This window comes from Acipenser ruthenus, chromosome 3, assembly GCF_902713425.1.
Source record: "Acipenser ruthenus chromosome 3, fAciRut3.2 maternal haplotype, whole genome shotgun sequence".
NCBI lineage: Eukaryota > Metazoa > Chordata > Actinopteri > Acipenseriformes > Acipenseridae > Acipenser > Acipenser ruthenus.
Genome location: NC_081191.1, coordinates 26,255,954 through 26,312,228, shown reverse-complemented (window position 1 = coordinate 26,312,228; position 56,275 = coordinate 26,255,954). Strand labels below are relative to the sequence as shown.

The window sequence follows — 56,275 nt, the reverse complement described above, 5'->3', positions numbered from 1 at the left end:
CTTTTCTGTCTGACCACACAGGTCTTTTCATGTGCTGCACACTCCCCTTACACAACAGCTCTCCTACACGCTCTTGTAAGGTTTGATTTCTTCTTAAAAATAACATGCCAGTCTTTTTCAGGTAGTTTCAATCAAAAGAGTTTACTCAGGAACAAAGCAAATCAAAGGTAATACAACAGTGACCACAGGTCTCAGCTGATGGTATGTCTGAGCTGGCGTCAGTTTAATGTTTCTCTTCTGAGCAAAGAAATGACTTTGTACAGTACAGATATACAGCTAGTTTACGTAATTTCCTTTACCAAATGTGGTCTTATTTCCCTAGCGTGATACATGGTGTGAGACAGCACATTAACAGTTAACATCTGCGTTTCTTCTTTACTTCACCAAGGTCAGCAGAAACCCAGATAACAAGAAGTTAAAACAACTGGATGTGATGAGTTTTGCTAAATTTTCACAGCTGGCAAAGCGCTATACATGTGGCTGTGTAAAAGCGGCCATCTTGATCCCTGGCTGTTCCTGTACACCTGAGCCCAAGATGACTGCCAGCAACAAAACACACATTTTACTTATGCAGGGCCTCTTCCCTGTGACAAGAAGCATAAAGTGAATGATATCATAAAGAGTTTGAACCCTACAAAATAGACAGCAGTCAAGCCATCTTGTTATGTGTTATACAGGACTCCCCGTTTTCTGGTTACGCTCCACCATTCACTCGAGCAGAGGTGAATGGATTGTCAGGAAATAAAAGGCAGTAGACATATATCACTGTCTAGCTCAGAGCATCTCACTTCTGGTGTCTGGAGTGAAAGGCATAGTTCCCTATGCAGTTGTCCAGCAAATTTTCACTTGGAAGGAGCTTGTGTAAGCAAATGAGCACAAGATTACAACATATACTGTAAGCACAACAATACAGGTGCAAATACCATGCCACAGACAACAAGTTCCACAGGCGGTGACTATTCACACAGCCTTATTGTTCAACTATCAGTAGAAGTTTCCAAAACAATGGGTCCCATTAGCAAGCATACAGACTAATATTTTGGGACATTCAGGGATTAAAATGCTGTTCTGGAAATTGTCTAATAGCGAGTCTAAAGAAAGTTTGGACCCGTTTAAGAACAGTTAAACAAAGATGCTTAAATGTGGCCACCAGGGTTATTTTGGGCAATCAAAACTGACCTGTAATTTACCAATATGTCCAGTTTTACCCCAGCAACCTCCTGATCAGTCATTCAAAGGACTTGGCAACAGTAACTTGGTTTGCATTCTCCTGCTGCTTCCCTTTAAGTTAAATTTGAATTATGTAAGTAATACAAATCGAAGAAGAGGACTTTACTGTCTGGGCTCGGGCATTTAAAATAACAAAAAGACAGTAAGCCCTCTTATAAGAGTTCTATTTCTATTCGAAAATAGCTACGTTAAAGAAAAAACGCAGCCATTCTGTTTGTTTTGTTTGTGATTTTATGCAGCACTATTTTTTTTATTGCTAATAACTACACCCTTTTTCCTCAATATTCCATGAGTAATGCAGTTTGTGCATAATTCCATATGTGGTCTGAGAGCCGTCAGGTTTCAGTATCCCAGCAGTGGACTATGTCGAGTTGTGAGTATTTCCAATAATTTAAATAACAACTCAATACAAAAAAAAAAAAAAAAAAAATCTTATGCTTACATGGAGGTACTATTCAGTTTAGGTAGCAGACATGGTTTGTGAATTGTTACCGTTAGGTCTTAAAATATATTGGCGAAAGTAAAAAAAAAATAAAAGTGTTCATAAAGTTTATTCAAAGCCTCATGGCTTTGTTAGAGAAGACAGAACCGTGCTTGTGTTGTTGTTATGCATGCTGAAATACAATTGCTAGAAGTAATTAGTCTGTGTCCATTGTCATTTAAACCAGACACTAGTTGCTATTGCTGTTATGGCCACTGACAGAAACCACTATTCTCGTTTTTTTTAATATATATACGTGAATATATATATATTACTTTATTTGCTATACTAAATTTAAATAGATAGATTGAACATACAGGACAGCGAGGAAGCACACTTGGTCTACATTGACAGAAAACATTCAGAGAGCATGTACTACAACAGAGATTTTCTTTCATCAAGCAGAAAAACGGTCAAATACATAGATGAATACTGTATTTACTTATCTTCTGGCTGATTGATCCAAAACAGATATTAAACATAGTTTAAACGATAACATTCAAGGTCCTTTGTCATAGATTAAAGACTTCATATTGAACAATCAGGTTAACGGACATCTCCAATCCGTTTTCTAATAGTTATTACACTTCCCTCAATGCATGTAACAGGGCAGATTATTATTATTATTATTATTATTATTATTATTATTATTATTATTATTATTATTATTATTATTATTATTATTATTTTAAAAGTTAAAAAATGTATGTTATTGTAGCAGGGCGATTGCCCTGCATGTGTGTATTTAGTGTGGATATAATTTGTATGTGGAAATGGGTTGATTGTGTGTTGTTTTGGAGTTGATTTGTTTAATGAATTATTGTTTTACAGACGGGCGCTCGATTGAGACTTGCTGCCTGCTAGGCTTGGTTGAGGGGAAGGGCAGCAGGTGATTGGTCTGTGCTGGACCTCAACCAGTAGGTGGGCGGGTCTTGACCGAGTGTCCGTCAGTTCAAAAGCATCCGCGGGAGATGGTTCGAGGCGACTGTAACGCCATGCCAGAGGGGAACGGCGTATACTCGGGAGGAGAGGGTCCGCGCTGCAGGAACGACAGCTACGCAACCCTGAGACTGCAAGCGGTGCTTGTGAAGGCAATGCCCAGCCAAGGCCGTATGAAGCAGCAGGAGTCGTTGTATGAATACCGGTTCATGAGTAGGTCAGTTAGTGGATTGTGATCCCATGTGATGTATAGCGAGGGTTACGTAGTGTAGCCGGTTCCTGGAGCGGGACGCCTCGTTTTAAGGCTAGCGCTCGCCCTCTGGGGCACCTTTTATTTGTAGTTTTTGTACTGTGTTTTATTTTGCCTTTTGTACAGCTTTCTGTATGTGTCGTCTGTGCGTTACCATCGCTGGTAACGTCACATGACCACTTTACTTTCATTTCTGTTTGTGTTAATAAATCCTGCGCGCCTGTGCCGGCGTTTCAAATCCACCTCCCAGTTGTCTCTCTGTGTTGTAAACAGCGGCTATCCACGCAAGTGACGTAAGACGCGGTCACAGTTATACAGAATAATCAAGTTGTCATATTGCTATATTTACACTGTTAAAATAATATTATGAGCTATTCATACATTTCACCAGTGCTAGATTACTCTGTAAATTTGATATGCCATTGATCGTGATGAATTTGGGTCACACAGTACCTAAAGCATACTTTTGCCATTTCCACAGTTGACAAGGACTACATTAAGTGATCATTCAGTTTCATACAGTCAAGGTTTCTTTACAGGTATGAGATAACCCTGTTGATATATAAGATTGTCAGCAATCCACCACTAAGGTGCATTTATATGTTGTTCTTGACATGAACTGTATATGCAAACAGCAGGCTTCCTATATCTAAATAAATGTACATGTATAGAACATTACTGCATCTTAATATTATATTCCCAGTGTTTCCATACTGGTGTAAGAAATCTAAGCACAAGCAAATCCCCACTACAAAAAAATGACAGACTGTACTTGCAGTGCATATAAATTGAATTGTTTGATATGCTATTGTGTGCCTTGATACATCTCACTATAACATGCTGTAGAAAGGAATCAATAGTTCCTCAAAAGGTCAGTGGTTCACAAACTAAAAAACCCTGAACACTGGTGCCCTGGCTTGTGCAGTTTTACAAGTGTGTTTGACTAGACATTTTACAGAGCTGTTCAGTCGTGCCTCTAGAGCCAAGTTACATGTGGTGCATTTAATTGTACATGAGATAACAGTCTTCCAAGTGCATAACATCCATAGTCATGGATATTATACCATTAAAAGAAGATCTCATAATCTTCACAAGACATTTTAATTTAATTTTGTAATTTTGTTATTTGTCTGTTGTCAGCTTGGTGACATGTGTTTAACCAAACTGTACCGTGTTGTTTTATCACAAGTTATAAAATTGCTTGTACATTTTTCTGCAATTTGATTGGCTGCTGAAATTCAAAAGCCATATGGTTAAAACAGTACAACCAATGATGGTTCAGATCTCATTTCATTCCATGCATTAAGATCAAAGCGCATCTGGGTGAAATTTGCTACCATTACAGCTGGTGGTTAAGAGCTACAGGCCACATAGATATTCATTTTTTTCATAATTATTTATTATCGTAACACATAAGAAATTAAGCAGAATCGTACAAATTTAAAATGTCTTTTCTTTAAAATCATGACATTTTGATCTAGTCAGCCACAAGAAGAATGCCTTTAAAGCCTCTGCTTTAATATCAAATGCAGCCAATCAACAGTTTCTAAGGACCTGTCCACACTATGTCTTTAAACCGTATTAGTTGCCTTTAAACTGGCTTAAAAGTGCTAAATACGGTTAGTGTCCACACTACGCATGGATGTCAGGACTGTCCCTGACCACCTTCTGGCGCCTCCTCAAGACACACCTCTTCAGACAACACCTGTAAAACTCAACTCTTCCATTCTGGACAATATAGCACTGCCTTTAATGCACTTTAATTTGCACTCATCTGCTCCCTATTTTACTGTATTTAATCCTGCACTTAACCCAATCTGTAGTACTTTGTATTTCACTTGCACTCGTATTAACCCCTGATGTATCTATCAACACTTATCTGCTCTCAAACTGCCTGATATCAAATTGTACTGTGTTTTGTATTTGCTCTTATTATTACTGTAATTCTAGATATGTACTTTTTATACAACTGTAAGTCGCCCTGGGTAAGGGCGTCTGCTAAGAAATTAATAATAATAATAATAATAATAATAATAATAATAATAATAATAATAATAATAATAATGTTCTGAGTACGGTTCTCGAGATCGGTTATGTAGTGTGGACAGGGCCTAAAACAGGAGTTGAACGTATTTGCCTTGAACCTTAACTACTGCAGGTTCAGATTTAAAAGTGGTCCGTTCAAGAAGTATTCAGGTAAACAACAGTACAGTAATTGTAGACATTAGTGTGTATTAAAATGCAGTAAGCAGTCTGTGTGTGGTATGAGAGGCTCCCAGCAAGCAAGCAAGCACTGAGCCTGGAAATCTGGAGCACTGTTCTTAAGAATTAACGAAGATTTTGCGTTTACATTTTAAAGGTGCAGAGCGCAATTATTGTAGGGGAACCGTCATTTTAAATTTACAGTATAAAGCTGCAATATATACTTAAATAAATAAGTTAACACATTTGCATATCTACAAAGTAAATGAACAATTAATTCAGCAGTAATATATTCTTCTACCCATTTAGTAGCCCTCTACAGCCAAAGTATAGGGGCTATTTTGCATTGGCTGAAGGATATATTTAAGATTTTATTTTTATTTTTGTAAAATTTTTATTTATTTATTTATTTAGCAGACGCCTTTATCCAAGGCGACTTACATAGACGAGGGTGTGTGAACTATACATCAGATGCAGAGTCACTTACAATTACGTGTCACCCGAAAGACGGAGCACAAGGAGGTTAAGTGACTTGCTCAGGGTCACACAATGAGTCTGTGGCTGAGGTGGGATTTGAACCAGGGACCTCCTTGTTACAAGCCCTTTTCTTTAACCACTGGACCACACAGCCTCCCAAAAATAATAATTGTAAGCCATTTTATAAGTGCAATAACACACCCGAAGGTGTGGGTTGTATCAGTACAAGCCATGTCTTCTTGTGTATTATTACTTACATAACAGGACTTGGAATCTCAATGAAAGTTAATGGCAAAGAGATTTCACATGTTCATATAATGCCTAAAACGCATACACCTGCTGTGACTATGAATGCAGGATCAAACTTTATAGGAAATGACAAGTCCAAAAAGGGTCTTATTGCACCTTCATCTTTTTTGTATATACTATATTGCTTCTTTTCACTAACTGTTGTTGTAAAGTGACATTTTTTCAGTTATGTTTAAAAATAACATGGTAGATGGATAGACAAAAAGAAAATACTGAACAACTAAAATGCTGTTTATGTCTTTAACAAGAAAAAACAAATCAAGAAACCCAGTCTATAGTTACTGGTAATCTAATTGGCTGCTAAGTGTAAGCCAAAGGAGACTTGGTGTTATCCAATTCTCAATATACTACAGGACTGAGGTGGTGTACAAATCGTCTTGTGGGATCCAATAATTTAGTTTCAATTGATCACTTTGTAAGACGGTACCCTTTTCTTTTGGCTTTTCAAAGTAAATTAGGCCCAAAAGAAAATGCTGTTCCATAAAACTGGACTTTATAATGGGGTTTATGCCCATCATTGGTTCTGTAACCTTTTTCTATATGCTGGAGGCACCCTTGCTGTGCTTACTGTACTCTATCAAAGCCCACTTCTTTGCAGCTCAGTGAATAAAATACTGCAGTTTCTCCTGTTAACTGAATGAAATAAAATAATCTATGATGCATGAACAAGTCTAAATGAAATAATAATATCCTTAGCGGTGAAAAACGGATTGGTAATACAGTAATTGCGCAGATTTATTGCCATCTCCTTGAGCTACCCTGCTGAAACAGCCTGCTATTTTATTTAATCTCATATCAGAGGAATTATTGGCTGGTAATACATTGTTAAACAACATTTAGAATGATGGATGAAAATGTCAACTTTCCCCGCGTAATCAATTCATATCTCATTAGCACATATTATTTATGATTCTCATAATGGACCCTTGCAGGGGTCTCCAGGGGAAGATGGAGACCTCAGCTGTTGCTGAAATGAGATGAGAAATACTGTAGCTTATGAGTTAATAACTGCATATATAAAAATACGTTTCCACAGTATTGATTGCCCCCGCCATTTTACAAATGAATTGAGTGCCCTGGCCCAGGCTATAATTGAACAGGCAGCTCTGCCCTCCTACACAAGAGGATAATAGCGCGGTGTTAAAAAATAATAACAATAACATACAGACCACTTACAATCAATTTGCAATTATTACCTCAAAAAAAGGACCTGAAAACTATTGGATCGGTTTCATATTATGAAATAAAAAATAATAACAATTGTATGCTCTATTTTTGTTTTCTATTTTCTTTTTTGTTTTTCAATAAGAAAACAAACCCTGCTGACAGTTATGGCTAATGCACATGATAAGCCTAATATTTCACAAAATAAGCCTAATATTTCAGCTACGCAGTGATTAAAGTTTAAGGATATTTTTCTGCAAAGCACACTACCTTGAAACCTGTTGGAAAGCCAACTATGATTCATGGGACAAACCAAGCAGTAATCAGGCTCATGGTGTCAGCTGTTGCCTCAATTAAACTGCATTTGTGAATCATTCTATACTCTAGCTCATAAACATCGATAAAAGAAAATAAGTAATAAATGAACAAAGGATCAGCTTCATATTTCAGATAGAAATGAAGACAAAATATAGCTTTTATTTGCCTGTGGAATTCCCATTAACTGCATCACTGACAGGAGAAAACTGGATCAATAACTGGTTGGCCACAGAAAACAGTTTCTGGCTGTTCAGCAGCCAATGCAAATGGAAAACTGTCATATTGTGATCTTTATCAGGTAATTTTCATTACATCAGGCCAATGATATATGTAGGTACTGGTCAGCCAGGGGCACTTTTCATTGCTACTTGCATATTGGATCCACTTGCCTGTGATACAATATACTCCATATAAAACCTCTGCAATGTGGTACTCACTTTTTTTGTAGCTGGTCAGAAAATTAATCCCAGAGCTGCATCTCCCTGTCACCATCTTCAGTCACCATGTGCAAGAAAGCATATGTGACTGACATGAATACTTGGCACTTGTTTGGTTGGCAGATGCTCCATATTCAAGACTGTCCAAAGAACAAGAGGAAGATGCAGGCAAGACAAGTACCACTTTGAAAGCTGCACCAGCCTAGGCAGTCACTACCACAGGAAACCAGTCTGGGGTTTGAAATGAAGAACAAATATAGAAACCAGTCATTCTGCTTTGGTATTAAATTCATAATATTTAGGCTACAGGCACCACTACAATTGAGATAACTTGCTCATTTTAATATTTGGGATATATACTAAATATTGAGGGATATTGAAAACTACAAATGTTCTCAGGACTATAGGTTTTCATAAACAATAAATAATGGTTTAGGTAAAATAAACCTTTATACAAAGAGGTTGTACAAATATACAGTACAATAGAATCCTCATCACTGGTTTTCGTTTTATGGCTAAATTAAAATAGTTTGCAAGAATAATCTCTATACAACAATACAAAATTCCTCACAATAACAGAATCAGAGTTGTGTTCAGATGAATAATCTTCAGAGGAAAATACAAGCTGACATTATGCAGACCAAATACACTGAACTAATACAGTATCTACTGTTTAATGTTGAAGAACGATATTGTATTTAGTGCTTCATACTATATACAGTATGATATTTTAATTATTTAACTATAACCTAGATGTAATAGAACTGTACTGTATATAAAAATATGTGCCCATTAATATAAAAATAATCCAATTGCTGTAATGTACAATGATCACGTTGTAAGGAATCATTGTACACATACTGTATACAAAGATGCACTATTATCGATTGTACAGATGAGCCAAATGCATTCTTTATTTTGGGTGATGCAAGCCTGCCACCTAATGGTGTCAGCAAAAATGTTACTCAAGTCAAGCCTGAAAACAGAGAGGAAAATCTGCCTTCATCAGTTTTTTTTGTTTGTTTGTTTTTACCCACCTCTCAAGTTCCTATCGTTTGATTCTATTGGTATATTTACATTGTGGTAATTCTTTAAAAGACTGAAACTCATGTATCCCTTTTCTATTAATCACCTCACATTATACCAGTTAAGAATAAAGTCTGGTTAAGATTCACACCATAAGAACAGATATCGCCTCTGTAATTAATTAAGTGATCAGTCTACCAGTGTCTTAGTTGGGCATTTTATATTTATCTTCCTTTATATTTCAAATCCATTCTGTGCTTTTGTTAGTTTGTGATATATGTACATGTTCTTAAAAACATCCATTCAATCTTAAAACATAAACTATGTTTATTGCTAAAAAAAAAAAAAAAGGCATAAAGCTGAAACATTTGTCCATTGGACATTAGTTTTACTCAAGTATTGAACACTCAAATACATGAATAAAACACCAATGCAACATGAAGTGATAACCAATGTTTTTAAATCAATTTCCTTACCTCTTATTAGTAGTAACCATACTGTATCACTGCCCCAATCCCCTGTTTCTTGTGCTAAAGACATTTAGTTTCTTTCCTTGTACTTTAAACCTAAATGCAGACTATACCGATTTGTTCAAATAGAATAAAAAAATAATAAAACATGTTCTTCCTGGTGTATAATCATGTCTTGTGCAGTACATCACATGGCCTGATTGGAGTGAAACCGTGCACAGGAAGTGATTATATTCCAGGAAACAGCAGTATCTTTTACTAATATACTGTACCTAAAATGGTATGGCAATATTCTCCAGTAGTGCTAAAAATATACCCATATCTTGTATGAGGAAAATTAAAAAGAGAAATCATGAACACAGAGGAATGGCTCATCCTACAAAAGCCCAGCTACTAAGTTATTAATAAAGAACCATTACTCCTTATAAATGTTGAATTAGACAAGCATAGCCCTTTTGTCAAGATATGGTGATTTATAATATATTTGTGCTACAGATTATTAATGACCTCAACTATTAATAAACTCTGAGAATGACCTTTCTACCAATTCAATTTCATTCACAACGCTAATTTTCAAAGTAATTTTTTTGTATAACAGATGAACATTTAAAAAGCAGAACATCTAATGCTATAATAATATTAAATAAGCTAATTTCTAACTAACTAAGTGCCTTCTGAATGTTATGTCACCATGTATAGTTGAATAATGATAATAGCTGATTGGAAAAAAATAACATGACACAGTAGAAGAAATAATAATAATAATAATAATAATAATAATAATAATAATAATAATAATAATAATAATAAAGTAGTACTGAGTTGTTGTTTTTTTTGTTACTTTTCTGTTTAGTGTCATATACATATATATGTCCATTACATGTGCACATTTCATTTGATTGTCATAAAACGTACAATATAATGTGATTTTTGTGTATACAACTAATAAAGTGTGCAAAATCTGTTTCCTGTCTGACCGTCAACCTCAAATACACTCCATTTAATTTTCTTTTCAACTTTTACACTTTAATGCAACAATAAATACAGTAATTACCAGTAGAATCAGCTGAAAGAACATTGTCACCATTTTCTTAATACAGACTATGATCAAGCTAAATGTTTGAAATGATACAAATTAGTGGCATTACTCATTACGCTATCTGGAACATTAAGATATAATATAGTCACATATAAAAACAAACTGTATTGTTTATCTAATTATCTAAAAGGTTTTAAATCCCCCCAAAGTAACTGCATGAGACTAGTGTTCTGACAAAAGGAACTACTTTTTTTAACAGTGACTTAAAAATAGAAAGTTAAAATTACAAAATCTAGCTTTCAGCGTCTATTGTAATTAAAGATAGTGTCCTCCTGGAATCTGCACACTATTTCCATGTTATTTATTTAGTGTGGGAGGGACCTATTTACAAATCTCTACACCAGTTAGTAAGTTACTGACAGGGGATTCCTGCAAAAAAAAAAACTTGAGTGCATACAGTATTATCCCTTAGAATAAAACTGCTCAGTTATTTGTTTTACTAGGTTTGATAACATTAACAGCTATTTCTCGTCAGTACTGGCATATAATTATTGGAGAATAGGACCATATGACACTATCTTTAGATGTCTACTTAAGATGAATATTCTTAATATTTTGCTTTATGTTTATAGTGACGCAATGTTTTTACATGTTGTTTAGAATGTTCCTGTTTCTTTATTAGCCCAAGTTTTGTTTTGTTTTTTTTAATAACTATAGCTGTCAATACAACAAAACACCAGTTGGTAAATTAGAAGATACTTTTTTTGTTTGTTTACTTTGCTACAACAAACTGATAACATGCATAATCTTCTGCTGGTGTTGAAAGAGTGACAAGGCTTCAAGAAGGAGATGGAGTTGTAACATATGTCTGCAGCCAAAACTACTTTTTAATTAATAATTCAGGTGAAGTTACACTTCATAAACAACTGTCATTAAACAAAAAAGTGTTTATAATAAAAGACATGCAGTAATTTTACACTTTATTGGTGCTACAATTGGTTAAATCGGATAGATCATATGTATTAGTAAGGCACCTGTCCATCACCTCTAATTTGTGTTTATCTCCATGACATAAACGTCATCCTTTCTTCTGCTCAGCACAGTAATGTTATACACTGAAACCAGCAGGAAAAAAATAAAGCCACAGACCTTCAATTGCTTTCTTCCAGTAGAGCGGACATAAATAAGGATGACTGCTCCAAATTCTGTTGTCTTCCAGAACCATGTGATGCATTCAGAGAATTAAAATTTCAACAAGTCATTTACTGATAGCTGCTCTGTAAGTGCTATCATACCTGGCTTAGGTTTCATGTGGTTCTACAGACACTTCTAGGCCAGTGCTGTGTTTTGGCACAGTGCCTGTCTGAGACATTTTGTTTGTCTGTCTAAGTTCTTGTCTGCATTGGGTGTGCAAGGTCAAGGCACAGAATTAGATGGCAATACAACAAAGTATAAGAAATAATAATAATAATAATAATAATAATAATAATAATAATAATAATAATAATAATAATAATAATAATAAAAACTCATTAAAAAAAAAACACATAATTGAATCAATAATATAATGCAATGTGGTTCTCTTTATTCACAATGGCGGCGTTTACATGCACAAGTCATGACATTTTTCCTCACAAACTGTTTGCCGTACTTTTCAGGAAATTTCAGTTGCTATGCAGTTCTGATTTCAGGAAAAAAATCATCCATACCAATGCAGATTACTCAATTCATAGTCATTTAGGGGAGGGGATATTTAAATGTCGGTGTCTGCTTACTAAGTAGGAAAGGAACGACTCTGAATATCACGAGGAGAGCTTCATGCGTTGCCATGAAGATAAAAACATTTAATAAGAGAAATGAATTCACATTCTGAATTACGCCACGCATTAGCTACTTGTTTGTCTGGTTACCTTTGTAACACACACACACACATACACGCACACACACACACACACACACACACACACACAAAATTATATAAAATATAATTTCTACAAGTTTTACTACTTAGAATTTATTTTTGTGTGTGTGTGTGTCTGTGTTTGTTGAACATCTAAAAGTTACATTTCATTAACACTAGAACTCCTTTGTTTTGTACAAGGTAGGAGAGATTTCTTGAAGCTAGCCACAGCAGAAACATTTCAATCAGAAAGGTGCAGGCTGCAGCAGCTCTACCTGGATTCTGAGCTACGAGTGACACACACGCAAGATAAATCATATGCTACTTTCTTTTTAGATTAAAAACTACTTTTGTCTTTACAGTTTTGTATGTGCATATATCTGTTTACACACTAGTTTCTTTTGAAATCTTGATTTTATTACAGTTTTTCATTTTTTGAGTGCTTTATATGTGGTAAGTTAGAAAATAACCACTTTTCTGTTTAATTGTCCATTTAAATAAGGTGTTTCGGCTGTGCAGATGTTTGATATGATGTGCTTGAATAAAACTTTTGAGTTGTATCCATTTTGTACGGCCTTTCTGCTGGAGATTACGTGATATTGACTGCTCAAACCTCGTGAGCCACAAGCACGATTCCTGCTCCGGGTTACATGGGTTTTGACAGCTATTTTTATTGTGAGAAAGCAATTGACCCTGCCCTTAAAGTCACGCTGACTAAAGGACATTATTTTGCTATTTCACAATGTATTCATGTGACAACGTCACACAGTCAAGACTGTAGAGTCGATTTTCACGTGCATGTAAACCAAGCCAATGATTATTGCATAAGTGTACAATAACTTGTTCAAGACCTATTGTGATTCTGTAAAGTGTGCTGAAGATTTCGATTTGAGGCTTTACACATTTAAGATGTTTTCTACCAACTCAAATTATTTTACAAAAACAAAAAATGTAATCATTGTAAAACAAGGTAAATTACAGTCATTTATACCCTATTCACATTACCAAAAAATGTGCGCTCAACAAGCATTTAAGCCATGTGACTCCCGTTCACTTCATTCACAATCACATTTCAGCATCTGATGATTGTACATTATTTAGCTAGTGTGGTATTAGACTGCACTTAACAGTAGCGTTATCTTAGTGATTGTGGCTTGCTGAAACAACCCTGTATTTGCATTAAAATACAATAAACAATAAATACATTTATGGTATTGTGTATAATTTATGATGTTAAGAAACTATAGATCTGTGTAGTAAAGCTGTCCCCACATAGAGTACAAAGGCTCTTTCTGTTACATGCTGCTTACTCTGCAGACACTTATAATTTAGATCTGCTGAAGGAGGATACAGCGACTGCAAACTGGCAATTTATTCATGGTGAGACCTTCAAGTATTTCAGATTTGATGTCATTGTTTTTTACTGTGCTCAATGATTTTTGACTTCCCCATCCTCTTATTTTGAAACTGGATGGATCACTGACTGTAGAAACCCAGGTGGTAATGATGTACTGTATAAACCAGCAGAGAGGGGTTTGTCACATGACCAAATTGTATCTTGGTTGAAAACAAGGTGATATATTGTACTTTAGTTTTTAAGATTACCATCTTCTTTACTACTGTAAATCTGCACATGCACCTTATGGAGCTATTCAGTCAATAACTGTATATAACTATATATATCTACATATATATATCTATATATATATATATATCTACAACTTGAACTAAATGTGCTGTGATTTTTTTCTCTCTAACTTTGTCTCCCTGTCCTGACCTTAACCTACGGATAGACCCTGGCATTCAGGGACACGGTGGTTTGTGGCAGCCTTAACCGCAGAACTGGATCTTTCCCTGTGGCTTAAAGCCAGCGATTCACTCACTTGCTAATGGTGGAATTGAGAGGTACAGATATGAGACAAATATAGCAGACTGTGTTTGTGTTAATGTTGAGCTTAGTGGCAGCTTAAAGAACATAGCTGCTCTGCCACTAGGGTTGCCACCTGTCCGGGTTTGACTCGGACAGTCTGGGAATTGGCATCTGTGTCCAGATGGCAGGAATTAACAAGCCCAGACGCCTTAATGTCCGGTTTTAAGTGAAACGCATAAGAAACACCAACCTTCCTTTCCTTTTTTGACATACCTTAGTTGCTTGAAGGATTTCCACTATCTTATTAGAAATGTACTGTTTAGTATTCTACTCTCTCCCTGGCGTTTGAATAATGTTAACAACGAACATACCCATGTCATGTAAACAATCCTGAGCTGATGTGTGATTCAGGACTCACAGGATTTTAGGTCTGAGGATCCGTCACCCTGAACTTGAAAATCCAAGTGAATATGACGCTGTCTCTGTGCACCGTGCTTAACTGCAGTATGCTTTACCATGCAAGGCAACTTCTATATTTGTTTCTTTGTGTTTATCTTGGTAGTTTAATTGAGCACAGTAAAACATCACGCATCCGCCTGTCACATATCCGCCCTAACTGTTTATCTGCCATGATTAGGCTTCTAATAAGCACTTAATTGGTCCAATTAGGTACAGTTGGAACAAAAACCAGGAGGGACACCTGCCCTCCAGGACCAGGATTGGAGACTCCTGGTTTAATCCATTAACTGCTTTGAGTCTATATATAAGAAATGTAACAAATAAGTGTGGTTTCATTAAAATGCATCTTTGATTTGTTTCTATATTTTATTCTTCACATTCCCCAAGTTCATTTATAAGGATGATTAATTACAGTTTGGATGGAGAATTGTTAGCTTATTCAAATAATTTAGTAAAATAAACACACAAAGGTACTAAGAATATTGAAAGTACATATAAAAAAAACCTTATCAGAAATATTATATTTCATTGCTAATGCTATAAACCTTATGCCGAATGGGGTTAATTTAAAAGAGACCAAATTGTGTAGACTTGCAAATATATACTTTTTTTTTTACAGTATATGTATTGTGTAGATCAGTGGATTTCACTTAGACTTGACATACCAAGTACTATAAGTAGTAGTATGACAGATCAAGTTTTGTTTAGTTTTTTGGGGATCAAGTCTATGATAAAAAGGAATACAATGGTATTATGCATACATAGGGCTTGATGTTTTCAGTTTTAACTGATAATAACCGAAAAATCACCCCCGAAGACCTACTTAGAAAATGTTTTTTTTTTTTTTTTAAACCGATAAAACACTGCAGTAGCAATATATTTGTAATGATGTCAACCATGCACTACTATTTTTTCTGGAAAGTGGCTTTCAAAAGGAAGACATTTCTACTGGCCAATCATATTTTATTTATGAGTGGGGTTGGCTGAAAAAAATACACTGTAGTGTGAGACATGCGGGCGGCAATGGGGCGTAAAACAAAAGGTGTTAGTGATTATGTCAAGGAAAATGAGGATTTTGTGAAAGAAATTATTAAAGGAAAGACCGAACTTTAGTTTGATGTGCTTTGCACATCAAACTAAAAAGTCCGTCAACCTCACCTGGGGGTCGTTTCTATATTGCGAGATCATAAGTTCAAATACGACTTACGTCTTTTGACCATTTATCACCTACCAACTCGATAGGTTATCACCAGTTTCTATAATCCACTCGATGTCAGTGTCATGTTTCTAGGAATGGCGTATTAACTGAAAATTCATGAATCACGCAGCACAAGGAGACCATGTATTTTTAATGGTCTAAAAAACAATGTTTGCATAATCATTAATCATGTAACATATATAAACTACATATATTTTGTTTGTACAACCCCATTTTCCATTTGTATTTAATCGATTTAACATTATACTAAGAACACATGTGACACATTAGAAGTTACATACACATATAAAAAAACATAATTAACAAGTGAAATTGTTGGGTGTGTTCAGAGATGATGAGAATGGCATCTCAAACAGTATTTGAAGCATTTCAGCAGGGCTAGCTTGCAGGTAGGCTACTTCTCGAAGTCGAATTATTTTCTAACCTGAACAACCGTGTAACGACTATGTCCAAAAAGAAAAAATGACCGAAATTGTTAACCGAATTAGTTCTGTTAGTGAAGGAAGTGATATAACATGGTTGCAGCAAAAAAAGAAAAAAAATAGACTAGTTTGACCCGCTGACGAAGAGAGGGTGTTTCGGGACGTCAGTCACTGAGGATGTTTCAGGTGATGTGATATCACAATTGCATCACAAGCCGAGCAGAAGGCAGCCCAGTGGAGGAGATTGTTGATCCATGATTAATATGCATTCATTTTAAGTATGTAATGAGTGTGTTTGGTGTTTGTGTTTCAAATATTGTGATAGACAAGCAAATGTCTGTATGTTTGTCCTGTATAGTGTATGTGTGTGTCTTGTAGGCGTACATTGCATCACAAGATAATTGTATTCTTGATTGGTATATCTATAACTAAACGAGTTGCTTCTCTCTTACAGAGGAGGAAGAGGATTCCCAAGAACCCTGTACCTCTCGGTCTCTTTATTTGGCACTCCCAAGACGCCAATCTGCATTGAATGTATGCAATTCCAAAATAATTAATACAGATAAAGCCTGCCTTGAATTAGAAAAAAGTGAAAAACTAAATAACAAATGCTGGATTAAAAAAAAGAACTAGCAATTTAAAAATATAGGCTATGGATATCCACCCTCTTCAAACGGTACTTGGCAATATGTCTTCATCCGAAACCACGTCAAAAATGCTGGGTACATGTCTTCTATTAAAATCCCTATGAGCCGATGCTCCGTGGAAAATATTTCTGTTAATGCTTTAAATACACTGCATATATTAGAGCAGCATGTTTCCGAAGGTTTAAAACAGGAAAATGACCGTGAGATCTACCTGTCATATTTATACACCCAGTAAGTTGGTATCGATAGAATACGACAAGTAATACGATCAGGTAGAGTGTGCGACGTTTTATAGAAATGCTACTTCTATCGTATATTCTGCTCCCGACAGCGTACTTGCCCGACACGATAGCATAAGTGCATATAGAAACGATCTCCTGGTGCGGTACAGATGTCTTTAACAGAAACTGTAACAAGAATGAAAAGAAAGCGCAAGGAAAAGGAAGACGTTTGCCATGAATTTGTTTGTGCAATGGCAGTCAAGGATCAGTTTAAACCAAGGGGATGGGCCTATCGATGATCTGTTTCGCAAAAGAGCTCCTGAAGCAAAAACCATGCTGTATGCATACCAGCTTTACAGCAAGTATTTGCCAGAAGTTTTTGAAAATTATTTGGAATGCATTGCAAACATGGTGGGAGATTTTAAAAAAACTAGCCGTTACCCTTGATGAAAGTCCAGAGATACATGGCGATCCAGCTGTGAGTATCCTTTTCATTTTCTATGATGATGAGAACGAAAATGGTAGAAAGACTGTAATGGCCGATATGGAAATTGTGCACGTATGTAATTCCCTTTCTTTAGCAATGCTGCTTGGAAAAGTTTTGAACAAATTCAAAAAGTCGTGGTCTGATGTGATATGTTTGTGCTCAGATTCTGCAAGCTACATGATAAAACTGTTTCGTGACTTGAAATCTACCTACCCTGATTTTAGAGCAATCCCTATACAGGATCCCTTGTTAGACATAGTGATAAAGGATGGCCTTCTTTCACATCATTTTAAAGATCTAGTGGATTTTGTCATTCATGCTGGTGCTTTATTCAAACATGCACAGGAGTTGAAGTGAGCTTACTTTGCAACCTGTGAGGAAGTAGGTTTAAAAACAAAAGTGATCCCGTCTGTTACGATGTCTTGTTGGTTCCCTTTCAATTTGAAGACGACCAGCAATAGGCCCCTTCATGGGATGATGCACTTGGTCCCACCCATTGAGGGATTAAAACCGTTATCCTGAGGAAGCCATTTCTCTTTTTCCTTCTCAAGACGGTACGGTAAGACCTCTGTGTGGGGCTGAGCGTGTTGATAGAAAAGAGCTCGAGTCGATTGAAAAAGACAGAGCCTTTTGCCTTTCTTTCTTTCAGCGGCCACCTCGCTTGCATGGTAGATCGCTCTTTCTTATCTGTCTGTTGTGTGTGAGTGACTGCCTGTGCAGTCACCCTTGCAAGTGGTTGTCTATTTCCTTCTTGAGAGTACACAGTTCCCCCACGGGGCTAGACCTTGCCGCATCCCTGCTGTCAAGTGACTCCTCCAGCTGTGCTCTCCTCCACGGGGCTAGGCCTTGCTGCTTCCCCGCTGTTGAGTAGACCTCGCCGGCCTCTCTAGAAGATGCGGAAAAGCTGGGCCTAGCGGGGTTCCCCACAGTAGACTCCACTATCGTGGCCCTGGTTGACACCCGACGTGCCTGAACTCAAGCGGACGTATGCAGCGGAGGCGCAGGAAACTCGCCTGTCAAACATGGCGAGTGTGCTGATGGCCTATATGGACGGTGTACTGCGCAAGGCCCCGCTCCCTGAGCTAGTGGTCACGGAGCTACGTCTCCTGTCCGGCACGCTGCTGCAGATCTCCGGTCTCCAAGGGCAAACTCTTGGCCGGAGCCTGGTTAGCTTGATTGTGGCTCACAGACAGCTGTTTTTGTTGCAAGCCAGGGTCCCTGATGCAGATAAGGCTGTGCTACTAGATGCGCCTATATCCCCGGGACACATCTTTGGGCCAGCCATGGAGGAGGTCCTGCAGAGATCCCACTGGGAACATGAGGCGTCCCGGCAGGTGGCCGCGTTGCTCCATCCCGGAGCTCCCACATGGGGCAGGTCAAACCGTTGACAAGCTCCTCTGACACAGACTGTCATCAGGACAGTTCTAGTCCCCACGGCTCTGCTGGGTGACCTAAGGCATCACCTACAGGGCACGCCAGCAGCGAACAACCGGGCCCACACAGCAGGCAGAGGGAACGCAAGACGTGGCCAGTCCACACATCAGTGTCCCAGGAGGAGTTTCCAGGGCCAACGCCCTAGACAGCCACCCTAAACTGCCACCCTAAACTGCCCCGCTGCATCAGCAGCCCCGGCAGGGCCCCTGAAGGTTGGCGGCCTCAGACCCCCTTTTTCGACACAACAGCTGCAGTACTGGTGCGCTTCCACCTCGGACACCTGGGGCTTCATTTCCGCTTGGAACCTCCTCCCTTTCGAGATATCACGAATACTTTTGTGACAGACCCTCTCCAGGCATCAGTACTTCAGAAGGAAGTGGACGCAAGCGAGCAATTCGTCTCGTAGTCTCCACCTCCCACAGAGAGGGGTACTACTCGAGGTATTTCCTGGTGCCCATAAAAGATGGTGGCTTTCGCCCCATCCTAGACCTGAGGCCCCTCAATGGGTTCTTAAAAGAGAGGGGGTTCCAGATGCTGACTCACCGTCCCATTCTCCAGTCTGTCTGGCTGGGTGACTGGTTCACCACTATGGACTTACGGGACGCGTACTATCCTGGCTCCCATGTGGCTGCAGGGGATCAGAGTGGTTGATCTGTTCCCACACGACGGTCGTGACAGAGCACCTGGCGAGGCTGGGCTTCACCATCAATGATGCAAGAGTCGGCTTACACCAGTGCAGTGCACAACGTACTTGGTGCTGGACTCCAATATGATGTGCGCATACCTGTCAGACGAGTTGCAGCTATCCAAGGTTGCCTCTACCTGTTTTGACAGGGATCACAGGTCATCCTCCTATTGTCCCAGAATCTGTTGGGTCTGATGGTTGCAGCCATATCAGCCATTCAGCTGGGTCTACTTCGCATGCACCCGCTACAAGTGTGGCTCAGTGCATTCCACCTAAATCCCAAATGCGACAGACACCATCGGCTGACGGTGTCTCACGCCCGCTCGGCAGCCCTACGCTGGTGGAAGACGACCTCTCACCTGCGCAAGGGTGTATATATGGGAGTGGTCTTCAACCGCCAAGTGGTGACGACAGATGCCTCCAACTTGGGTTGGGGGGCAGTCTGGGAAGGCAGAGTCCTGGTCGGACCACTGGACATCCCAGCATATAAACATGCTGGAGCTGCAGACAGTCTCCCTTGCTCTCTGCCATCTCCACCCAGTGCTAACAGGTACGCATGTGTTGGTCTGGACGGACAACACAACAGTGGTGGCGTATGTCAACCACCAGTGTGGCCTACGGTCCCCAGGGTTGCATTGCACTGCTTTTGATGTGGGCTCAGAGGAACTTGCTGTCCCTGTGGACAGCGCACATTCCTGGAGCGGTGAACTGGGCAGAAGACCTCCTCTCAAGGGAGGGTCCCCTTCTGTCGGAGTGGCGACTCCACCCTCAGGTAGTGGAGCGCATTTGGGAATGATTCGGGAGGGTGCAGGTCGATCTCTTCGCCTCGACAGAGACGCACTGCCCCCTGTGGTACTCCCTCCACCGCTTAGGCGGTCCACTCGCGTCAACGTTTTCCCACCTATACCGCTGCTCCCGCACTTTCTCGAAAAGGTCCGGTTAGAGGAGGCGTCAGTTCTCCTAGTGGCCCCCAGGTGGCCCAGGAGAATCTGGTTCTCGACCCTGTGCCAGCTGTCAACGTCCAGCCCTGGGAGATCCCACTGCGCATGGATCTCCTCAGACAACAGGCACTCTTTGGCTATGGGTCTCGCCCCTGAAAGGGACCGCTGGTTGCCCTAGGGCTATCAGATGCGGTTGTGGGTACTTTGCAGAATGCTAGGGCAGACTCCACTAGGTCTTTGTACACCTACAAGTGGAGTTATTTTCAAGCTTAGTGTCTGGCTAGAAGCCATGACCCAATCTCTTGCCCTATGCCAGTTTTCTTACAGTTTCTGCAAGAACTGCTTGATGCTGGTAGGTCACCTTCCACTTTGAAGGTGTATCTAGCGGCTATTTCTGCATGCCATGCCCCCGTAGATTCGGTGTCTCCGGGTGCGCATTTCTTGGCTACCCAATTTTTTAAAGGCGCTTTACAATTACTCCCTCTCAGGAGGACTGTTGTCCCTGAATCAAGGCTTGATATTGTACTGCAGGCTCTCACGAAGGCCCTGTTTGAGCCCATATACTCCATAGAGTTGAAGTACCTGTCTATGAAGACAGCCTTCCTTGTGGCTATCACCTCCGCTAAACGGGTCAGTGACCTGCAGGCACTGTCTGTGCACAGCTCCTGCATGTGTATTTGGGAGGATGACAGCAGGGTGTCTGCGCACCAACTCTGCTTTCCTCCCCAAGGTGATCACAACCTTCCACATTAATCAGTCTGTGGAACGGGAGCCCTTCCATCCACCCCTGTTTGCTTCAACAGAGGATGAGAGATTGAATTTCCTCTGCCCAGTGCGGGCATTGAGATGCTACGTGGATAGGACAAGAGCCCTGCGTCAATCTGACCAGCTCTTTGTCTGTCACGGGACACCCCTCTCAAAGCAGCATTTGTCACATTGGATTGTGGACACAGTCTCGACTGTGTATGATGGTGCTGGTTTGCCCCCACCTGGAAGGGTAGCCGCACACTCCAGTAGAGGGTTGGCTACATCTTGGGCCCTCTTGGGCTTCGCTGTCCGATATTTGTACTGCTGCTAGCTGGGCTATGCCGTATACTTTCTCCAGGTTCTACAGCCTTAAATTGGTGGATCCTGCCCTGCCTTCATTAGGCACAAGGGTCCAAGCTCACACCGCTAACCCTTGGGTTATGCTGTTCTCATGCATCCCTCATATGCTGCCGTTCCTTCTTCCTCACGACGGCTCTGGTGTACATTATCCCATGCATAATGTCGTTGGTGGTCATCTTCAAATTGAAAGGTAATGTTAGGTTACATACCGTAGCCCTGGTTCCCTGAAAGAGAAGACAACCACCAACTGCGAGGTCGCATCGGTCACCCTCATGGGTTCGATGGAAAAAGAGAAATGTTTTCCTCAGGATGACAGTTTTAATCCCTTGTGGGCGGGACTGAGTGCGTCATTCCAGGAAGGGGCCTCCTTGATCTAACAGCTGCTTTTGACACCATAGATCATGGCATTCTTCTTGACCGTTTCAGAAGTATGCTGGGATCTCTGGAACCTGTCTCTCCTGGATGTCCTCTTACCTATCCGGATGCATGCAGTCTGTTTTCTATAATGGAAGCTGTGGTGTTGCAAACTTGGTCACTTGTGGTCTCCCCCAAGGATCTGTTCTTGGGTCCCTTCTCTTCAATATCTACATGCTTCCCATGGGTCACCTCATCCGTGAACACAGCCTCATGTTTCACTCCTATGCTGATGACACCCAGCTCTACTTAAAACTCGACCCTGGAGCCCCTCTGCCATGGTCTGGCTCTCGGCATGCATTCAGACATCAAGGCCTGGATGTCTGCCAGTTTTCTTCATCTGAACACTAGCAAATCTGAACTCCTTCTGGTAGGATCTAAAACTCAACTTAAGAATCTAAATATAGCTGCCCTGAACCTCGGAAACTGTCTGCTGCTGCCTTCCCCCACAGTACAAAGCCTTGGTGTACTTCTTGACAGCAACCTCTCCTTTGATGCCCACATCTCCTCCGTGGTCAAATCTTTCTTCTACCATCTTCGAAACATCTCCAAAGTCCGTCCCTACCTTTCCCTCCCAGATGCGGAGAAACTTTGTCATGCATTTGTCTCCTCTCGACTCGACTACTGCAGCTCTCTATATGGTGGTCTCCCGGCACGCACCATAAACCGACTGCAGCTAGTTCAGAATGCCGCTGCCAGGATCCTCACCAGATGTAAAAAATGTGATCACATCACCCCCCGTCTTGCCCAGCTGCACTGGCTACCTGTAAAGTTCAGGATTATTTTCAAAACTCTCCTGCTCACCTACAATGCCCTTCATCACACAGGTCCCGAGTACCTCCTCAACCTGCTGCCAATATTTTTTTGATGTTGTTGGCAGTGCCCATATCTAGTGCCAATGTGGAACGTTCTTTCTCGCAAATGTGTGTCATCAACAACTGTAAAGAAAGAGCATCAATGTCTGCAGACAGTTTCAAAATGTATGCCATGATTTACTATAACATGTTTTCTGAGTGACTTGTGATTTGATTGAAAAACACTTCCATACAGTTTTTTTTTTCTTATTCAGAAAGACTTTAATATCCAAGTTTATATAGCCTACTTTTTATATCCGGGATGGATGCGTTGTTTACTTTGTTTGTTTTTTGCTGCTAACATGGACTGTTGGAACTCATACAGTTTTTTATCCGTATTCAAAAAGACTTTTATACCCGTGTGTACGTAGTTTTGTTTTTTTTTATACCTGGGACCTTTTACTTCTCATAATTGCCTGAATGCTAAATGTGGATTCAACACTGTAAGTAAGACTTACAGTTACAAAGTACTACAATTAAGGAAAATGGTATTGTAATTTAAATTATTATAGAAACCGAAAGCTGATGTGTTTGAGTGGTGTTTATTTTTAATAACTGAAAATAACTGATTTTGCAAAACAATAATAAAAACTGAAAAAACACCCCCAATCTAAACAAAAAATAAAAAATGAAAAAATCAAGCTTTATGCATACAGTAAGAATCCACTGAATAAACTATATAAAGACTGGGGAAATAATGTGGTCTAATCCATGTTTCTTAAAATAGTATAATATCCAGTTTTTTTTTTTAGTTTTTTTTTACAATGGTCTGTGGGTTGATTAGTTAAACTTGGCTTGACTGGCTTGTCTTATTAAGTAAGCTGCAATTAGAACCAATTTAGTTCAGTTCATTGGGATTTTCTAGTCCCGAAGTTTCTCTGCTTGAAGTAGACTAAACCACACGTATGCTGCAATTGACCCCCAGCGATGTTACTGAACATTTTTATTTTGAATGAAAAATGAAAGCTAAAAATGGTTAAAAAGAATGTGTCCTTATTTTATCATATATTTTCTGTTTGTTACATGAGTATCATTTGTTATGACAAGGAGAGTTGAAAGTAATGTCTATTTGTTTAAATTTATTTTGGTCTGACAGGTTTTTTTTTCTCAATCGAGCACACCAGATGAAACATTTTATGGATTCCCTTATGTTTCCTTTTGTTGAAAATTACAAATGCCAAACTGTTTACCTAAAGAAAACGAAGACCCGTCAGGATAACCACAAAAAAAACAAAAAAAAATCATCACTGTGAGAACAGTTAAATAGTAAACCTGTCAATTCCTTTGCAGTTGCTGTGCTTTTAAAATGAGAAATGCATTTCCTATTACTAACTGTAATGAATTTCTTTCTTTCTTGTCATAAATTGTCAAAATTCATTACAGGAATACTGTATGTACTAACAGACAAAAGGATGGTGAAGCTCTACTCATTTTCAAGGACCCATAGAGAGCTACAGTATAGCCATGTGGAAAAAAAATTAAAGACCTCAATAAGGAATTAATGATTGAAATGAAGAAAAGCATACAGCAATATTATACAGTAAAACTTTGCATATATATTTTAATAATTCAGTGTAACATGTCAATGTGTAAAGGCACTGCTTGAACAGTTGTGTAGAATTATCAAGAATTCAGTTTAAAATTCCGACAGGCCTGTAATATAATCAAGCAATGTATACAGTCCCTGGATGTATAGTGTTGTCGTTCTTGCCAAGGAAAAGACCACGTTTCAAAAGTCATGATGAATCAAAATCAAGTAATATCACTCCTGATACTCTTTGATTATGATGTCACGTTTTTTAATATTGTAGCGTGTTGTGCAAGAGGCAGAAAACAGGAGAGACGCTTGGTTCCTTCAATGCTTTTTATTTAGCATGCTTTTCTTTTAGACTCACAGGGCCTCATTTACGAAGCATTTGCCGTACGCAAAACATGATTACCTTGTGCAGTTCTGTCCCCGTCCTATTTACTATTCCCATTTACATGCGGAAAACAAGGATTTAATAGTGCTGCTGCATCATTTGCATTGAATCAGTGATGTTTACGTATGCAAAGCAGCATATTAAACACAGATAATGAGCTGCCATACATTTATGAGCTATTCATGGAGGTCTGACAAGGATTTTGCGCAGGCAAAAATGGCAAAAAAATTCTGCTGACTGAATGCTGCCGCAAAGCAGAGAGCATAGGCGGCAAAAGCTGTGTACCGATTTGAAATGGCAGATATTTCAGGTCCTGTATAGCCAGAACGTGTTAATGCGACACTATGATTTATTTTAGGCTAATTGTAAGTAGACTAAGATAAAAATAAAATATGCAGTCACAGAGAATGCCAGGCCCACCCCCTTCTTATACCCTTAGCTCCGCCCCTTATTCAGAGCAGGGTACCAGAGCTCACGCACATCCCATTGGTCCTCAGCTGCACACTAGGACCAATGGGCACAGACAAACAACAGCCAATGGAGACAGACAGATAACAGCCAACGGTAACAGACCAGGGGAAAGACAAGCAGGCAGGTGGATTACATTACACACGGGAATATACACACAAAAGTTAAACAAAGCAGAGTCGAAATACAGCGGGGAGGGAAACACACAGCAGTTAAACACATAGTCACATCGGGAGATACAGAGCGGGAATTACAGTACAAACAGCGGGATTTACAGTGCACAGATATTCCGCTTGACTGCCTCACTGGGAGATTCTGCTGCAAAGAGGCAGAGCATTTAGAGGAATACAATATAAAGGTGCAGACCTTTGTATTCATGAAACAGTGGTTTCAGACGTCAGTTTTACTTATCAAAGTGTATAGTGTATTTTTAAACCTTGAAAATTTGAAAAAGAAAAATGTACTCAGCAGTCATACTTCTTTCCAGCAAATGTGTAGCTTCTAAAGACAAGGTATAGGAACCTGGGATTGAACCCACGACCCTCTGGTCAGGAGTTCAGAGCCCTAACCACTACTCCACACTGCTGCAATTAACTGCAATTCAACTAACACAAGTTTTCAAAAAAAGAAGGTGAGAAGGTGAGAGGGTGGGGGTGGGGGGGGAGGGGGTTGCTGCATTTAAAAAAAAATCGGTTTAGTCTGGTCTGGAGTCCTGTTTACGCCTTAGGCTCACGTCACACTCTGTTACGCACAAAACATCATTTTAGCAACTAAGGCCCACACTGATGACATCACCTTCCAGTTTTATGCCTTAAGCAACTGTCCTGCATTGTTGCACACAATATTATGTGTCTTTTCTCAACAAATCATTTTGCCCCTGAGGGTTCAGCTTGATGGCTTCATCTTAATCTCACCCACTTAATTTCCAGTTATGTATAATTACCTCACCCTCTCTTGATTTTAATTGCCTAAAGTCTTCCTGCCAACCCTCAGTTAACTGAAGGAACTGCTGGCAAATTAAGCAAGTACTACATGTCTGTCTTTGTTTCCTAAATCCTAGCTGAATGTTTTGTTATTAAAAAGAAATATAGCATTTAAAGATAATACTATATTTAATATAAATATAGTATTAAATTCTAGGTTTAACAACCAGGTTGATAGAAAAAAAAACCTTTGCAACTATTGCGATTTCATGGTTATTTGGCTTGTTAGGTTTTTTTTGTGTTTTTTTTTTAGATTAGATTTGTTTAGAGTAGTTATTGAATTGCAGTTTAGACACTATTAGCAAACATAAGTGCAACAAGTATGACTCACAGCCCACACTTGAGTTATATTTGAAACTACTTTTACATTTGGATACCAAAGTCCATTCTTGTCAAGCTTTATGTGCTTTGAAGAACTCTTAGCAATTCCTACAAATAGAGATCCAAAGAGGGAATATTTTTAGTTTTTTTTTTTTTAAATAATGATGGGACGCACAAAATGCAAATGTAACGTTTTGTGATATGGACACAATACAGACGCTATTTTAAAGCTCATTAGTTCACTATGAATGTGAACTAAAAATAAAATCATCAGTGCTTGAATTGTTATTTACTCTACTCGCTCTACAGTGTTTGCAACCATTGACCACTTTGAACACTCCATGTTCACTGGAACAGTTCAGGCTTTTTAACTTCTATCTCAGTGCCTTTAACCTATACCAGGTACCTAAAACGTGTATCATTTATTGAAGAGAAACAAGACTACACTTACCAGGTTGAATTGTAATGTGAGTTAAAAAGCCGGTTCCAAGCTGTCCCGGTGATTATGGAGTCGTTTGGCCACCCTAGTCCTAAAGGAACCATATGGTTCTATAAAGAAAACCTGGAAAATCCAGGCAACCTCTTTCCAAAGAATGCACAGAATGCATTTGTTTCCTTTTTTTAGATATTTTTTAAAGATCCTTGCACAAATACACACACACAACTACATTATACAATTTGTCACGTTAAAGCTGTTTTACTTATATACCAGTACACATACAAAAGATAACTACTTTTAGGTAACCATTTCTAAATAATTGTCTTAAGAATACATACTTAATTTAGTTATAGCAATTCAGCTGGTCTTTCACATATAATTGGTGACACAGATCATTTTCTGTTGATTGTGTTTAAGAGTGGCCTCATAAATAAAATTATTAAATTATAATGACATATTAATAGCACAAAAATGAGTCAAATACATGTGTGTATATATATATATATCTATATATATATATATATATATATATATATATATATATAGATATATAGATATAGATATATGCCAATAACTGTCTCTGACGCATCCGTCTGGAGGTTGAACCTCCTACTGAAATCAGGACTGCACAGTACTGGCTTGCTACACAGCCTTCACTTCAGAGCGAGAAAGGCCCTCTGGCACGGCTCCGTCCACTGAACCGTATTTGGGACAGCCTTGCAGGTGAGGTCGAGGGAGTAGCCCGCTAGTCCCAAGAAGGAGCGCACCTGAGGTCTGGTCATAGGGATCGGCTAGTCAGCCAAGGCTTTCATCTTAGCAATCAGCGGTCTGATCTGGCCACTCCCTACTTGATACCATAAGACATATATATGAGACCACACAGTGCTAGGATTACAATTGCATGTCTTCACGAAAACAATGTCAAGGTCTTGCATTGGTCAGCTTTTTTTTCCTGACCTGAGTCCAATAGAACATCTGTGGGGCCAAATCACCAGTGCCATCCACAGGAGACAAATGTGACCAGCCAACCTATGCCAGCTGGTTGCAGCTGCACAGGAAGAGTGGTGGAACATCCCATAGCAGTCTATCCAGAGGCTGATCAAGTCTATGCGTCAACGCTGCCAGGATTGTGTTAATGCTCAGCGAGGTCATGCCCGATACTAACTTTGTAATGTTTTCATGTGTCATGTTTCATACTGAAAACTTTCATGATTCTTTGAATATTTGTTCACAGTTTCTGTGATTTTGTTTGATATCGATGTTTAAAATATTTGATTAAATCCATTAGACCTGAGTGTTGCGTTTCTTTTGTGCATCAGTATAGTATGTTTTGTAATTCATTTTCTGTTAGCTCACAGAATTGGTGTTCAGCCATTTTTTCTTGTGAAGAGTGGAAGGGGAGAAAGGCGTTCCTTTGAAAAGGGGCAGGACTGACAGTGATGTGAACCAATCGCATGACAGACGGAGATTATTGACCGGTGGTGTAAGGATGTTAGGGCAATTATTCAATTTATTTTTAATAATAATAATATATTTATTTTGTATAGCGCCTTTCATTAAAAGAAATCCCAAAGTGCTTTACATTAAAAAAAAAATAAAAAATAAACATAAAATACATCAAAATAAGGTCTGTCGCTCGATTAAAATTTTTGGTCAGTTAATTTATGGGCATTGATTAATCGGTAGATTCATCCCTGCACATTTTTAATAAAGGTAACAATCTTATAATGGCTGTCCTGCATAGTAATACATAAAAAAATAATAGAATCTAAAATAAAATAAGCCCAATGGGAATCTCGTCGTTTTAAAAGTGTTGTTATTTTACTAAATGTAACAAATTTTCACACAACGTCAATCCATGAAAGAGTTTAATATCAAAATATAATGTGCAAGAACTGAGAATAGATTTTTTTGTCTTTCATGAAAACATACCATAAATAACACTTATGACTGTCACAGGGAGCTGGTTCGTGGAGTGTGTGTGCACCTGGCTTTTGTAAGTGTCAACATAAGAAAACAATGACGAGTACCGGTGCTACAAAGCCCAATTTTGTTAAGTAGCTTTTCCAAGCCGATTAAAAAATATTACCGGTAAAACATACAATATGCTCTTTTTAAAAACACATGTGAGTCAGTGCGTATTTGTGTTACTGTTGGTACTCCTGACTCAGGGAAAGCACACAATATGTTAGCGTACTCTACCACTCGTTTATACAAAACTTCACTTTGCAAACAATGGCAGCACAACGGACAGAACACCGGCCACGACAGATATCGCATCATTCCACAAGCCACCAAAATGTGCTATGTGTGCAAAGCTTAGCAATGAGTATGCCGATTGTATTGCAGATTAAAATCATCAAATTCTGCGATTCAAGTCAGGCTTACAACACATGCAGTTAAAATGCTTCCTGTCTTAAGTATCTGCAGATCACATTATGTGTGCGGATATTCGTTCTCCAAGACAAATATTACACCGTGTAACAAATTTTTTATTTTTTTTTTGTTCCTGGGTAGTAAGTGTTATTTCCTAATTGCTTATGCCTCAAAAGTATAGAAAATGGCTATTATTCCCCACAAACTTTGCTTTTGTGACCAGGACAGTGATATTTTGAAATGTACCTATTTTCCAGAACATTCCAGATAGATACAGTGCTGAGTAAACTTGGAGTAACTTTCCAGTAATATAAATAGTAGTATAAATACAGGGGCCTTAAGCCCACCAGTTCAGTTTAGTTCCAGCTGCCTAAGTGGATACATATCTGCATTTTTCTGAGATGGCATCAAGGTCATAGGAGACTTCAAAATGGTGGCATTCCTGATGGGTCTCCAAGGCGGTTTTACCAAGTTTCCCTGCTATCTTTGCCTTTGGGACAGCAGGGACACCAAGGCGCACTACCACAGGCGGGACTGGCCACAGTGGACCAGGTTCTCTGTGGGGAGGAACAACGTCAAGTGGGAGCCACTGGTGGACCCCGGGAAGGTGCTGATGCCACCACTGCACATCAAATTGGGCCTTATGAAACAATTTGTCAGAGCTCTAGATAAGGAGTCAGCAGCCTTCAAGTACCTTCAAGACTTCTTTCCTAAGCTGTCTGAGGCAAAGGTCAAAGCCGGTGTCTTCGTCCGACCACAGATAAAGAAGATCCTGGAGTGCAATGAATTACCCAAGTAGCTCACTAGTAAGGAGAAAGCGGCTTGGAACAGCTTTGTCGCAGTGGTTCGGGGCTTCCTGGGCAATCACAAGGCCGAAAACTATGTGGAGCTGGTTGAGACTCTGGTGAAGAACTACGGCACAATTGGCTGTAAGATGTCCCTCAAAGTACATATCCTTGATGCTCATCTTGATAAATTCAAGGAGAACATGGGAGCGTACTCGGAGGAGCAAGGCAAGCGCTTCCACCAGGATATACTGGACTTTGAACGCCGCTACCAAGGACAGTATAACGAGAACATGATGGGAGACTACATTTGGGGGCTGATTCGTGAAAGTGATTTACAGTATAATCGTAAATCTCGAAAAACTACTCACTTCTAAATCTTTTGTAGTCATTTTTGGATTACTTTAGTATAAATACATGTTAATTTGGATTCATATGTTGTTTTTTTCTGACTTTATGTGAACGAAAAGACACAAATTCGCCCGTTTTCTCATTGGAAATAGGTCAATTTCAAAATATCACTGTCCTGGTCACAAAAGCAAAGTTTGTGGGGAATAATAGCCATTTTCTATACTTTTGAGGCATAAGCAATTTGGAAATAACACTTACTACCCAGGAACAAAAATTGTGTTACATAGTGTTATTAATGTTAGCGTTCTGTTCTGACTGATGCAAATCTTTGCATCTCTGTATTGCTCTTGCTGAGCTCACCTGTAACCCTTGAGGATCTGCCACTTCTCCCACTTACTGTGAGTATTAGCCTATTATAAATGTAATGAATGTAAAATGACTATTTATTATTTGTAAGGTGTTTTTTATTTTTAATTCATTTGAAAGAGAAAGTGATTTTTCTGTTCAGTTTTTTTCTTCTTGTTTTCTTCTTTTTTTCTTGTTTTCGTCAGGTTTGTTTGCTACAATGTGCTTTGTTTTTGCAGTGGTGAAACAATGTTTGGCTCTGTTAACAAAGACACATAAGAATACAGTAGTTCTACAATTCTATGGTTATGTCAGGGAATGAACCCATGCACTAATAAGTCAGTAAAAAAGACAGACTAGTAAAAATGTCCCCAAAAACTCCTTTAAACCAACAACATGTGTAACAGTTATATTTGTGTAGCTCTGTGTTATTTGTCGGTATGGGGATGGGAGTGAAAATGCGCTCCGGACCTTGACCTTGCTGTAACCAAGAATTTTGGACCTTCACTAAAATAATTGAGTACCCCTGATATAGATGGTCCTGGCATCTCCACTATAAGCGTTCAAGTTTTTTTCCTTTTTTTTTATTAAACTGGAGTGAACATTTAGAAAATGCCAATTTCTTGCATCAACAAGTGCTCTATGGCAATCAACTACTGAAGTAGGGCTAAAATAAAATTCTATTGAAAGATATGGCTCAGGTTTGTTACCAAGTACGGTAGATCTTGGGCTTGTAAAACAGACAATGCAACCTCAGTGTCTCTTAATTGGATGACATTATGTAAAGTTTGGAAGTTTAATTAGGTCCTTAACTAACAAGCTGAAAAAAAAACATGATCCTTTTCTAAAGGGCTATTATGTGCTCTGATTGGCTGAACCAAACCTTTATATTACATTACTGTCGCAGACCATCCTCTATATTTCTGTCTTCGTGGAATTATTGAAATAGTCATCTTGTATCTGAGACTAGACTTCTTGTAACAATGTTCATCATCTGTGCTTTATTACTCAAAAGTAGATTGAAATCATCCTTGACAAAGAGGCTGTGGTTATCTTCTTCATCATTGTCATCATCATCTACAACTCCTCTATCACACCTCTCTCTTCCAGGTCCTCCCTGCTGGCCATTAGTTGGGAGCCTTTTGGACATTTTATGGAAAGGCGGACTAAAAAGGCAAAACAATATTATGGTAAACTTTCATATACTCATTACATTATGTGACTTTGTAAAGTTTAGATTCATATACTCATTACATTATGTGACTTTGTAAAGTTTAGATTCATATACTCAGTACATTATGTGACTTTGTAAAGTTTAGATTCATATACTCATTACATTATGTGACTTTGTAAAGTTTAGATTCATATACTCAGTACATTATGTGACTTTGTAAAGTTTAGATTCATATACTCAGTACATTATGTGACTTTGTAAAGTTTAGATTCAGTTTGGATTATTTGGGGAATAATTACAATATATTATAGTACAACAACTTGAATATCATTTTTACTTAAGCAATAGAACCCGAAGAAGAGGGCTTTACCGTGTGGTAAGGCACGCCAAATGTCCCAAGCCAAAGGCGAGGGCATTTAACATAACAAGAAGGGCCTTACCAGATGATAAAGCCGTCTTACGAGGGTTCTATTGCTATTAGAAAATGGAAATTAAAAAATAAATTACATTTACAGTTATACATGATTTTATGCAGCACTAGTTTTTGTTGCTAATGAATACAAAGTTTTCTTCATTATTCTGTGAGAAATGCAGTTTTCTCAGAATTCCATCTGAGGTCTCGTAGCGTCAGGCTTCATGATCCAAGCGGTGGACGATTTGTGGCGGGTATTTCCAATTGGCAAATAATAAAAATACTTCTACTTACATGGAGCTGTTCTTCAGTTCAGGTACCTCTTACAGAAAATCAAATATGGTTTGTGAGCTGTTTGTAGAACATGTAATGGATATAAGTACAGCTAACTTTTTTTTTTTTTTTATTTGGATTTGAGTTCATGTTGGTGTATTTGTGTAAGTTTCAGTATTTAAGTTACCGTTAGGTCTTAACATTTATAAGCGAAATAAATAAAATAAAAAGTTTTAGCAATTAAAAATATCTAGTTATCTGCAATATGTGTTAATCCTAATCATGCTGTTGGTTCAGCAACTTGTTCACAGTGTGTGTTCATAAAGTCAAAGCCTCCTTCTCCTGGCTTTAGAGAAGAGATGTTGTTACTGTGATATGCTTAAATAAAGTTTCTGAAATTAATCAGACTGCATCCAGTTGTTTGATTTCAACCTGTCATTCAAACTAGAGACTAGTGGTTACTGTATTTCCGCTGACAGCAAACACTATTTAACCTAATCCTTACTGGGCTATTAACACAATACTTGTGTAATGTTGTTGTTTGTCTTTGTGCAGCTTGAATACCATAAACAATATGGTGATATCTTTGAGATGAAACTTGGAAATTTTGAGTCTGTGCAGATTGGACATCCTATACTTCTGGAAGAATTGTTCAGAAACGAAAGTCAGTTTCCACTCGACTTGAAATCAGACCGTGGAAAGTGTATCGAGATTACAGAGATGAATTTTATGGGCTTTTAACACTGTGAGTTTTTTCTTTATTAATGTTGCAACCTCCAAGGTACCGGGTTCTATATTCATATGTTAATATTTAGTACACATTTATTTATCGGTAGACCGACAACAGCAATTTGTGAATTTCACCAAAATAATTTTTGGAGTTTACCACCTGTCACTCCACCTCGGCACGCAGGTTACTGCAATTTGGTCAGATAGTCTGAAGCCCACCTCACAGTCACACAGTGAGAGGCAGGAGGCAGAAGTTTATCAAAGAAAGCTAAATGTAAAGTCATAGAGCTGTTCGTTGGAGCAAGGGTTCCCACTACTAAATAAAAATAAATAAAAACAATATTTAACTACAGTTTACTACAGGGCTCCCAAAGGGATAAAAAGAAATATTGTGTGCACCACTTAATACTCATGTTTTAAAACCTTGCCCACTTGTATTATAATTCTGTTCACTGGCTTCACGCCTCCAGCTATTCTTGCTCTTTTGCTTATCTGTGAACATACAGTGGTATAGTTATGAGTGGTATTCGGTATACTGTCAACATCAATTAACAGTGAATGTAAACAGATTTGAGAATTATCATATTGGGAAATAACAAGGCGACACCCGGTATGTTTATATGAAAACTACCTATATATATATATATATATATATATATATATATATATATATATATATATATATTTTCTTTTCATTATTCAAGGGAAGCTGAAGAGTGGATTGCAGTAAGAAGGCCTCTACAACAACAACTGTTGAAGCCAAACCAGATAGAGAAATGTCATGTCAGGCTCAACAAGGTATGCCAGATGTGCTACTTAAATACACTTAATTTACTACAAGTTGTTAAAATCAACTGTGAATGATACATATAATTCCCTTAGGCACACAGAGGAACTGATCTGCAAGTAGGCATCATTAAACACGATTCTCCACAATTGTTTTTCAGGTAATAGAAAACTTAATCACACAAATTGACTCCTGCTGAGATGAAAAACGGTGCATGAAGGACATCATGTTTGAACTAAATAAATGGACATTACAAAGTAAGCACTTTCATTGTCTAGCAGTGACTTGTTTAACACAATTAAGTTACAGGGGTTATAGCTTAAATAATAATTCCATTTCGATGTTGGTGAAATGACCTGCGAAGCACAAGACTACCTGAAAATAAGGCATGCGAAACACATGAAAACTTACTATAGTACCAGACATGAGTTTTATAGTAACTCATACCGCTTGAGTAAATCTTCACCAAAAAATAAATAAATACAATAGAAATCAGATTAAAATCTATTTCCAACTATAGAGTGGGTCGAATTTGAAGTTAAAAAAAAAGAAAAAAATACTTGAAAATAAAAGGATCCCACTAAAAGTGGTTATCTATTAGCATAAACTAAATCTAAAATGAAAATAAATGTTTCTTTCACAACTTTAAAAGTGAGACCTACAAAGTAAAACTTACAAAATTATTTTATTAGCTATAACAACTTTAGGTTTAGCAATACTTTTTTGTATTACTTCGTACATGTACACACCATTCATGTATTAATTTCCATTTTAGGCACTTGTTTGCTGTTGTATAATAAGAAAGTTGGACTATTGCAGCCCAGATATAGCAAGCAGGCTTTAACCTTTATAATGTCATCTAACAGGTAAGTAACTGAATTACAATAACCTTTGGACATTTATATATATATATAAAAATTATAAACAACAACAAAAAAAAATCTCAGTGTTTTCCTGATGTAATTAAATACAGTTTTGCATTAAATGTCTGGCTGTGTATGTGCAGTCCTCCCTCTTTAATGTGATATATGATTTTTTTTTTTTTTTTTTTTTTTACACAGGGGTACTAAAATTAAAAAATGTAACACTCCACAAAGAAACTATCTCATTTTTTTTTAAGGATGAATGTATTGTGTTGTCTTATTTTTATTCAGCAAAGGAATACATAGACATGAAATTACTAAAACCAACCGTATATACAGAAGAGGATATTCTGGATGAGGTGTATCAAAGCAGCCAACTGAGCAGGAAGTAATTATATGCAGTAATGACTGAACTTCAGATTGGAGGCATGGAAACTGTAAGACCTTTGCAACACATTTTCAGTGTTTATTATTCAACACATGATTGGCTTCATTTACAACAAAAATAGAGGTAGCACACTATGATTATCATGCTATTATTCCTGAAAAAAGGGGGCTTACAAACTTTGCTGGTCATCTCTGTTTTTGTAGACTCCAATGATGGTTTAATGGAATTTTTTAAATGTTTCTATTACAAGAACAAAAGCACAAAAGGAATGCCTTAATGTCTAAAGGTGTTTCTACATGCTACCACTACTACTAATCACATTAAGTTTTTTTTTTTTTTTTAAGGCAATGGGTTTATTGAATGATCTAAATGGAGAGCTCATCTCGTTGCTGAGATTTCAGTGATTTATCAGCCACAGTCTGTAGGTATGTGTATCAACTTGTATATTGCATTTATAAATAATATGTATACAAATGTACAGTATACACAGATGATATTATTCAGAGATGCAAGTTTTTTAATTCCTGAGAATTGTTTTCATTGCGTTTCATTGGCCCTTGTGTTATTTGTTTTGATGTAGTGTGCATTTCTTAACAATTTGTCCCTTGAATCTGACACGCATGGAACGATGTTAATCGTACCAAAGTGGCACTGGCCTGCCTCTTTCAAATCTAGAAAACTATGGTATGATGACATCACAAATCTAGAAAAATAATGCATTCTGGGTGCCAAAAGTCATTTTAAACATAGACATAGACTTCACTGAATAATCTCAATACAGGTTCATCTGTTTATACTGTATATTTTTTTCTACATATAAATTAAAAATGCAATACACAAGTGTATATACCTACAGATCATAGCATCGAATCCTGCTGTTAAATATTTTAATACAAAAATACTCCTCATAATAATTATCTGAGCCTTTGAAAAGTTAATTGATTTGAAGTTAAGAATCGTACATCTTTTAGTGGACTTTTTTATGTTCATGTTACGCTGTAGAGATTCTGATAGTCGTTGAGTAACCAAAAAACAATGCACATATTAGCTTACATAGTTTTAAAAAAATAAACATACTTTAATTAGTTGTAGCAGTGCCATGTTGGCATAACTTTAGCATAGCACATTAAGTAATCCCTTTTGTGCGATAAGAGAATCTTAGTAGAAACATTTAACAAATAATTACATTTAACCATCCCTGGAGATATGAAGAGATGACCAGTAGAACTCTCCAGTTGCAGCTGTTGTAAACCCCCATGGCCACCATTAGATAAGTAATATTGGAACATATCTGTAATATCATTCTAAAATCTTACAAAGTCACCGTAAACATCCTTTTTAATGCAATCTGTTTAATTATTGGTATGTTCTTATGATGCGTGCTATATGAAATATTATCATAGCCCCTCCTTAATTACCATAAAATGACACACACTGGCACAGCACTTAGTTTGTTTTAAACCTTGTCAAAATGAACAAAGGCCAGGATCAAGTTTTTTTTTTTTTTTTTTGTTTACAGAAATAATAGCGCGACAATCATAGCGTGCTACTTCTATTTTCATTGTAAATGTATCCATTGTTAATTTGTAGAATTAGAATTCAAAGTCTTAAGCTCTTACTTTTTCTTATTCAATGATTTTTTCTCATTTACTCACATTTACAAAGGCTTTGTTCCTTTATAAATCAGACTGTATTTTTTTGGTAATGAGGGGTATTTATGAGCAAGGTAAAAATAGGGCACATTGAGACACTTTTTATAGCTTACTGTTAGATACTTTTAGGAATGTGCTTTCTTTGGAAGCTCGTGGTACCAAGTCGCTGCCAGCAGTTGACTCGTTGGTCTAGGGGTGTGATTCTCGCTTCGAGAGGGTTCATATCCTGGATGAGCCCGTTTTCACGACCAGGGGTCACAAATGGAGATTAGATGAAGGGGCATTCAGAACAGAAAATAGGAGGCACTTTTTTACACAGAGAATTGTGAGGGTCTGGAACCAACTCCCCAGTAATGTTGTTGAAGCTGACACCCTGGGATCCTTCAAGAAGCTGCTTGATGAGATTCTGGGATCAATAAGCTACTAACAACCAAACGAGCAAGATGGGCTGAATGGCCTCCTCTCATTTGTAAACTTTTTAATGTTCTTATGTTCTTAATATAAAATGTGACATCTTGTCAACAGAATATTCAGTGGTGTTACTGCATGTAACATTTTGCCCTTGTATAGATTCTGGTAAAACTAATCAGTACTTTTGTAGATTACCTGGATTTTCAAATGCTTTTAGTATGCATCATGTAACTATGTTTTTTACTATGCTTTACTATACTTCTATGTGATTCACCATGCTTGCCTGCTAATTGCTTCACTCCGCCTCTCTATGCTTTTACTCGTATCCCACAGTTACTTTTTTAAGGGTGTGACTAGTAATTGTTCTTATTTAATTTTTTTAGACTGCAAATGCAATGCTATGGGCCATCTTTAATCTTTCAAGAAACCCTCAGGCCCAGGCAAGACTAAATAAAGAAGTGCTGAAAGTGCTACCCAATGGGCAGGCACCTACAGTCATGGATATAAATAAAATTCCATTCCTTAAGGCTTGTTTGAAGGAATCAATGAGGTAAAGATCGAGTTAGATGTAGATTGTACATGTACACTATTACATTTTCTTGCTTCTCTTTGATCTACTTTCACCATTCTGTTTGTTTCTAGGGTCACGCCGACAATACCTTTCACAAGTCGTACATTGGACAAAGACACCTGTGTGGGGGGATACTTGCTTCCCAAAAATGTTTGTACAGATACTACTAGGCAACACTATACTAACCTGCCATGCACATCCGAGTTTAGTGTAGGCCCACCTGATCGCTAAGGGTTCAATTGCACATGGCCACCATGACTGTGCTTAAGGTCAGGAAAATATTACTTCAGAAAGAAACATTGCACAGCCATGCTTGATGGGAATATTTGTCATAATAAAAATGGGTGTTTTTTTTTTTTTACATTCATAGGTTTTTTCTTCTTTAGGTAGGTGGAAAATAATCATTATAAGAGCCATTGCATTTACTGGTGCATCTGTGTTTTAAACCTAGTTGGCTATGACATCTCATAAGATTTAAACTTCCCAACAACATGACAAAGTGGCCAGGTAGAGCCTATGTTTAACCACACCTATTTTGTGTTGCTGTAGGTTGCACACTGTTCCAACTTTTATACTTATGATTAGGCCTCTTGTCATTAGAACATGCTGAGACTCATCAAAGGCACTTAAAAGGTTAGGGGGCATATCAAAGGGGTCTATTTCAATGATCTGAATAGAGGCAGATCTTAATATTTTTTAATCCAGTTATTGCACCTCAAAACGGTGTACTGTATTTAATTGTTTATTATTTACAGATTTAGATGTGTTACAGCCATAAATACATTCACAGGGACAGAGATATGGCAATTAAATATTAATATCCTATGAAAGCTAAAACCTTGTGAGTTTCAAGTGGCCTACTGTAAAGAATGACTGATTAATTACTAGTTTCTTAACAATACTGTCTTTTGTCACGGATGCTCTTGTCTTTATTGCATTGACATTGTTACTCAATTTTGCTTTCTGATGTAATTCAGACAGTTGTTATGATTAATGCACATCCCATGAACAACAAAGAAGAATATTTCTCAGATGCAAAGCTATTTAAACCTGAGAGATGGTTGCAGGAAAAAGACAAGCTACATCCATTTGCCAGCATGCCATTTGGCTTTGGAAAACGAACGTGCATTGGGCGTCGTCTGGCAGAACTACAATTGCATTTGGCCCTCTGTAGGGTAGGTTAAACATTTCTACCTGTTTATAATTATGAATTCTGTTTACATGACCTCCCTGCCTTTTGCTTTTAAGTAAAAGGGAGACAACCATCTTCTTTTTCTCTTCCTGCTCAGTTGAATTCTATTTGTTGATGAAAGTAAAGTTAAACAGAAAATGATTAATATTACAGCTGCAAAGTACATTTTGGTCAGTAGGTGGTGTAGTACTACATCAGGAAGAGATCCCTCACTCTCCATGTGTAAGGACAGAGATCTGTTTTGCTTGCTGTGAGTACAGAAAAGCAGGTTACTTGTGTTAAGATTTTATATTAAAAAAAATGTTTTAAATGTTTTGTTTTCTTTTACAGACATTATGGACCATTTTCTCAAAGGGATGCATGCACACAAGAACACAGAAACAAAACTGACTTGTATGCGTGTATGTCTTGGAGAATCAGGTCGCTTTTTCATCGGACATCCACTCTTATGGCATTTTGTTAAGCCTGGCATGGTCATTTCCATGGAAACAATACGTATATTAAAATTAAAGTACATTTTGTAAGGTTGTTTTACAATTGTTGCATTTGTAGTACTACTAAAAAGAAACTTAGTATATTTATTAAACAAAACATTGAATGGATTTATAAGAACCAGATAAAGATTTCTTGTCAGAGAGTTTGACTAAATGTATTACAGTACCAAGTTTTTTTTTAGTACTACTATGTATCTTAGAGTTAGGGTTTTTTTTGTTTTCAATGTTTATTTTTGAGAAGCACATACAATACTATGATACAGCACTCACCTTTTAGAGCAACATATTTATTTGGAGTTGACTCTGAAACATCAATAAATGTACAATTAGTTGGTGCTAATGGCAGTCCTTGCGGCTTCATGCATTAATATTCAATTGACCTGCTGTTTCTTACAAGCTGAAACCCAGTGTGACTTGAGTGTTGCAGGAGCAGAGATATCCAAGATGGCACTTGTAAGTAGACAACCTGGTGTTGATCGAGTCTAACATCCACCTTGGATTTAGAGTGAATAAGAAAAAGCATGGATGAAGCGCCCTAGGTCCTTTTAAAATTTTTTTAAAAAATGCCAGTAATGAAGGACATTGAAGAACATCAAAACAGTACTGTATTGATAATAGTGAAGCAAAAAAAAAGAACAGTATGCAAGGGTTCAGTTTGAAGTTGATATGTTTTATATATGCTTTCAACTCATTTGATTTTCTATTGTTTACATATATATATATAACACGAGTCACTCTAAAGGGTGAATGATTAATTACAGTATTTTGTGCGCTCCTCAAAAATAAACATTGCAAACAAAAAAAAACCCTATTTATTATATATGCCTCTTTTGACAGACACCATTTACTGTATCCCTTGTCATTGACCTAGGTAGTTCACAATGCGTTGTAACCATATCCTGTGAAAGCATTATGCTAAGTGTTAGATAATGTGTTGCATTTTGGCAGATAGTGCAGAAATATAGACTGGTGGCGACTGACAATGACCCAGTAGAACAACTGATGTCTGTGGTTATGGTACCCAACAGGGAAATCCCTGTTGCTTTTCACAAGTATTAACGACTGCACTGGTATGTAACACTCTTTTTATAATAACATTGGTATAGGTACTTCTTTAATCCATAGATAAAAAAAAAATAGAAAATCAATAGTCTAATTATGCCTAAATATAAGGTTTTTTTGAAGAAACGTTTGAAGAACATTTGTGAAACTTCAAGGCTGTTCACCATATAGAGACACGATCGGTGCAAGAGGATCCCCATTTTGAAGAGCACTCCATTCAGGAGAAGCAGGAATCAACCTTTTCTATTGAAAAAGCAAATAATGCTTTAAAAAATATGAACTCAGATAGGAAAATATTTTTGTAACTGGTGCAAACCACGATCTTAACATGTTTTTATTGGTCTTTTATTTTAGGACTGTTTCATGATTCTTGATTTGACACAAAAACATTACAGTGGGACTACAAGGAGACTGCTGTATAGAAGAAGACCTACTTTTATTGTGTTATCTATTTTTCAATTTAAACTGCATTTATATCCATCCACTTTTATTTGTATTGTTGCCTTTGAATCGCTCTGTTACGCTATTCATTTTTAGATTATGTGCTAGCTGAAAATAAATAGCATTATGTAATGATTTTCTTTTAAACATTTATTAATGTTAAGTTTGAGCTACTGGATTTAGCATGTTGTTTTAGTATTTTTTGCACTATAGTTTGGAAGGTACTGTATGTGTTTCCAGAGATGTTCTCTTTATTGAGATCATTACCTAATATTATTATTAATATTTATTTCTTAGCTGATGCCCTTATCCAGGGTGATTTACAATTGTTACAAGATATCACATTATTTTTACATACAATTACCCATTTATACAGTTGGGTTTTACTTACTTGCTCAAGGGTACAGCAGCAGTGTCCCCTACCAGGGATTGAACCCACAACCCTCCGGTCAAGAGTCCAGAGCCCTAACCATTATTATTATTATTATTATTATTATTATTATTATTATTATTATTATTATTTATTGCCCAGGGTGACTTACAGTTGTATACAAAAAATACATATCAAGAATTACAGTACAATTAAGCGCAAGATACAAAATACAATTACTTCAGTCCTAATAAGAGCAAATACAAAACACAGTACGATTTGATATCGGGGCAGTTCAAGAGCAGATAACAGTGTTGATAGTTACATCAGAGTTAGATACGAGTGCAGGTGAAATACAAGATACTAAATATTGGGTTAAGTGCAGGATTAAATACAGTAAAATAGGGAACAGATAAGTGCAAGTTAAAGTGCATTAAAGGCAGAGTGCTATATTGTCCAGAAGGGAAGAGTTGAGTTTTACAGATGTTTTCTGAAGAGGTGTATCTTGAGGAAGTGCCAGAAGGTGGTCAGGGACTGGGCAGTCCTGACATCTGTAGGAAGGTCGTTCCACCACTGCGAGGCGAGGGTGGAGAAGGAGCGGGCTCTGGAGGCAGGGGAGCGTAGAGGAGGTACAGCCAGTCTTCTACTGCAGGTGGAGCAGAAAGGTCAGGTGGAGGTGTAGGGAGAGATGAGGGTCTGGAGGTAGCTGGGTGCAGGCTGGTCAAGGCATCAGTAGGCAGGCGAGTACAAGAGTCTTGAACTGGATGTGAGCGGTGATCAGGAGCCAATGGAGTTAGCGGAGCAGTGGAGTAAATTAAAAAATTAAGTATGTCAACAAAATCTGTATCTTATATCATTTTTAAGAATAATCCCCTAACTTTAGTGATACAAATAAGTCCCTGTTGAAATACCCACAAAATCCACTTTATATGCTAAACTGTTTATAACTTTTTCATAACAAGTAATTCCAAGTAGGAATTATTGTGAAGGCCAGCATTACTATCTTATTTGTTCAGGTCACTCAAACCTATCTTCATGAGAAATTAATGGCTCCACTGAGCCTAATTAGTTGAGCCAATTTAAGCTAAGGGTAAAGAAGGTTGGGGGAGGGGGGGATGAATAACTCAGACAGACAATTAAACCATGGAGTAACAGAGAAAAGATCCATTGCTACCAAGCCATTGCTGGGTTCAGATCCGTGCACTCTGCCTGCTCATGTGACACTACCAGCAACGGTAGCGCACGGAATACATACAAAACTGTACGAAAGGCAAAATAAAACACTGTACAAAAATCTATAACATAAAGGTGCCGTGAAAACGGTGTGCGCTACCTAATAAATGGAGGCCTGGATTATACACCTCTCTACTTTAAGGGAATCTACAATCCCTAAACTAATCTTGACTCTTCAACAAACCCCGACTCCGGCTACACATCCAGCAGTTTCGGCTTCTTGTTTAGGCTCCGATCCTGGCTTACATTTACACACAAAACCCCTCTTCATGTGTAGGGCTAAATGTTCCGCTTGTCGCAATAGTCGCAAACCAGTTGCAAACGAGTCGGAAGTGGGTGAAATTCTACTTGCGACTTTTTAGGGAATTCTTTGTGGCAGCAGTTTTTCTTTGCGGTTCAACTTCAGATGAGTATGTAGTTATGAGCATTCCTGCATAAATTTGCAAAAAGGGGGTGTAAATTAAGCTGCAGACAATTGCAACACTTACAATTGCATCAGTGTTTTAAGAACTTTTGAAAGCATGTTTTAAACATTCGCAAATGTTGCTGGCATTTCCCAGTCCGCCTATTCTTGTGAGTTGCCAGTTGTGTGCAATGCATTTTTGAGGCGAACAGCGAAATACCTATTTTTCCCTAAAACCAGTTAGCAATAGACTGCCCACATGTGCCACTAACCCAGGGGTGGGCAATTCCGGTCCTGGAGGGCCAGTGTCCCTCCTGGTTTTGTTCCAACTGTGCCCTAAATTACTTAATTGCACCAATTAAGTGCATATTATAAACTTAATTGTTCAGTTGGAACAAACACCAGGAGGGAAACCGCCCCTCCAGGACCGGAATTGCCCTCCCCTGCGCTAACCCCTCCAGCTCATTCTGAGCATCTGTATAGGAATGGGAAACACACCTATTCTATTAATGTGCAGGTGGTTTGTAATTGTGCACAATTTAGCACTGCACCACTGACTAACTTAAATAAAAACTGACAGTATACATTTAGCTTACAGGCTACTCACAATAACACGAATTAGTGGTATAATACAACATGTGTTGCTAGTCCCTTAAATTCGTATTAACGAGAATTGACTGTCCTCCTGTAAGTATCAACTTGTCAATGCGGCACCATGATCTAGTTTGTGTTACTTGTCTAGGCTGCCAATTAATAATAATAATAATAATAATAATAATAATAATAATAATAATAATAATAATAATAATAATAATAATAATAATAATAGCAATAATTGTAAAAACCACAAAAATCATTTAGTTTCAATTTAAAATAATCTTTTATTCGCATTACACCAAATGTGTGCAATGCAGCAGCATGATCTTTTTGTGTTACCATATCGATAGCCTACATGCTAAAGTAAAAATAAAGGGCACTGGGTGTTCATACTGTACTGTATACTGTATCGGTGTATTGTACAGATTTATATTTTTTTCATAATGTAATGTGTAGCCTACCCAAAACACATTAGTGTTATTTCAGCGCAATGATTTATACATTTAAAATACATTGTGCACTATAAATGTATGTGTGTGCGATTTTTTTATTTATTTTTTAAAACCTGACCCTAATGTCAGACAAACATCCAGTTTAGCGAGGGGCTACTCCTGTGTGACTATGTATATATACACACTATATATATATACACACACAGTATTAAAATAGGTAAAATGAAGACGGAATAGAATGCATTGTATACATGACGTTTACAATGTTATTTTGATTCTTGCACCCTTGCATGTATAGACGTTATCATTCGGGCACCCTCTGCTCCAGCAAGCCACATCTCAACTCCCGCTATCTATTTGAATTAGTATATTGCGACTGTCTTCATTAACATATTTATTCTTAGTACATATGACAACAAGTGTCGCAACGAAAATGCAAATTGCAGTATGTTTGCGCTGCGACTGGCTCATCTTACTTAGTACACCTACCCCAATGTTGTTTACCAACAAACCTTCCATTACTGGAGAAACTTTTAATTATACAGCTAAACAACTACATTATTTTCTTCACATTTTAAATAAAAAACAGTTTTAGTTAAAGATTATCGAAAATTGAGAACTTTTTCTGGACTGAAGCCTACTCCTGCAGGGGAAGAGGATTTTGATGCCTGGATGGACGAGACCACCCAGATGATTGAAGAATGGAAATGCGCTGAGCATATTAAGAAGCAAAGAGTAGTGGAAAGCTTGAGGGGGCCTGCTTCTGATCCAATCAGGTTCCTAAGAGACACTCACACAAATGCAACACTACTGGAATACTTAGCAGCACTGGACCATGCTTATGGCACCACCTAGATAGTGGATCACAAATCACTATTGTGTACCAGACCTTCTACCAGAAGACTCTGAACCATTTGCCTATTGTGACACAGGGTGGACGAGTGGTGACGTCAGGCCAGAACCAGGAACCAAGACACAAAGGCAGTACTGCAGTGAAAAAGAGACTTGGCGTGCACTGTTTATTTAAATACAAAAATAAAATAAATATTCAAACATAAACACTTTGAACACAGAGCGAAAATAAAAAGGTAAACAAAACAAATCTCGAACACAAAACCGAATAGGTCAGACTGGGCAGATTGCTGTCACTGTTCCTATACTTCGTTTTTAAATCAATTTCTCTCCTCTCGCTCTCCCGTACGCTGCTCTGTACAACCCACCTTGAGTGCAGAGAGCTGTAGGCTTTTATGCAGGTGACCATCTCCCGATTAGCAACAATTACACAACTAGTTAAACTCGGGAGATGGTCACCTTCTGCATAAGGTTTTTAATTATTCCTGGCAGAGGACGAGTACTAATCCCACCTCTGGCAGAACATGTTTTAAAATAAAAACATTAACAAAACCAGCGGCTCTTCGCCGTCATATATACATACATACAATAACACGACGTTTCGCCGTCATCTACATACATAACAATACAACAAAACAAATACAAAAGAATAAACTGCACAGGGGTGGAGGGGGAGACCCTGTTCTAAAAATAAATAAACAAATCCATGTACAGGGCTCCTCGTCCTGTTGCACCTATACAAACAATAGAGCATTTTGAAATTTGGGGATTAAGTGATCAAAAATATCCCTATAAAGGATATATACATGTTCAACTTGAGTTTCCTGGACCTGTGGTCGGGGTGCCTCTGAAGATAGACACCTTGGTTCTTGTGTGCCCAGACCCGCCCATGATGGACAATGTATCCATGTTAATTGGAACCAATACCAGCATGATTGGAAGGTTATTACATGAATGTAAAAAAGAAGCTGGAGATAATTATTTGCATACACTGACAATACACCCTGTTATCAAGGAAGCTTACAAGAAATTTCAACGCAGTGGAGAACCTACTGTGGATGATCGTAGAGGTACAGTGTGGTATACTCGAAGAAAAATAGTACATGTTCCTGCAGGCAGAGTTTGTCAATTTGTTGGTACAGTGAGATTTCTGAACAAAATAACAGACAAAGTCATTTTGGTTGACACCCCGAGCAAAGACGCACTGACTGATGGAGTGATGGTCTGTCCGGAGATGCAGCCTGCATCAGCAGTGTCACGAGGAATGAAGCTAACAGTAACTGTGAGGAATACATCGGCCAGAACAGTTTCCCTCCAGCCAAGAACTGCCATTGCCTATTTATACCCATTAGATATTGTGGCCATGGAAGTCAAGGGCCATGTTCAACCAACCAGAGACAACACCTGATAGTTTTAACTTTGGAGATTCACACATCCTGGAAACTGGAAAACTCGTCTATGTGAGAAGATGGCAGCTCGTGCTGAAGTATTCTCCCAGAGTGAATGGGACATGGGTTGCACCAAAAGTGTGGAACATGAGATCAGACTGCATGATGAGAGACCCTTTCGAGAAAGATCCCGACGCTTGCCACCGACAGATTTCGAAGATGTTCGACGACACTTGCAAGAACTCAGAATCAAGAAGTCCTTATGTTTCTCCAATTGTGGTAGTACGCAAAAAGAATGGAATAGTTTGGATGTGTGTGGACTACCGTACTCTCAACCGACGTACTATCCCAGCCCAGTACACAATGCCAAAGGTAGAAGATGCGTTGCATTCACTCACTGGGAGTAAATGGTTCTCTGTCCTTGATTTGTGCAGCGGCAATTATCAGATCCCAATGAGCCCTGCTGACAAAGAAGACAGCCTTCATCTGTCCATTAGGTTTTTATCAGTTCGAAAGAATGCCCCAGGGCATATCTAATGCCGCAGCCACATTCTAGAGGGTAATGTAGAGGACTGTTGGGGGCATGAACATGATGGAAGTGCTCGTATATTTGGATGATGTAATAGTATTTGGGCGCACCTTGGAGGAACATGAAGAACGCCACTTGAAAGTGTCAGATCATCTGAAGGAAGAAGGACTTAAACTCTCTTTAGATAAATGCCAGTTTTGTTCACTTCAGTAACTTATGTGGGACACGTGGTCTCAGAACACGGAACAGCTACCGACTCATCCAAGACTGAAGCAGTGACCACTTGGCCGAGACCCCATAACTTGACTACTATCCGATCCTTTTTAGGATTCTGTGGATACTATAGGAGATTTATCAAAGGATATTCAAACATTGTATGTCCATTAAACCTGTTACTATAAGGATACCCACCAAATTCCTGTAGAGCTGTGTCTTCACCTGATAAAAATTACTATAAACCTTCAGAACCATTTGGGGATAGATGGGAAATGAAATGTGAAGAGTCATTTCAGCAGACATGTTTGATCAAGGCTCCAGTATTAGCATTTGCAGACCCCAAAAGCCTTACATTCTTCATGTTGATGCAGGTCTAGATGAACTGGGAGGAATCCTCTACCAAGAACACTCTGGAGGACTGAGACCTGTTGCATTCATAAGTAGAAGTTTGACATAATCAGAAAGGAACTATCCCGTTCACAAGCTGGAATTCTTGGCATTAAAATGGGCTGTGGTGGACAAACTTCATAAGTATTTACCTGTATATGGAGTCCAATTCGAAGTTAGAAGAGACAATAACCCAGTGAATTATGTACTGATATATGCTAAACTGGATCCTACAGGACACCGATGGCTAGCTGCTCTATCCACATATTCTTTCACTTTGAAATATCGACCTGGTCGCATCAATGTTGATGCTGATGCATTGTCCAGAAGGGCTCACTTACCACGAAATTCAGATAATGATTGGGAAGAGATCTCTGAATCTGGAGTTAAAGCTTTGTGCCAGTCTGTTATCTACAACAGAAGAGGACGTAGCACCCTTCCTAACCGCTGTATCGATCTATTAGGAGCACCAGCAGCTGCTATTCCGAAAGTCTATTGTTGCCTTACTGGTTTAGATGTGAGTAACTTACCTCAGCTTAGACAGCAAGATATTTGGCAGGCATAACTCTGGAACTAAGAGACATCAGTAAAGCAAAATCAGTTTCACACCCTGACATATCTTTGCTGGTACTGGAATGGGAACACTTGAAGTTGGAAAACGGTATAAAGTACTGCATCATTCAGAACTCTGATCAGTCAATGTTAAAATTTTTAAAGATTATTCAGTCAAGATTATTCTGAAATCTTTGCATGATGATCTTGGACACCTTGGATTTGACAAAACACATGGCTTAGTAAAGGACAGATTCTATTGGCCTAGAATGAGATTGGATGTGGAGAGCCACTGCAAGAATTATGGAAGATGCATTTCCCGCAAAAGTTTGCCCACACGAGCTGCACCAATGTCACACTTAAGCAGTGAGAAACCCCTTGACTTAGTGTGCATGGACTTTTTAACAATTGAACCAGACACCAAGGGAGTGTGTAATGTTTTAGTCATTACAAATCATTTCACTTGGTATGCCCAAGCATACACAACCAAAGCCCTCACAGTAGCTAAGGTGCTGTGGGAGAAGTACTTTTTACATTATGGATTTTAAAAAATTTATACTTATGCCAGGGTATCTCATTCTTTGATGGCGTACTGGGCACATGAAATTGGGACGGGTGCTATGGACCGTGGGCTGCATATTTCGAAGTGGAAAGGTCAAAGTTGCCTGGTGTCTGTCTAGAGCAAGTAAACCCCCCAAAACCAATGAAAAGATGTACACATAGGCACAGGCACATCCAGCAGCTTAAAAGTTTCTACATTCTTACTCCAAATATTTTAGGGACTAAATGTGATGCAGGTATAATACATTTTATGAAAAAGATGCATTTTGTTTACAATAATAGCTGTATTTTGTGGTCACATGTTTTGTAATCTGCTTTGACCCCTAATTTCTAAATTGTATTGTTTATTTTGAGAAAAACCTAATAAAAATGGGTTGCTTAAGTAGCCACAGTATGAAGCTGGAAAAAAGGAGGGACAAAGCTGAAAGGGCTTGGTGACAAAGGCTCTGTCCATGTATTTAACAAGCCTTGCCTGCTTTTCTTTAGTGGAATGTAAAATAACTTGTGTTTGAGCTCTATGAAAACACATCCGGCTACCATGACTTTCCACGGGACCACACTTAAAGTTGTTAACTGTAATTGTGTATGGTACATTCGAAACTTTCCCATGGAAACTAGCTTTTAGCATCTCTCTTTAAAGTTTTTCTCTAAGATGGCTGAATCTATGCAAAGATAAGCACTAGTCACTAAAGGATGGTTTTATATATCTCAATTAGCACAAACCTTGGACTAATTAAAAGTAACATCAGGTAGTCTAATATTAGTCCTAATTAGTCCCAATGATACTAAATTTGAAGCTTTAATTGGCTTATTGTCATCTAACAAATGATCACTATGTGCAGAATGTCCTTGGCAATTTAAATAATTTGTTACACAGTATAGTAAATAATTCTAAAATAAACTTACTGTTAACTATATAACAAAGTAATCTACCATAACAATATATTTTAAAAAGCCTAAATTAATAGATCTGCCACTCATTACTGAAGTCTTCTTTGGAAACTAGGTAGCATTCTGCCCACTCTATAAAGCTGCGGCATTTGCAGGTTATATTCTAGCCCATACTGTAGCACATGGTTTGAAACTTATCTTAGAGCAAGATTGAATATATATATATATATATATATATATATATATATATATATATATATATATATATATATATATATATATATATATATATATATATATATATATCATTTGTGTGTTTGTTGTGTTTATCTAATTAATTTATTTTCACATTATTGCACAATGTTCTTCTTGATTTAAATGTGTTGATCCCTTAATAACCCTTTAGGTATATTTGCACTTTAGTTGACCTCTTCAGCTTGTAGTCATCTCCTTTGTTTGCACAATTCATGGATTTAACTAGTGTAGCAATTTTATTTGCACTCATTTAATAAATAATATATATAAAAAAACACTCTACATTTATTAATGATAGTTAAGCAACCTAACCCTACATGTGTCTGAAATGTAATCTTTTCAAGACCTGATTAAAATATTCATGTTGGGAATATCAGTTACACATGTAGCTAACGTTTATATTGTATTACATATGATTTTATCCTTTGCTGTTTTTAACACTGTTTTAAATGGTCCACTAGGTGGACCCCCAATGCAGTTAATATTCCTGACTGCTGTTCACCTGAAGCCTTATGTATTGCTCTTCCACTCTTTCAACTTCTGTGCCTTCACACACACACACACACACGCACACACACACACACACACACGCACACACACACACACACACACAAACACACGCACACACACACACACGCACACACACACTTGCTTTTTACATGTTAAAATTACAAACGTGTTGCACTAGCAACATGTCTTGTTTAATTGTTTGGGTTATTTTTGGCAAAATGAATACTGCACTTGACATCCTTCACTTTGCAGTGCTCCATGGTAAAGCCAATAGAACTGTTTGAAATGCTGCAGACTGAAAGAATTATATTCCTTGAAATGATAATCTTTGTTAAGATGGTTTCAGGATAGGAAAAGAGCTGTTTGGCTGTAGGAAATATTTGGCATGTTATTAAGCAACATTAGCAACTACACAACAAGCAACATTACATTAATAAAGTGCCTTCTATTATTATTTATTTCTTAGCAGATGCCCTTATCCAGGGCAACTTACAATTGTTACACAATATCACATTATTTTTACACACAATTACCCATTTATACAGTTGGGTTTTTTACTGGAGCAATTTAGGTAAAGTACTTTGCTCAAGGGTACAGTAGCAGTGTCCCCCACCTGGGATTGAACCCACAACCCTCCGGTCAGGAGTCCAGAGCCCTAACCACTACTCCACACTGCTTCTACGGCAACCCATCCCAAGTCATTGTATATTAGCAACTGTAACAATTAAAAAAATATATATATACATTATATAAAACTATATGGGCCCTATTCAAAAAAATGTTTTTGTTAATAATGTTAAGTCATTTTTACTTAAAGCAAAGGCTTTTTAAATGCAAACTATATTATCCTAATGTGCCAACAGCCAGCAGTACTGGAGATATTACAAGTGGCAATTTCCGAGTGATATTAACACACCTCCACCCTTAACTCCAATTTTACCACTGGCACATGAATCGGGTTATTTGTTCAAGTTCTCTTTTTGATAGGAATTGGTGAAAACACTGACTGTGCATTATGAGCTACTTTGATTCTCTTATAAATGATTGCAATAAGTTATGATTCAGTCTATGCAATAACCACATGAGATTATTTGAGCCCAACATTGCCTTAATTAAATACACTGTTTAATTTAGATATTTTCCTTCTTATTATAAGAAAAAAACACATCTGAAAATAATACAAATCTACTAAGTCATAACCTCTATTTAAGTTTTTTAATGGGTGTTTTTCTCCCATCAGAAAAAGAAAATGCACACATTATAGTAGGCTCTAATGTATGACAAATAGCAGGGCATTATGACTGTAGTGGGAGACGACTTATTAAATTCATAGGGGGCATCAATACTGTTTTGGCTAATGTCACCACAACACAATTATGACTTCAAATTGGGGTTTTATATTTGTCTGACGGGGATCAGTATACAAATCTTTTAAAATGATGTAAACCTGATTCCATCTGTCAAGATCTTCAAAACTCAGCCATCCATACAGCTTTCTTAGGCTTTGACTTTTTAAAGTCACTATTTTTGCTGTTTATTTATTTAGTTTTTATATATTTTTTACTGGATTTTTGCAGAAACCAGTACCAGGGGATGTTTTTTGTTATTCATATATTCTTTATTGATTTTTCAATAAATAACATTACATCCAGCCCTCCAGATAAGGTTTTTGTTCATTGAGTAATTTAGGCCCTGTCCACACTATGCCTTTAAACCATATTAGTTACCTTTAAAAATGGCTTAAAAATTCTAAATATGGTTAGCGTCCACACTATGCAGCGTTTAATACCGTACTCGAGAACCGGACTCGAGACCACCTCAGGGGGTAGTCTCGAGTCCGGTTCTAAATTAGATTGCATCAGATAGTGCGGTTTGTCAGAAATGTGTTCACTGTATTGTATTGTATTGTTTGAGGTTAAAATCACAGGTGAATGTATTATTGTTTAGTTTAAATGTGGTCTGGCAAGGGCGATGTTAGCAGCTCATCTCTGCCAGACATCTGCCAGACATCTCATGAGAATGTGTGGTTGGCAGCGAATCATTATTGACAAATTGGGTGTCGACCACGCAGGTTAAAAACTCTTGTGTGACCTGAGGCACCGCTTGCAGTCCACCACGGCAGCAGGCAACCGGACCCTCCCACAAGGCAGGGGGAATGCAGGGCGTGGTGCGTCCACGCAGCAGCTTTCCAAATGGCAGTTCCAGGGCCGTCGCCATAAGCAGCCGCCCCAGCAAGGGCCCTGAAGGCTTGCGGCCTCAGATTCATCCCTTCACGACACACCAGCTGCAATATTGGCGTGCTTGCACCTCAGACAATACAGTGGTAATGCCAACTGGCAACTGTTTAAAATGCAGTTTGAAACGATTGCAAGCATAGAGGGTTGGACAGATAAAGAGAAAGCAATTAATCTGATAGCCTGCCTGCAGGAAGATGCTCTGTGTAAACTACAAATCACTGTATTACAAGTCACTGATTATGGGACACTGTTAACAGAACTGGGGAAATATGCATAGATACGCCTCGAGATAGGCACTGCGCCGATCACGGACAGGGGAGTGAAGAGTTTATGACGGGGAGGATGTCCGGGCCGGGGCAGAGCACTGTCAAAGCGGGCCAGTCCCCATGGGAGGACTATCAAGTGAAACTTAAGATGGCAGTGCTCGCTAATGAATGAGGACCCATAGAGAAAGCCGGGCAGCTGGCAGCTGCACTAAAAGGGGAAGCGCTGCAGGTCCTACTGGACCTGAGCGCCGAAGAGACGGTCAGCTCTGATGATTTAGCTACTGCACTGAAATGCCGATTCGGGAGAGTGCAGCCTGCTGTCGGGTTGCGCCAACACTTGGCCACCCGCTACAGCAAGCCAGGGGAGAAAATGGGCGTGCTAGCGGCCGATGTGAGGTACCTGGCATGGAGGGGGTAACCCCACTTCCTGCCAGTGGCCCAAGAGGACCTGGCCATGGCCTTCATCCGAGGCCTGACTCCTGCTGCACTGTGCCAACAGGTCCGACTCGCTGCTCCAACCTCCCTGAAGCTCGTCCTGTCACAAGCTGAATGGGTGGAGGCAGTGCTTGGGGAAAGTGAGGGTAGTCAAACTCCCGGAGAGGCTCAAGAAAGGAAAGCAAAGCATACCCACCGATGGCCGGAGGCCTACTAAGCTCAGGCCTATGAAGAGCCTGCTTGGCCAACTGAGGTCGTTGCCCTTATCAGGACTGCCCTCTCACCGCCACTCTATGCTCCTGAGCCCCACATGCGGTTGTGTTGGAACTGTGGTAAAGCCCAGACTGCCACCACTCATCAGCCAACGCCACCTCAGGGAAACGCTGTGGGGCCGGTGTAAGTGGGACACCGCCAGCCAATCGACCCATCCCTGTCACCGTCAATCACACATCCTCTCCGCCAGCAACCGGGGCCCAACCGCAATTTCCTTAACTCCGCAACCTTAACTCTGCACCATTATGCCATTATGACATCACATATGACACCAGCAATGACGTCACTGATGACAGAACTAATCACATGACAAATGCTCCCCGAAGACTGGTCATAGGAACATAACCTGGTTGGGTCTGCTAAAATGTATATTTAAAAAAAAATAATAATTGGAGAGGGGGGTTCCATTTTTGTGCTACTACTCAGTGAAGAAATATAACCATGGTTGAAATACAATGTACAGACATTTAATCTACTGTATATTTTCTGTCTCCCATAAGTAACAGAAGGTACAATACTTCAGTCACTTTATATGATATATCATTGTATTAATCATTTCTTATTTACAATTTTTACATTATTATTATTATTTATTTCTTAAAGTACATTTTTACTGCTATATAACCATAGCAGTCATGTGTGCATTTGTGTACAGCCCTGAGATAAATATGCAGTACCTGTGTCACAGCTCTTTGTATGTTTCCAGCAAAATGCTATTTAATATAAAAAGCCAATTATTATTTCTGTTTTGCTTCCTTGTCTATAACAAATGTGATTAGTAGGTACTGTAGGCTATGACTAATTCAGTTTATACAAATTCAGTTGTAGACCTTTGGGAGGGATCCCTCATTACTTATCCTGTAACCTCATGAGACTTTGAAGGGTTGCATTGTGGTGTCTCTTTTTATCTTTAAATGGAATGCTGGCAATTTACATGGATAGTAACTTTGAACTTAATAAAAAAAAATCTAAAACTGTAAGTGATCAAGACATAATAAATAAGTAAGCACTATATTTCAATATTTTTAACTGTCTGAAACTCCTGTGCATATAAGTAAATAGCTAATGACCGGCAGAGTCAGACTTTTAGGTTATTGATTATTCTTTTGTAATTAGTATGGCATGAATAAATGGCTGCTATACATACAAATTACTCAAAATACATACCAAGGGCATACATACAGAGCCAGTGGGGTAACAAGGGAGAGTGATTGACCATGAGCATGTCTACTTTGTTCTGTGTTTAGCTACAGTCCAAGCAAGTAGTAGAATATGTATTTGTGACAGGATGGATGTAATGGTGACGTCAGGCCAGAGTGCAAAAGACGTGGCGTGCTCCTTTTATTTTTAAATAACAAAAACACTGCTCACACAGCAAAATAAAGGCTTTAAACAAAACAAGTCTTGAACACAACACAAAACACCAAACACACAGGTCAGATCGCTTTCACTGATCCTATGTTGATCTTTTTTTCTTTTCCTTTTTCTCCTCGCTCTCTCTCGTTCTCTCCTCTTCTGGACACTCACCCCGAGTGCAGAGAGCTGCAGGCTTATATGCAGGTGACCATCTCCCGATTACTAACAATGAATTAACTCAGGAGATGATCACCTTCTGCACAAGATTTTTTAATGTGGATGGGGCTTCCCATCCACGCTGCAAAGCAATACAAAATATATGGCTTCGCCGTCATATTTATAAATAAATAAACCATAACAATAACGACAATAATAATAATAATAATAATACAACAACAACAACAACAAAACAAATATAAAATAATAAATTGCACAGGGGCGGAGGGGTACCCCGTTCTAAAATAAACAATACATTTATGGCAGTGCTTTGCCCTGCCCCCTTTTCATGTGCAGGGCTCCTCGCCCTGCCACAGTATTGCTAAGTGAAAACGGCAGCAATGTGTACTTAAGTTTATTGAAAGAGTAAGCAGGAACAGTACAGCCTGCTAGCAGTATAAAGGGACACCACAGAGAAAGAAGAATTTCTTGGCATGTGTCTCTGAGAAGCATTTCAATTTTAAAAGGCGAAGGTGAAGTTACCTATAAACTGGATAATCAATACCCAAAGTTTAACTCCTCTGTCCATTAAGATATTGAATAGATTCTTAGAACATGTCGGTTAGGTGCTAAATCACGAAATGTCACTAATCTCTAAAATGGGAGGAAAGACACACACCATGACACCTTGGTGTTTTTGAAAAGGCCACAATGTGTTGCTCTAGTATTTTGAACATTTGTTCCTCCTGAATGCAGTTTTAGTGATGAATCATAATGTGCTATTACAGTTGCTGTAAATGAAAGAAAACCTGCTTCAAGGAAACAGCAAGATCTGTATCTATTTCAACAGTTTTATTTTGTTTTTGCTCAAATAAACAATTTATTTTAAAAACGGTGACCTACCTGATAATCAGG

At 38.3% G+C, this 56,275-nt stretch overlaps 1 pseudogene; it reads left to right on the top strand.

Annotated features, from left to right (window-relative positions):
• Positions 1 to 18,589: 18,589 nt before the first annotated feature.
• Positions 18,590 to 40,997, top strand: LOC117394487 (1,25-dihydroxyvitamin D(3) 24-hydroxylase, mitochondrial-like; annotated as a pseudogene).
• The last annotated feature ends 15,278 nt before the right edge of the window (positions 40,998 to 56,275 follow it).